The 57,723-nt window shown below is 64.5% G+C and overlaps 7 protein-coding genes across 7 annotated transcripts; 5 read left to right on the top strand and 2 right to left on the bottom strand.

Annotated features, from left to right (window-relative positions):
- Window positions 1-354: 354 nt before the first annotated feature.
- Window positions 355-5,742, bottom strand: LOC128950129 (vasodilator-stimulated phosphoprotein-like; the record flags this gene model as incomplete). Its single annotated transcript, XM_054295002.1, has 7 exons — window positions 5,726-5,742; window positions 4,306-4,573; window positions 2,185-2,269; window positions 2,068-2,150; window positions 1,468-1,492; window positions 1,240-1,382; window positions 355-412 (listed from the first exon to the last, which is right to left on the bottom strand). Coding segments are annotated over exons 1-7 (679 nt in total), but the record flags the coding sequence as incomplete, so codon positions are not given.
- Window positions 5,743-5,916: 174 nt separating this feature from the next.
- LOC128950128 (reticulon-2-like) lies at window positions 5,917-12,917 on the top strand. The gene is made up of 13 exons (XM_054295001.1): window positions 5,917-6,040; window positions 6,956-7,000; window positions 8,056-8,210; window positions 8,273-8,414; window positions 8,925-9,050; window positions 10,071-10,278; window positions 10,410-10,448; window positions 11,042-11,117; window positions 11,208-11,324; window positions 11,841-11,910; window positions 12,415-12,461; window positions 12,595-12,653; window positions 12,726-12,917. The coding sequence occupies exons 1-13, from the start codon at window positions 5,992-5,994 to the stop codon at window positions 12,766-12,768; spliced, it is 1,176 nt and encodes a 391-aa protein (XP_054150976.1). The 5' UTR covers window positions 5,917-5,991; the 3' UTR covers window positions 12,769-12,917.
- A 327-nt stretch (window positions 12,918-13,244) lies between these two features.
- LOC128950127 (proline-rich protein HaeIII subfamily 1-like) lies at window positions 13,245-15,405 on the top strand. Its single transcript, XM_054295000.1, has 5 exons — window positions 13,245-13,316; window positions 13,577-13,755; window positions 13,830-13,976; window positions 14,034-14,685; window positions 15,343-15,405. Exons 1-5 carry the CDS (start codon window positions 13,245-13,247, stop codon window positions 15,403-15,405), a joined length of 1,113 nt encoding a protein of 370 aa, XP_054150975.1.
- Window positions 15,406-16,124: 719 nt separating this feature from the next.
- On the top strand, window positions 16,125-22,489 carry FOSB (FosB proto-oncogene, AP-1 transcription factor subunit). The gene is made up of 6 exons (XM_054294999.1): window positions 16,125-16,440; window positions 17,716-18,039; window positions 18,950-19,057; window positions 20,385-20,704; window positions 21,081-21,213; window positions 22,478-22,489. The coding sequence occupies exons 1-6, from the start codon at window positions 16,312-16,314 to the stop codon at window positions 22,487-22,489; spliced, it is 1,026 nt and encodes a 341-aa protein (XP_054150974.1). The 5' UTR covers window positions 16,125-16,311.
- Window positions 22,490-23,979: 1,490 nt separating this feature from the next.
- LOC128950125 (exocyst complex component 3-like protein 2) lies at window positions 23,980-33,428 on the bottom strand. The gene is made up of 15 exons (XM_054294998.1): window positions 33,324-33,428; window positions 32,984-33,221; window positions 31,450-32,107; window positions 31,337-31,351; window positions 31,140-31,154; window positions 30,943-30,957; window positions 30,384-30,498; window positions 30,033-30,143; window positions 29,340-29,440; window positions 28,760-28,867; window positions 28,527-28,662; window positions 27,461-27,583; window positions 26,843-26,998; window positions 25,558-25,679; window positions 23,980-24,220 (listed from the first exon to the last, which is right to left on the bottom strand). The coding sequence occupies exons 1-15, from the start codon at window positions 33,426-33,428 to the stop codon at window positions 23,980-23,982; spliced, it is 2,259 nt and encodes a 752-aa protein (XP_054150973.1).
- Window positions 33,429-35,737: 2,309 nt separating this feature from the next.
- Window positions 35,738-50,657, top strand: LOC128950124 (MAP/microtubule affinity-regulating kinase 4-like). Its single transcript, XM_054294996.1, has 20 exons — window positions 35,738-35,788; window positions 36,947-36,985; window positions 38,280-38,510; window positions 39,325-39,378; window positions 39,488-39,536; window positions 39,802-39,867; window positions 41,038-41,108; window positions 41,397-41,453; window positions 42,121-42,357; window positions 44,283-44,402; window positions 44,928-45,027; window positions 45,115-45,224; window positions 45,806-45,965; window positions 46,497-46,759; window positions 47,102-47,193; window positions 47,872-48,165; window positions 48,786-48,865; window positions 49,459-49,503; window positions 49,598-49,659; window positions 49,845-50,657. The coding sequence occupies exons 1-20, from the start codon at window positions 35,738-35,740 to the stop codon at window positions 50,655-50,657; spliced, it is 2,994 nt and encodes a 997-aa protein (XP_054150971.1).
- A 1,882-nt stretch (window positions 50,658-52,539) lies between these two features.
- Window positions 52,540-57,149, top strand: BCKDHA (branched chain keto acid dehydrogenase E1 subunit alpha; the record flags this gene model as incomplete). Its single annotated transcript, XM_054294995.1, has 6 exons — window positions 52,540-52,611; window positions 53,591-53,743; window positions 54,249-54,335; window positions 54,963-55,071; window positions 55,426-55,466; window positions 57,020-57,149. Coding segments are annotated over exons 1-6 (592 nt in total), but the record flags the coding sequence as incomplete, so codon positions are not given.
- Between the last annotated feature and the right edge of the window lie 574 nt (window positions 57,150-57,723).

Here is a 57,723-nt window from a genome sequence, read left to right as displayed (position 1 = left end):
CCCAAAAAATTTGGGGTTCCCACCCTTAATATTTGGATTTTTCCCCAAAATTTGGATTTTCCCCCAAAACTTGGGATTTTCCCCTCAAAATTTGGGTTTTCCCCCGTTAAAATTTGAGGTTACCTCCCTTAAAATTTGGGATTTTCCCCCCAAAATTTGGGTTCCCACCCTTAAAATTCGGGATTTTCCCCTCAAAATTCGGGATTTTCCCCTCAAAATTTGGGATTTTCTCCTCAAAATCTGGGTTTCCTCCCCATTAAAATTTAGGTCCCCACCCTTAAAATTTGGGGTTCTCCCACCAAAATTGGGGCTCCCCCACAGAATTTGGGGACACCCCCCCCCCCCCGGTCTCACCTGTCGGGGGGCTCAGGGGGGGCGGAGCCATCGGGGTCCGGCCAGGCCAGGGGGGTCCCTGCGGGGACATCGGGGGCATTTGGGGATTTTTTGGGGGGATTTGGGGGGATTTGAGGCTGATTTTGGGGGGATTTGGGGGTTTTTTGGGGGATTTGGGGTCGGTTTGGGGACCATTTATGGCGGAATTTGGGAGGAGAGGCTGGGTGGGATTTGGGGGATTTGGGGTTGGTTGGGGGGATTTGGGGGCTGAATTTGGGGGACTTGGGTTGGTTTTGGGGAGATTTTGGGTTGATTTTGGGGGGATTTGGGGGCTGAATTTGGGGACATTTGGGGCTGATTTTGGGGCATTTGGGGTTGGTTCGGGGGGATTTGGGGGTTGATTTTGGGCGATTTGGGGGCTGATTTTGGGGGGATTTGGGCGAATCTGAGAGTTGATTTTGGGGGGTTTTATGGTGGGATTTGGGGGGGAATTTTGGGGTTTTATGGCTGAATTTTGGGGGGATTTATGGCGGGATTTGGGGGTGATTGGGGAGTTTTGGGGCACGGATTTCGGTGGGATCTGGGTGTGGATCTGGGAGGATCTGAGGGTTGATTTGGACAGGGTTTGGGGTTGATTTGGGGGATTTGGGGGCTGATTTTGGGGCGATCTGGGAATGGATTTGGGGGGGTTTTGGGTTCGATTTCGGGGGGTTTATGGCTGGACTTGGGGGGATCTGGGGAATTTATGGCAGGGATTTGGGGGGGGGATGTTGGGATGGATTTAGGGGGATTTGGGGTTGGTTTTGGGGCTGGGGGTGACACACAGGACTCGGGGGGGTCTGGGGGTGTCAGTGTGGGTCTGGGGGTGTCAATGTGGGTCTGGGGGTGTCAGCCCCCCCCTCTCACCCGCTCGATCGCCTGCAGCGCCCTCAGCACGGCGGCGGCGAACTGGGCGGCCTCGGGGGGGGCGCTGAAGCTGAGCCCCCAGACCCGGCGCCCCTCGCGCCACTGGTGGAACTGGGGGGTGGCCTGGCTGTAGCGCAGCCCCCCGCGACAGGGGGCAGTTCAGCCACCACCTGAATGGGGGGCAAATGGGCAAAAACGGGGTCAGAACTGCCCCCAGACCCGGGGGATTGCACAGGGGGCAGTTCAGAACAACCTGGGGGGCAAAACGGGGGGTCAGGGGCAGTTCAGGACCACCTGGGTAGGGGGGCACAAGGAGGGGGTCAGGGGGCTGAGAGACCCCCTGGCATTGGGAGGGGCAGCCAAAAAGTCACGGAGGCCCCCCCAGACCCCAAAATGCCCCCCCAGTACCACCAAAGCCCCGCCAAATGCCCCCAGGGACCCCCAAACTCCCCCCAGGTGACCCCAAATGCCCCCAACCCCCCCCTCCCCATATGCCCCAAATGCCCCCTAAGTACACCAAAGCCCCCCAAACCCCCTCCAGGTGCCCCCAAACCCCCCTAAATCCCCCAGAAACGCCCCCAATTACCCCCAGGTGCCCCAAGCTGCCCCCAAACCCCCCCCAATGCCCCCCAAATACCCCCCAAACCCCCCCCAGATGCCCAAGCTGCCCCAAAACCCCCTCCCAAGCCCCCCAAAACCCCCCCAGGTGCCCCATAAATGCCCCAAACCCCCCCAAAACCCCTCCAGGTGCCCCATAAATGCCCCCAAACCCCCAAAACCCCCCCAGGTGCCCCATAAATGCCCCCAAACCCCCCCAGGTGCCCTCACCTGCTGCTCGGGCGGGAGGCGCCGCCCCACGATGCGGAAGGCGAGCGAGCCGGGCTGGTGGAACAGCTGCACACAGCTGGGGGGGCCGTGGGGGGGGGGGCGCGCCCCCCGCCCCGCCCGCCGGGACCCCCCCCGCGGGCACCCAGAGCTTCTGCGCCTCGTCATAGAGCAGCACCACGGCCCGGGCCGAGCTCAGGGCGCGCTCGCTACGGGGGGAGACCGGGGTTACCCCAAAATTGGGGAAAAAACCCCCAAAATTGGGAAAAATCCCGAAAAAAACGGGAGAAAACACCAAAAAATGGGGTTAAACCCCCCCATAGAGCAGCACCACGGCCCGGCCGAGCTCAGGGCGCGCTCGCTGGGGAGGGGGACACGGGGTGAGGGACCCCCGATACTGGGGAGCCCCGAAAATGGGGAGAAATCCCGAAAGAACGGGAGAGAACCCCAAAAGTTGGGAGAAAACTCGAAAAAATGGGGGTGGGAATGCAAAAAAATGGGGGTGGGAGGTGCCCCCGATGGGCTCAGACCCCCCCGAAATTGGGGGACCCCTTCCCCGGGGGGCTCCGAGCCCAAAAACGGGGAGAGAACCCCCCAAAAATGGGGCTGGGAACGCCAAAAAAGAGGGAAGAGGAACCCCAAAAATAGAGAGGGAACCCCAAAAACGGGGCTGGAACCCCAAAACCACCGCCCCCCCCCCCCCTTTTCCTTCCTCTTCTCCCCCGGGGCCGCCCCTCCCCCACTCCAGTGCTCCCAGTGCTCCAGTGCTCCCAGTATCGATTCCCAGTATCGATTCCAGTGCTCCCAGTGCTCCCAGTATCGATTCCCAGTATCGATTCCCAGTGCTCCCAGTAAACCCAGTGCTCCCAGTATCGATTCCCCAGTGCTCTCAGTGCTCCCAGTAAACCCAGTACCGATTCCCAGTGCTCCCAGTAAAGCCAGTGTCCATCCCAGTACCGATTCCCAGTGCTCCCAGTGCTCCCAGTATCGATTCCCAGTGCTCCCAGTGCCCTCCCAGTAAACCAGTACCGATTCCCAGTGCTCCCAGTAAACCCAGTGTCCATCCCAGCATCGATTCCAGTGCTCCCAGTGCCCTCCCAGTAAACCCAGTATCGATTCCCAGTATCATTCCCAGTACCGATTCCCAGTGCTCCCAGTAAACCCAGTGCTCCCAGTATCAATTCCCAGTGCTCCCAGTATCGATTCCCAGTGCTCCCAGTGCCCTCCCAGTAAACCCAGTATCGATTCCCAGTGCTCCCAGTAAACCCAGTGCTCCCAGTATCAATTCCAGTGCTCCCAGTGCTCCCAGTATCGATTCCCAGTGCTCCCAGTGCCCTCCCAGTAAACCCAGTATCGATTCCCAGTGCTCCCAGTAAACCCAGTGTCCATTCCCAGCATCGATTCCCAGTGCTCCCAGCGCTCCCAGTCCCAGTTCCCGGCTCTCCCAGTTCTCCAGTATCGATTCCAGCGCCCCCAGTATTAATTCCCGGTATTCCCAGTGCTCCCAGGATCGATTCCCAGCGCTCCCAGTGTTCCCAGTTCCGGATCCAGTGTTCCCAGTATCCATTCCAGTGCTCCAGTGCACTTCCGGTTTCCCCGGCGCTCCCAGTTCCGGATCCCGGCGCTCCCAGTGCCGCTCCCAGTGCTCCCAGTATCAATTCCCAGTGCTCCCAGTTCCGGATCCCAGTGCTCCCAGCGCTCCCAGGATCAATTCCAGTGCTCCCAGTGCTCCAGTCCAGTGCTCCAGTTCCGGATCCCAGTGCTCCAGTGCTCCCAGTGTCCCAGTCCCAGTTCCCGGCTCTCCCAGTTCCAGTTCCCGGTTTTTCCCGGCGCTCCAGTTCCGGATCCCAGCGCTCCCAGCGCTCCCAGTATCAATTCCCAGCTCTCCCAGTTGCTCCAGTACCGTTCCCAGTTGCTCCCCGTACCCGTTACCGGCGCCGCCCGCTGCCCCAGCGCCCGTTACCGGCACCCCCGGACCGCCCGCCGCCCGTTACCGGCTCTCCCAGTTCATCCCAGTTCCCCCAGTTCATCCAGTCCCTCCCAGTTCCTCCCAGTTCCCCCAGTCCATCCCAGTTCCCCCGGTTCCGATCCCCAGTTCTCCCGGTGCCGCTCCCCGGTTCCCGTTAACGCTTCCGCCGGCGCCCCCAGCTCCGGTGCCCGGTGCCCGGTACCCCAGTCGCTCCCAGTCCATCCCAGTCGCTCCAGTCGCTCCCAGCTCCCCCCGTTCCCGTCCCCGTTCACCTCATGCTGGCGGCCGTGCCGGTCCGGGCCCTTCCGGTGCGGCGGGCGGGGGGGGGGCCGGACCCGCCGGTCCCGGCGAGAGGCCCCGCCCCCCCGGGCATGGCCACGCCCCCATGAGTATGGCCACGCCCCGCACGGGCCTGGCCCCGCCCACCACCCGGCCACGCCCCTCCCGGGAACGGCGGCGGCCGGGAAACGGCACCGGGGGGGCTCGCAGGACCAGTAACGACCAGCGGCCTCCCAGTAGCGACCAGTAACTCCCAGTGCCCTCCCAGTAACTCCCAGTAATGTCCAGTAACTCCCAGTGCTCTCCCAGTATCATCCAGCGGCCTCCCAGTAACTCCCAGTAACTCCCAGTGCCCTCCCAGTAACTCCCAGTATCCCCCAGTAATGTCCAGTGCCCTCCCAGTAACCCCCAGTGCTTTCCCAGTATTCCCCAGTAACTCCCAGCAACGTCCAGTGCCCTCCCAGTAACGACCAGTATCCCCCCAGTGCCCTCCCAGTAACTCCCAGTATCATCCAGTGGCGTCCCAGTAACTCCCAGTAACGACCAGTGTTCCCCCCGAACTCTGCAGTCCTGGACACTGGGAGTTACTGGGGTTACTGGGGGTTACTGGGGTTACTGGGGTTACTGGGGTTACTGGGGGTTACTGGGGGTTACTGGGGTTACTGGGGTTACTGGGGGTTACTGGGAGTTACTGGGGTTACTGGGAGTTACTGGGGGTTACTGGGAGTTACTGGGGTTACTGGGGTTACTGGGGGTTACTGGGGGTTACTGGGGTTACTGGGGTTACTGGGGGTTACTGGGGTTACTGGGGTTACTGGGGTTACTGGGGGTTACTGGGGGTTACTGGGGGTTACTGGGGATTACTGGGGTTACTGGGGTTACTGGGGTTACTGGGGTTACTGGGGGTTACTGGGGGTTACTGGGGTTACTGGGAGTTACTGGGGGTTACTGGGGGTTACTGGGGATTACTGGGGGTTAATGGGGGTTACTGGGAGTTACTGGGGGTTACTGGGAGGCGCTGGGGGTTACTGGGGTTACTAGGGTTACTGGGGTTACTGGGGTTACTGGGGGTTACTGGGGTTACTGGGGTTACTGGGGTTACTGGGAGTTACTGGGGGTTACTGGGGGTTACTGGGAGTTACTGGGGATTACTGGGGGTTAATGGGGGTTACTGGGAGTTACTGGGAGGCGCTGGGGGGACCGGGGGCACTGGGAGGCGCCGGAGGGGAACTGGGGAGCTCCGGTCCCGGTGCCTCGTTCCCGGTTCCCGGTCCCCATTCCAAGTCCCAGTTCCCGGTCCCGGTCCCAATTCCCCATTCCCCATTCCCGCCTCTCCGGTGCTGCTTCCCGGTCTGAATTCCCGGTCCCGGTTCCCCTTCCTCATTCCCGTTTCCCATTCCCGGTGCCGGTTACCGGTCCCAATTCCCCATTCCCGTTCCCCGTTCCCCATTCCCCATTCCCGGTCCCCTTTCCCCGTTCCCGTTCCCCGTTCCCGTTCCCCGTTCCCCGTTCCCGCCGCTCCGTTCCGGCCCCGCCCCTGCCCTTGGCCCCGCCCCTCGGCCCCGCCCTCTCCGCCGCCGCCGCCGCCGCCGCCGCCGCCGCCCTTTGTGTCCGCGCGTGGCCTCGGGCGCGGCGCTCCCCGGCGATGGCGGCCCCGTGATGGCGGCACCGGGAGCCCCATGCGGGGGGCCGCGGCCATGGGGCAGGTCCTGGGCTTCGCCCACTGCAGTACGGACCGGGACCGGGAACGGGAACCGGGAACGCGGAACGGGGAACGGGGAGCGGCACCGGGAACGGGGAGGGGCTGCGGGATGCGGGAGGGGCCGGGGATGGGGGAATCGGGGATGAGGGACCGGGAACCGGGACCGGGAACGGAGAGCGGCACCGGGGAGCGGGGAGTGGCACCGGGAGGGGCCAGGGATGCGGCACCGGGGAGCGGCACCGGGAACGGGGAACGGAGCGCGGGGAGGGGCTGCGGGATGCGGGAGTGACCGGGAACCGGGGCGCGGCACCGGGAAGGGCCGGGGATGGGAGATCGGGAACCGGGAACGGGAAACGGAGCGCGGGGATGCGGGAGCGGCCGGGAAGCGGCACCGAGACCGGGGATGGAGGAGCGGGGACCGGGAACGGGGCGCGGGGAACGGGGAGGGGCTGCGGGATGCGGGAGTGACCGGGGAACGGCGAACCGGGAGCGGCCGGGGATGGGGGACCGGGAAGAACCGGGAGAGACCGGGCACGGGGGGATTGGGAGTGGCCGGGGATGGATCCGGTACCGGGAACCGGGGATGGATCCGGTACCGGGAATAGGGGGGGTCGGGGCAGCACCGGGAGGGAACGGGAGCTGCGGGACCGGGAGGAACCGGGACCGAGAATTACCGGGGATGGCGGGACCGAGAATTACCGGTACCGGGAGTTACCGGGAGGGATCGGAACCGCGGGAACCGGAACGGGGACACCGGGGATGGGGGAACCGGGACCGGGAGCACCGGGAATGGGGAGGAACCGGGGCCGGGAGCACCGGGAACGGGAATTACCGGGAACGGGAGCACCGGGAATGGGGAGGAACCGGGAACGGGAGCACCGGGGGAGGATTCCCGGGCGGGGGTCCCGGGGGTCCCGGACCAAGTTTGGGGGTCCCCCCAGAGGAGGCTCCGTCCACGGCCTCCACCACACCGGACTCCACCGAGGGTGAGCGGGACCCCAAAATCCCCCAAATTTACCCCAAAAAAACCCCAAAATTTACCCCAAACCCCGTCAATAAACCTCAAATGCCCCCAAATTTACCCCAAACCCCCAAAATTTACCCCCAAACCTCTTCAAATCCACCCAAACCTACCCCAAAGCCTCCCCAATTTACCCCAAACCCCTCAAATCCCCCCAAAATCCCCCCACCCCCCCCAATTTATCCCAAATCTCCCCAAATTTACCCAAAATCCCCCAAATCCCCCCAAAGTCCCCCAAATCCCCTCAATTTAAACCAAATCCCCCCAAACCCACCCCAAACTTCCCCAATTTACCCCAAATCCCTCCAAGCCCACCCCAAACCGCCTCAATTTAACCCGAATCCCCCAAATTTACCCCAAAATCCCCCCAAATTTACCCCAATCCCCCTAAACCCACCCCAAACCCCCCAATTTGTCCCAAACTCACCCCAAATTCCCCCAAATTCCTCCAAATTCCCCCAATTTACCCCACACTTGCCGGATTTACCCCAATCCCCCTCACACGCCCCCAAACTCCCCCCAAATTTACCCCAAACCCTTCAAAATTCCCCCAATCCCCCCAATTTATCCCAAACCTCCCCAAATTTACCCCAACCCCCCAATTTACCCCAAAATCTCCCTAAACCGCCTCAAATCCACCTCAAACCCCCGAAACCACCCCGAACCCCCAAACTGCCCCAACCCTCCCCCAAAATCTCCACAATCAACACCAAACCCCCCCATTTTACCCCAAAACCCCCCAAATTTACCCCAGCCCCCCCAATTTCCCCCAATCCCCTCCAAATTTACCCCAAATCCACCCCAAACCCCCCAAATCTCCCCAATCACCCTCAATTTACCCCCAAAACCCCCCAAATTTACCCCCCAAACCCCCCAATTTCCCCCAAACTCACCCCGAACCCCCCAAATCACCCCAAAATCTCCCCCCAAAGCACCCCAAAATCCCCCCAAGTCCACCCCAAACCCCCCTAAATCCCCCCAAATTTCCCCCAAATTTACCCCATCCCCCTCCCCCATCAGGCGGCCCCGAGGACCCCCCCCCTTTCCCGGAGCCCCCCGAGGATGAGGATGATGATGACGATGACGATGAAGAAAATGAGGAGGGGGCGGCGCTGCGGTGCCGCCCCTCCCCCCACGAGCTCACCTTCTCCTACATCGCCTTCGGGGGGGGAGGGGCAGGGGGAGGGGGGGGGAGGGGCGGCCCCCCACACCCCCACCCCCACCCCCCCCACCGCAGGGGTCGCGTCCCTCCCCCACGCCTGAGCCCGGGGGGGGGCGGGGCCTCGGGGGGCCGGACCCCTCCCCCACCCCCCAAAAGGACCCCCGCCCCAAAAAGGAGCCCGGGGACCCCGAACCCCCCCCCCGAAATCGGGGAGGGGGCGAGGGGGGATTTGGGGGGGGGCGAGGAGGAGGAAGAGGAGGAGGAGGAGAGACCAGGGAGGAAGGGTGAGGATGGGGAAGGGGATTTGGGGGGTCCCTGGGGGGATTTGGGGGGTTCCATGGGGAGATTTGGGGGTCCCAGGGGAAATTTGGGGAGGGGTCTGAGGGATCTGGGGCCCTGGGGGGGATTTGGGGGGTCCCTGGGTGATTTGGGGGGGGGGATGTCTGAGATGAATTTGGGGGTCCTGGGGAGGATTTGGAGGTCTCTGGGTGTGTCTCGGGGATTTGGGGGAAGATTTGGGGGTCCCTGGGGGGTCCCTGGGGGTATTTGAGAGGATTTGGGGGTCCCCGGGGGTATTTTGGGGTAATTTGGGGGTATTTTAGGGGTCTCTGGGGGTATTTGGGGGGTATTTTGGGTGTCCCCGGGGGTATTTTGGGGGTCCCCAGGGGTATTTGGACCCCCCAGACCCCCCCTTTACCCCCTCACCCCCCCATTTTCCCCCTCCCAGCATCCCCCGCGCCGCTCCCCTCCCCCCCGCCAGGGGGCGCCCGCCCGGAGCCCCCCCGAGCCTCGGCCCCGCCCCCTCCTCCCTCTCCCGACCAATCGCCGGCCGCCGCGGGCGCTGACGGACAGGGTGAGCGGCCAATGAGAGCGCGCGGCGGCTCCGGTTGCGGGGAGGGGTCGCGCCGCCCCCCGGCGCCATTGGAGGGCTAAAAATAGGGGGTGACCCCCCCCCCCCCCAAAATAACGCGGGGGGACCCCCAAAATAACCCCGGGAGAGAGAACGGGAGAGAGACATGGAGGGAACCGGTGCGGAATGGGGGCAATGGGGGGGACTGGGGGGGACTGGGTTATACTGGGAGGGACTGGGATAAACTGGGAGGGGACTGGGAGGGACTGGGAAAGGGTCAAAGGGGGATTTGGGGTCACTGGTTTGTACTGGGAGGGACTGGGTTATACTGGGAGGGAACTGGGGGGGACTGGGAGGGGACTGGGGGGGAACTGGGAGAAACTGGGAGCGCTGGGAATTGAACTGGGAGAAACTGGGAATCATTGGGAGGGCACTGGGAGCGTGGGGGGGACACTGGGGTGGCACTGGAGGGGACTGGGAGGGACTGGGGGATACTGGGAGGGACTGGGGTGGCACTGGGAGCACTGGGGAGGTGACAATGACAGTGACACTGATGGTGTCCCCTCACTGTCCCCATTGTCCCCAGTGTGGGAGCTGCTGCTCTTGCGCGTCCCCCATCGCTCCGCCCTGGCCCTGCTGGTGTCACTGGTGTTGCTGGGGTGGCACTGGGGTGGCACTGGGATCATTGTGGTGGCACTGGGGTGGCACTGGTGACACTGAGGTGACACTGATGGTGACATTGCTGTCCCCAGTGTGGGAGCTGCTGCTGTGGCGCGTCCCGCACCGCTCCGCCCTGGCCCTGCTGGTGTCACTGGTGTTACTGGGATGGCACTGGGGTGGCACTGGTGACACTGACAGTGACACTGATGGTGACATTGCTGTCCCCAGTGTGGGAGCTGCTGCTGTGGCGCGTCCCGCACCGCTCCGCCCTGGCCCTGCTGGTGTCACTGGTGTTACTGGGATGGCACTGGGGTGTCACTGGTGACACTGAGGTGACACTGATGCTGTCCCCATTGTCCCCAGTGTGGGAGCTGTTGCTGTGGCGCGTCCCCCATCGCTCGGCGCTGGCCCTGCTGGTGTCCCTGCTGTTGCTGGGCTCGCTGTCGCGGTTCAGCGCCGTGGCCGTGGCGGCGCACGCGGCCCTGGCCGTGCTCGCCGTCACCGTCCCCCTGCGCCTGCGCCGGGCGGCCCTGAGGGCGCTGCGGGCACCGGGCACCGAGCCCCTGGCCAGGTGAGTCACACCTGAGTGTGCCCTGCGTGTCACCCCCAGTGTCCCCTCCCTGCCACCCCCAGTGTCCCCTGCGTGTCACCCCGGCCAGGTGAGTCACACCTGAGTGAGTGTCCCCTCCCTGTCACCCCCAGTGTCCCCTCCCTGTCACCGCCCACGGAGCCCCAAACCAGGTGAGTGACACCTGAGTGTCCCCTCAGGTCAGTGACACCCCCAGTGTCCCCTGCCTGCCACCCCAAGGGAGATCAGGGTGGCCCTGGTGGCTTTGTCCCCATCCCTGTCCCCTTGTCCCTGTCCCCATCGCTGTCCCCATGTTTGTCCTCTGTGCCCATGACTGTCCTTCTGTCCCCAATGGTGTCCCCAGTGCTGTCCCTCTGTCCTTCTGTCCCTGTCCCCATCTCTGTCCCCATCCCTGTCCCCGTGTCCCTGTCCCTGTCCTTCTGTCCCCATCGCTGTCCCCATGGCTGTCCCCTGTCCCCGTCCCTGTGGCTGTTCCCCTGTCCCTGTCCTTCTGTCCCTGTCCCCATCCCTTTCCTTGTCCCCAGGGCTGTCCCCTGACCCCGTGGCTGTCCCCATGTCCCTGTGGGTGTCCCTGTGTCCCCAACGCTGTCCCCAATGTCCCCAGGAGGACAGAGCCCCTCAGCGAGGAGCAGCAGCAGCGCTGGGCACGCAGTGCCCTTCACCCTCCTCTTCCTCGCGTGTCCCTGTCCCCGTGCCTGTCCCCAATGATGTCCCCATGTCCCCAACGCTGTCCCCATGTCCCCAGGGCACAGCCGTGGTCCCTCACTGAGGAGCAGCAGCGGCGCTGGGCACGCATTGACCTTCACCCTCCTCTTCCTCGCGTGTCTCTGTCCCCAGTGCTGTCCCCCTGACCCTGTGACTGTCCCCGACGCTGTCCCCAACGCTGTCCCCATGTCCCCAGCAGGACAGAGCCCCTCACTGAGGAGCAGCAGCGGCGCTGGGCGCGGTGCCTGGCCCGGCACTCGGTGGCGGCCGCCCGGACCCTGACCCGGCTCTTCCTGGTGCACAGCGTGCCCGAGTCACTCAAGGTGACAGCGGGGACACTGGGGACAATGGGGACCTTGGGGGGTGTTGGGGACATTGGGGACATTGGGAGCATTGGGGGCATTGGGAGCATTGGGGGACATTGGGGGACATTGGGGACATTGAGGGCAATGGGGACATTGGGGGACATTGGGGGACACATTAGGGTGTGGGGGACATTGGGGACATGAGGGCCATGGGGACATCTGGGACACTGCGGACACAATGGGGTGTAGGGGACCCCGAGGGCATTGGGGACACTGGGGACACTTGGCTGGTATCGAGGGCATTGGGGACATGAGGGACACGGGGCATTGGGGACACTGGGGGGCTGTGGGGACATTTGGGGACTTTGGGGACATTTGGAGCATTGGGGACACTGGCAACACTTGGGGGGTATTGGGGACATTTGGGGACAGCGGGGGCACAGGGGACAGCGGGCACCGGGCGCTGTGGGTGGCACAGGGTGGGTGGCACTGCCTGTGACGGTGACAGTGCCAATGTCACCTTGGTGGCCGCAGTTCGCCTTCCTGTTCTACCTGCTGACCTACGTGGGCGCCGCCTGCAACGGGGTGACACTGCTGGCAGCGGGTACGAGAGGGGACACTGGGGACATCGGGGGGACACTGGGGACATTGGGGACATTGGGGACATTGGGGACATCAGGGACGCTGGGGACATCGGGGACATTGGGGACATTGGGGGGACATCGGGGACATTGGGGGCAATGGAGGGATTGGGGACATTGGGGGGATTGGGGACATTGGGGGGACATTGGGGGGACATTGGGGACACTGGGGACATTGGGGACATCAGGGGCATGGGGGACATTGGGGACATCGGGGGACATTGGGGACATGAGGGGCATGGGGGACATTGGGGACATCGGGGGACATTGGGGGCATTGGGGACATTGGGGACATTGGGGGGACATTGGGGGGACATTGGGGCATTGGGGACATTGGGGGCATCGGGGACATTGGGGGCATTGGGGGGTTATTGGGGAAACTGAGGGGACATTGTGGACACTTGGGGACAGTTGGTGACTCCCGGTGACCCCCGGTGTCCCCACCATGTCCCCTCCCCCCCGCCCAGGTGTCATCAGCGCCTTCACCTTCCCCGTGCTCTACCGGCGCCACCAGGTACGGCCACGCCCCCAGGTGACACCTGAGGGGACATCGGTGACACCCGAGGGTGGCACTGCCACCACGGGGGGGGGGGGGGGGGGTGTGACACTTCTGTAAGTCCCTAAATGTCCCCAAATGTCCCCTCCAGGCCCAGATCGATCAGTACCTGAGCCTGGCCCGGGGCCACCTGAGCCACCTGCGAGCCAGGTGAGTGTCACCAATGTCCCCAGTGTCCCCAACGTCCCCCCATGTCCCCCAATGTTCCCGATGTCCCCGCAGGGTCCTGGCCAAGCTGCCAAGTGCCAAAGTGAAGCCGCAGTGACACCGCTGTCCCCGCCCCGAGGTGACAGTGAGGAGGGGGGCGTGGCCATGGGGAGGAGGCCACGCCCCATTCACGTCCTTTTAATTTAATTTAATTTAATTTAGTTTTATTTTATTTTATTCTCGTCCTTCCAATTTAATAAAAACTCTTGTGACAAACCGGCGACAGTGTGACAATGTCCCCCCCCCCAATGTCCCCGCCCCAAATGTCCCCAAATTCCCCCAAATTTCCCCCCAATGTCCCCAAATTCCCCCAAATTTTCCCTCAAATTTCCGCCCAAATGTCCCCAATGTCCCCCAATGCCCCCAGCGTCCCCAATTTTCCCAAAATGTCCCCAAATGTCCCCAAATTTCCGCCCCCGCCCCGCCAAAAGCGCGCGAACGCGGCGCCTCGAACCCCGCCCCCTCCGGCTTTGGCCACGCCCCTGTCCCGTTCCCATTGGTCGCCGCCCCGGCCCACGCCCCGCCCCCGTTGCCATGGCCGCGGCCGTTGCCGCGCGACGTAAACACGGGACGCCGGACGTGGTGACGTCACCGGCGGGGAACGCCGTAACCGGGGAGACCCGCGCGGTGTTTACCGGGACGGGAGCGCGGGAACCGCGGGAAAACGGGGCGGGAAAAAACCCCAGAGGGATCCCCGGGACCACCGGGACCACCGAGAGTCCAACGGGACCCCCGGGAACCGGGCAGGGACCCCTGGGAACGGGATAGGGACCCCGGGGACACCGGGACGGAGCTAAGACCCCCGAAAGCTGAGCGGGACCCCCGGAACGGGACCGGGACCCCCGAAAACCGAGTGAAACCCCCAGGAACGTGACTGGAGCTCCCGGGACCCCGGGAACGGGGCTGAGACCACCGAGAACCGACCAGGACCCCCGGAAACGGGACAGGGACCCCCGAGAGTTCAGCGGGACCCCCGGAAACGGGGCTGGGACCTCCGGGATACCGGGAACGGGGTTGAGATCACCGAGACCCCACCGGGATCCCGGTAGCGGGACCGGGACCCCCGAGAACTGACCGGTATCCCCGCTAACGGGACAGGGACCCCCGATAACGGGACAGGGAATCCCGAGACCCCCGGTACCCCGGTAACGGGACCCCCACGACCCCCGGTACCCCGGTAACGGGACCCCGGTCCTGCCGGGCCCGGGAGCAGCGGGAGCAGCGGGAGCCGCCGGCGGGGGCGGGGCCGGGGCGGGTGAATGAACGGTGACCCCGAGGGCGTGGGAACCGCCCCCCCACACCGGGGGTGCCGCCGTGACTCAGCGCCGGTGCCGCCGGTGACATCAGAGCCCGGGGCCGCAACGGGACCGGGACCCGAACCGGGAGACACCGGGACCCGAACCGGGATCCCCCGAACCGGGACCCCCAGACCGGGACCCCCGGGATCCGAACCGAGACCCGCCAGGAGCCACCGGACACCCGAACCGGGACCCCCAAACCGGAACCCCCAAACCGGGACCCCCAAACCGGGACCCACCGGAACCCGAACCGGGACCCCCAAACTAGGACCCTCCGGGACGCACCGGACCCCCGAACCGGGACCCCGAACCGGGACCCTCCGGGACCCTCGGGAACCCCGAACCGGGACGCCCGAACCGGGACCTCCAAAGCGGGACCCGCCGGGAGACACCAGAACCCCCCGAACCGGGACCCCCGGATCCCCGAAGCTCCCGGTACCCCCGAACCGGGACCCGCCGGGACCCTCGGGAACCCGAACCGGGACCCCCGAAACCCAGAACCGGGACCCTCCAGAACTCCAAACCGGGACCCCCGAACCGGGACCCCCGGAACCCCGAACCAGGACCCTCCGGGATCCCCGAACCGGGACCAGCCGGGAGCCACCGGAAACCCGAACCGGGACCCCAAACCGGGATCTCCGGGGGGTCCCGAGGGGTTACCGGGAGAGGTCCCGGTGGTACCGGGGGGGATTCCGGGGGTCTCATGGGGGATGCCCCGGGGGTTACCGGAGGCTCCTCGGGGACACCGGGAGGTTACGGGGAATCCCGGGAGGTCACCGGGGGAAGCACCGGAGGCGGGCACCGGGGATGCCCCGGCTGGTTTGGGGGTCCCGGGAGACTCGGGGGTCTCATGGGGGAGGTCCCGGGGGTAACCGGGGACTCCTCGGGGACACCGGGAGGTCACCGGGGGATTCACCGGGGGGAGGTACCGGGGATCCCCGGTGGGTTCCCCATTGGGTTGGGGGTCCCGGGGGTCTCATGGGGGACACCGGGGAGTCCCGATGATGGAACCGGGGGTAACCGGGGGCTCCTCGGGGACACCGGGAGGTCACCGGGGGATTCACCGGAGGGAGATACCGGGGATCCCCCGTTGGTCTGGGGGTCCCGGGGGTCTCGGGGGGTCCCGGGGGAGTTCCCGGTTCCCGGTGCCGCCTCCCGGGACCCTTCGTGCCGTTTCTAGAACGGGCGGGCCGTTCCCGTTGCTATTAATACGGGCGGGCGGCGGCGGCGGCGGCGGCGGCGGCGGCGGCGGCGGAGGGAATCCCTGTGACGTCATTGCTAGGATACCAAACAAACACTGCAGACAAGGCCATATATGGCTAATTGCGTCACAGGAACTCCGCCGGGGCGGGGCCGGGGGATCCCCCCCGCTCCCGGCCCTCCGCGGGGCCTCTTAACGGCGGCGGCGCCTCCGGGAGCCTCAGACGGCGCCGGGCACCGGCGGCGCCGAGCGCGGGGGGTCCCGGGGGCCGCGGGGGGGGCCCGGGGGTCCCGCGGCGGCGGCGGAGGGGGGCGTGACGTCAGCGCGGGGGGGCGTGGCCCCGCCGTATAAAGCGGCGGGGCCGCCGCGAGCCCGTTCATTCATAAAACCGGACACCGGCGGCGGCACCGGCGCCCGGCCGAGGGGACCGAGCGCGGCTCGGCGCGGATTTACCGGCGCTCGTAACGGAAACGGGGATTTGTTCTGTGCCGGGACAACTTTGGGTGTTTTGGTATCGGAGCGAGCGGAGCCGGTCACGGATGGAGCGGGAAGTGTGAGGGGGGTTCGGAACGGAGCACCGGAGAGCGGAACGGACGGGACCGGAGATTACCGCGGGCAACCGGGGATCGGCACGGACGCTACCGGAGCTTATACAGCGCGGCACGGACGGTACCGGAGATTACAGCGAACAACCGGAGCTGGATACGAACGGTACCGGAGCTTATAGCGGATAACCGGAGCTTTTAGCGGACTACCGGAGCTGGGCACGGACGCTACCGGAGCTTTTAGCGGATAACCGGACGCACCGGAGCTTGGTAGCGGCGAACCGGAGCTTATAGCGGACGGTACCGGAGCTTTTATCGCATTACCGGACATACCGGCGCTCGGTACCGGAGCTTATAGCGCACAACCGGAGCTTACAGCGCACAACCGGAGCGCGGCACGGACACAGCGGAACTCGCAGCCGCCTAACCGGGGCACGCCGGACACTCACCGGAGCCTGACCGGCGCACCGACCGGAGCCGCCCCGTGATGCCGCCGGCGCTAACGGCGTGACCCCGCAGCCTTGTGGCGGCGCGGCGGCCCCCGCGGCCCCGGGGCCATGTTCCAGGGGTTCCCCGGGGATTACGACTCGGGCTCCCGGTGCAGCTCGTCGCCCTCGGCCGAGTCCCAGTACCTGTCGCCGCTCGACTCCTTCGGGAGCCCCGCGGCCGCCGCCGGGGCCGCGCAGGTGAGCGCCGCCGGTACCGGGGGCGGGAGACTGAGGAGGGGATGGGGAGGATGAGGAGGCCGAGGGGGGGAGGATGGAGCGGAGCGGCACCGGGGGGGCGGGGCCGTGCGTAAGCCGCGCGCAGTGACGTCGCGGGCGGCGGTGACGCGGCACGCACGCACGCAGAGCGCGCGGGTTATTTTTGGGGTGTCCCCTCCCCCTCCCCCCCCCCTCTCTCTTTGGTGCCGTTGCCAGGGGAGACGGGAGGTGGACACGCCCCCTCGGGGTGGGCACGCCCACTTTGCGGCGGAGCCACGCCCACACGAGCGGGGTGAACTGGGTTTAGGCCACGCCCACTGGCGGGGATGGGCGCGCTCCCGCTGAGCCTTGGCCACGCCCCCTCTGAGCATTGGCCACGCCCTCCTCTGAGCCTTGGCCACGCCCCCTCTCGGATTTGGGGGGCTCGGGGGGCCCCAAAGGGTGGCGGTGTCACCTGGGGAGCCCCCGGTGTCACCTGAGGGTGGCGGTGTCACCTGGGGACCCTCGGGGTCCCCTCCAGGGCTCGGATTTTGGGGAGGGGGCGACGGAAATTTTGAGGGGACATTTTGACAGGGACACCCGGGGTGTCACCCGTGGGTGACAGGGACGCCAGGGTGTCACATCCCGGACCCGGACGGAGGCGTCCCCAGCGATGTCCCCGTGTCCCCCCGTGTCCCTCACGCCTCTAACCCCTGTCCCCAAGTGTCCCCTGTGTCCCCTCGTGTCCCCATCGGTGTCACCCCTCTAACCGTGTCCCCGGTGTCCCCCGTGGCTCTAACCCCTGTCCCCTGTGTCCTCAAGTGTCCCCATCGGTGTCACCCCTCTAACCGTGTCCCCAAGTGTCCCCCATCACTCTAACCGTGTCCCCGTCGATGTCACTGCTCTGACCGTGTCCCCCATGGCTCTAACCCCTGTCTCCCCTGTCCCCCGTGTCCCCATCGATGTCACCCCTCTAACCGTGTCCCCCCGTGTCCCCATCGGTGTCACCCCTCTAACCGTGTCCCCAGCCGTGTCCCCATCGATGTCACCCCTCTAACCGTGTCCCCAAGTGTCCCCCATCACTCTAACCGTGTCCCCGTCGATGTCACTGCTCTGACCGTGTCCCCCATGGCTCTAACCCCTGTCCCCCGTGTCCCCATCGATGTCACCCCTCTAACCGTGTCCCCCAGTGTCCCCATCGATGTCACCCCTCTAACCCTGTCCCCCCGTGTCCCCATCGGTGTCACCCCTCTAACCGTGTCCCCTCTGTCCCCGCAGGAGTGCAGCGCCCTGGGGGACATGCCCGGCTCCTTCGTGCCCACGGTCACGGCCATCACCACCAGCCAGGACCTGCAGTGGCTGGTGCAGCCCACGCTCATCTCCTCGGTGGCCCCGGGGGCCGCCATGGCGCAGCCGCCCCCGCCGCCCCCCGCCCTGGACCCCTACGAGCTGCCCGGGCCGAGCTACGGCGGCCCCGGCATGGGCGGCAGCGGCGGCGGCGGCTTCGGGGCGGCACCGGGAGCGGCACCGGGAGCGGCACCGGGAGCGGCCCCGGGAGGCAGAGCCCCGCGGGCACGGGCGCGGCGGGGCCGCGAGGAGACGGTGAGAGGGGACACGGGGGGATGGACAGGGGACGGACAGGGGACAGACAGAGGGACAGACAGGGGGACAGAGGGACAGACAGGGGGACAGAGGGGATGGAGGGGACAGGGGGACAGAGGAGACGGTGAGAGGGGACACGGGGGGACGGACAGGGGACAGACAGGGGACAGACAGAGGGACAGACAGGGGGACAGAGGGACAGACAGGGGGACAGAGGGGATGGAGGGGACAGGGGGACAGAGGAGACGGTGAGAGGGGACACGGGGGGACGGACAGGGGACAGACAGAGGGACAGAGGGACAGACAGGGGGACAGAGGAGGCGGCGAGAGGGGACAGACAGGGGGACAGGGCGGGATGGAGGGGGACAGGGGGACAGACAGACAGGGGGACAGATGGGGACAGGGGGATGGAGGAGACAGTGAGAGGGGACACGGGGGGACAGGGGGACAGAGGGCATGGAAGGGACAGGGGACAGACAGGAGACAGGGGGGACAGAGGGACAGACAGGGGGACAGAGGGGATGGAGGGGACACAGTGGACAGAGGGGGACAGAGGGGTGGTGGCACTTTGAGGGCGTGGAAATGGAAGGAGATTGAGGGACAGCCCAGGTGGTGGCACCTTGGGGACAACAGGAGTGGCAGGAGATTGAGGGAGGCCCCAGGTGGTGGCACCTTGGGGACATCCCGGGTGGTGGCACCTTGGGGACACGGGAGGGAGCTGGGGACGCTGTGAGCGGCAGGACATTGAGGGACATCTCGGGTGGTGGCACCTTGGGGACATCATTGTTACCGATGGCCCCGGTGGGATTTTGGGTGCAGCCGGCGGGGTTTTGGGGCCGGGGGCTGACAGAGGGTGACAGAGGTGACACCGGGTGACACCGGGTGACGCCGCTGTCCCCTGTCCCCGCAGCTGACCCCCGAGGAGGAGGAGAAGCGCCGCGTGCGGCGGGAGCGGAACAAACTGGCGGCGGCCAAATGTCGCAACCGGCGCCGCGAGCTGACGGACCGGCTGCAGGCGGTGAGTATCGCGACACTATCGCGACACTATCGCGACACTATTGGGACGGCAATCGCCGCCAGGGGGTGGCACTATTGTGACACTATCGTACACTATCGCAACATTATAGTGACACCATCGCGACAGCAATCGCCGCCAGGGGGTGGCATTGTCCCCAAGGGCCCGCAGTGTCACCAGTGATGGTGGCGGTGTCCTCGGAGTTGGGGACATTTGGGGACATCAGGAGGGGACAGGGATGTCACCAGCTGGTGGTGATGTCCTTAGAGTTGGGGACATTTGGGGACATCAGGTGTCCCCAGTGACGGTGGCGATGTCCTCAGAGTTGGGGACATCAGGAAGGGACAGATAGAAACCCAGAGATGTCCCTAGGCTTGGGGACATCCGAGGGGACAGGACGAGGACAGTGCCATCAGTGGGGACAAGGGGACAAAGGAGGGGACAGGCGGACACTTAGGGACGTAGGAGGAGCCTGAGGGATGTCCCCAGCTTTGGGGACATCTGAGGGGACACCCAGGGAAGGATGGACAGAGACCCAGACGGACACTCAGGGCCACAGGAATGCCACAAGGACCCTGGGGGGACACCTGCAGATGTCACCGTGTCCCTGATGTCACTGTCCCCAGGGTTGGGGACATCTGAGGGGACACTCAGGGACACCTATGGACATTGCCAGGTCACTGATGTCGCTGTCCCCAGACTTGGGGACACCCAGGGATGGATGGACAGAGACCCAGACGGACACGCAGTGACATGGGAGGGTGACAAAGACCCTGGCGACACTCAGGGGGACACAGGAATGCCACAACAACCCCGGGTGCCACCCGGGGACACCCGAGGGGACACCCAGGTGTGGACACACAGAGACCCAGACAGACTTGCAGTGACACAGGACGGCCACAGGAGGGCGACACTCAGGGGGACACGGCAATGCCACAGAGACCCCGGTGACGCTCGGTGCCGCCTGGGGACACCCGAGGGGACACCCAGGGACACCTGGGGACAGCCAGGAATGGGCAGAGACCCACACAGACTTGCAGTGACGCGGGAGGGCCACAGGAGGGCGACAAAGACCCCGGGGACACTCGGTGCCACCTGGGGACACCCGAGGGGACACCCAGGTGTGGACACACAGAGACCCAGGCAGACTTGCAGTGACACAGGGCGGCCACAGGAGGGCGACACTCAGGGGGACACGGCAATGCCACAGAGACCCCGGTGACGCTCGGTGCCGCCTGGGGACACCCGAGGGGACACTCAGGGACACCCGAGGGGACACCCCGGGCCCCCCGCAGGTGTCCCCGCGCCCCTGACCGTGCCCGCCCCGCAGGAGACGGACCAGCTGGAGGAGGAGAAGGCCGAGCTGGAGTCGGAGATCGCGGAGCTGCGCAAGGAGAAGGAGCGCCTGGAGTTCGTGCTGGTGGCGCACGCCCCGGCCTGCAAGGTCCCCTTCGAGGACATCGGCGCCGCCGCCATGGCCGTGCCCGCCGCCGCCGCCGCCGCCGCGCCCGTCGCCTCCGAGGTGAGCAGCCCCGGCGAGGCCCCGCCGCCGCCGCCGCCGCCGCCGCCGCCGCTGCCGTGGTTCCTCGTGCCGCAGGGTCCCGTGCCCGGCGCCCGCTGCTGGGGAGCCCCTAACGCGGCGCCCCCCGCGTTTGTGTCCCCCCACCCAGAGGGAAACTCCTCCTCATCCTCCTCATCCTCATCCTCCTCCTCATCCTCCTCGTGCGGAGCCTCGCGCCAGCGGCGGAGCGGCGGCAACGGCGGCGGCGGCGGCGGCGACAACCGGGGCTCCTCCTCCTCCTCCTCCTCCTCGGACTGCCTGAGCTCCCCCTCGCTCCTCGCGTTGTGAACGGGACAGGTGGCGCTTTGTCACCTCCAGGTGTCCCTTTGTCACCTCCAGGTGTCACCTCCACCCTCTCCAGGTGGCGCTTTGTCACCTCCGTGTCCCCTTTGTCACCTTCCTGTCCCCTCCATGGGGTACCCGGAGCTCCAGGTGACACCTCCAGGTCACCTCTCCCCTCTCCAGGTGTCACTTTGTCACCTCCTCCTCCTCCTCGGACCGCCTGAGCTCCCCCCTCGCTCCTCGCGTTGTGAACGGGACAGGTGGCGCTTTGTCACCTCCGTGTGGCCCCTTTGTCACCTCCAGGCGACACCTCCAGGTCACCTCCACCTGTGCTGGTTTTTTTGGTGGTTTTTTTTGTTTATTTGTTTGTTTGTTTGTTTTTCCACCCCCAGTTTTGGTGGGAATTTTTTGTTGTTTTTTTCCCCCGGTTCTGGTGGGATTCGTTTTTTTTCGCGGGGTTTTTTTCCCCCCCTGATTTTTTTTGGTTTTTTTTTTTGGTTTTTTTTTTTTTTTTTTGGTGCCGGTTTTGGCCGATCCTGGTTCTTGTCACCTCCCGGCGGGGTCGCTCCAGGATCCTTTGTCCCTTCTGGAGGTGTCCCCATCCCGCTCAGCACCTTCTCGTGGTGTCCCTGTCGCCCCAGAGGTGCCTGGAGATGTCACCACCCCATTGTCACCACCCACAGGAGGTTCAGTGTCACCTCCCAGGTGACCACAGGAGCTTTTGTGTCACCTCCGAGGTGACCACGGGGGTCCCTCCAGGGCCTCTGTCCCCCCGGAGATGTCCCAGCCCGTCCCTGGTGCCACCCGAGGCGTCCCCGAGCCCTCGCTGAAGGTCCCCAGGAGGGTCCCGATGCCACCTCCACCCCTTTGGAGATGCCACCACCGTGTGTCCCTGTCCCCAGCCCCGGAAGGTCCCTGTGTCATTTCTGTCCCCCCGGAGCTGGCCCGCGTCCCCCCGAGGGGCTCCAGGTGCCACCTCCACCCTCTCCAGGTGTCACTTTGTCACCTGCGTGTCCCCCGAGGGGCTCCAGGTGTCCCCTCCAGGTGCCACCCCCGGGTCACCTCCGACTTTGTCACCTCCGTGTCCCTCTCAGGGGGTCCCTGCGCCTCCAGGTGCCACCTCCAGGTGTGTCCCACCTGTCCCCTCCCGTGTCCCCGCCCCCGCTTGGCCTTGGCTCCGCCCCCTCCCCCCCCCCCCCCGTATATAAATCTATTTTTGTTGCGCGGGAGATGTTTAATTTTTTATTATTAATTATATCGAGGATAATTATTGTTCGTGCCGTGTTCGTGCCCACCCGGGGTCTCACCGCCCCCCCTCCCCCCCCCTCTCGGGGGTCTCTGCCCCTCCCCCCCCCCCCCCGGTCCGCGCTCATTCCCCCCCCCCCCAAAACGTGGCCAATAAAAGCTTGAGCGGCTCCCGCGGCTCCCGTGGTGTTTTTGGGGTGAATTGGGGGGATTTTGGGGGGAGATTTTGGGGGGTCTGGGGGGATTTTGGGGGGTTTGGGGAAGATTTTGGGGGGTTTGGGGGTCTGGGGGAGGTTTTGGGGGGTCTGGGGGCAATGCCCCCCGCTCGCCTGCAGTTCCGGCAGTGACCGCCAGGGGGAGCGCGAAGAGAGGAACTGAACGGGGGCGCTCCCAGTTTGGGGGGTCCTTTCTCAGTTTGGGGGATTCTCTCCCAGTTTGGGGGATTCTCTCCCAGTTTGGGGACTCCTTTCCCAGTTTGGGGGGTCCTTCCCCAGTTTAGGAGATCCTGATCCCAGTTTTCAGGTTTCTCTCCCAGTTTATGGGACCTTTCCCCAGTTTTTGGGATTCCCTCCCAGTTTGTTTGTCCCCAAATGTCCCCCAACCGTCCCCAAAGTGTCCCCAAAGTGTCCCCAAAGCGTCCCCCCCCTTTCCCGGCGCCCCCGTTCCCTTTCCCGGGGCTGTCCCCCCCTTCCCAAATGTCCCCAAAACTGTCCCAAAGTGTCCCCAAACTGTCCCAAAATGTCCCAAACTGTCCCAAAGGGTCCCCCAAGTGTCCCCAAACTGTCCCAAAATGTCCCCAAACTGTCCCAAACTGTCCCAAAATGTCCTCAAACTGTCCCAAACTCTCCCCCAAGTGCCCCAAACTCTCCCCAAAGTGTCCCAAACTGTCCCCAAACTGTCCCCAAACTGTTCCCCAACTGTCCCAAAATGTCCCAAACTGTCCCCAAACTGTCCCAAAGTGTCCCCAGAGCGTCCCCCCCTGCCCGGCGCCCCCGTTCCCTTTCCCGGGGCCGCCGCTTCCGCCGCCGCCGCCGCTCCGGGGCTGCCCCGGCGCCCCCGCTCCGGCTCCCGGTGCCGGCCCCGCCCCCGCCCCGGTCACTCCGGGTGGTTTTGGGTATTTTTGGGTATTTTTAGCCGCCGCCGCCGCTGCCGCCTCTTCCTGCCCGGATCCCGATTTATTCCTGACCCGGGACAAGGGGGGGACACACCCAAGTGTCGCCTCCCCCCCCCCGAAGTGTCCCCAGGGCTGTCCCCAAGCCCGACAGGAGCCACGGGAGGGGACGCGGGGGGGAGACTGTCCCCAGAGTGTCCCCAAAGTGTCCCCACAGTGTCCCCAAATACGAGACCACCACCGTTAATTTACAGCGTCATTTACACACTGGGACGAACCGGGACGAACCGGGATGAACTGGGAGGAACTGGGATGAACTGGGAGGAACTGGCCAGGGATCCTGCTCACATTTGGGATGTCCCCAAAGTGTCCCCACAGTGTCCCCAAATACGAGACCACCACCGTTAATTTACGGCGTCATTTACACACTGGGAAGAACCGGGACGAACCGGGATGAACTGGGACGAAGCGGGACAAACTGGGACGAACCGGGACAAACTGGAACAAACTGGGACGAACCGGGACGAACTGGGACTCAGGGATTCGGGGTGTCCCCACCCCGGGTGATGTCCCCACCCTGTCCCCAAAGACGAGACCACCACCATTAATTTACGGCGTCATTTACACACTGGGACGAACCGGGACGAACCGGGACGAACTGGAACAAACTGGGACGAACCGGGACGAGCCGGGACGAGCCGGGGAGGGGTCCCCGTGCCGGGCCCGTCACGGGCGGGGCCGGGCGGGGCCGCGGCGCGGCAGCCGCGGCAGCCGCAGCTGGAACGGGAGGCAGCGCACCGGGCGCGGCGCCGCCAGCTCGGCGAAGAACGTTCGGCACCGGGGCGGGGCCGGGCCCGGGGCCGGTTCCGAGCCCCCCCCCAGGTCCTGCAGCACCCCCAGGATCTCCCGGCGGGGCCCCTGAGCCCGCAGGCCCCGCGCGTCCAGCAGCGCCGCCACGTGCCTGCGCCTGCGGGGACAGGAACGGGACAGTGAGGGGACAGCGAGGGGACAGCGAGGGGACAGCGAGGGGACAATAACGGGACAGTAACGGGACAATGACAGGGACAATAACGGGGCAATGGCCACGTGTCTGCGCCTGCGGGGACAGGAACGGGACAGTGAGGGGACAGCGAGGGGACAGCGAGGGGACAGCGAGGGGACAATAACGGGACAGTAACGGGACAATGACAGGGACAATAACGGGGCAATGGCCACGTGTCTGCGCCTGCGGGGACAGGAACGGGACAGTGAGGGGACAGCGAGGGGACAGCGAGGGGACAATAACGGGACAGTAACGGGACAATAACGGGACAGTAACGGGACAATGACAGGGACAATAACGGGGCAATGGCCACGTGCCTGCGCCTGCGGGGACAGCGAGGGGACAGTGAGGGGACAATGAGGGGACAATGACACCGGGGCGGGGGTAGGGGACAATAACAGGGGCAATAACGGGGACAGTGGCACCGGGGGGACAGCGAGGGGACAATGGCCCCGGGGGGACAATAACGGCGACAACACCGGGGTCAGCGGTGACAAAACCCCCCCGGAGCCCCGGCTGGGGCGGATTTTGGGGTCCGGCACCTCCGGGGTTCCCCCTGCCCTGGATTTTTGGGGACCCAGCCCCCACATTTCTGGTTTAATCCCCCCAAATCCCCCCTGTCCCCATCGCCGTCCCCATCCCCGGTGTCCCCGGGCGTGTCCCCGGTCCCGGCTCCGGGGCGGGGCCGCTGGCGCTCGGCCGGGGCCGTTTCCCGGCGGGGGACGGCGGGGCGGGCGCTGCCGGGAAGGGCCGGAGGGGCCGCGTCCGGTCCGGCCCCGCTCGGTCCCCCCGGGAGCGGCCGCGTCCGGTCCGGGGCCGGCGGGAAGGGCGGGGCAGCGCCGCGGGGTCACCCCCGGTGGTGCCACCCTCGGTTTTGTCACCCCCGCGGGGGCCCCGTGGTGTCACCCCCATCCGTGTCACCCCCACGGTGCCATCCCCGGGGTGTCGCCCCCGGTTGTGTCACCCCAGTGCCACCCCCATGGTGCCACCCCAGTGCCACCCCCGCGGTGTCGCCTCTGGCTGTGTCACCCTCACGGGGGTCCCGCAGTGTCACCCCCATCTGTGTCACCCTGGTGCCATCCCCGCAGGGTTCCCACGGTGCCATCGTCGCTTGTGTCACCCTGGTGTCACCTCTGGCCATTGTCATCCCCATCCTGCCCCGGCCGTGTCCCCAGCCCGGCCGTGTCACCCTGGTGCCACCCCCGCAGGATTCCCACGGTGCCACCCCCGCGGTGCCACCCCCAGGGTGTCCCCAGACCCACCGGACGTCGGGGAAGTCCCTGGCCAGGGCCCCGACCTCCATCTGCAGCGCGGCCGTGTCCTCCAGCACCAGCAGCTCCCGCAGCCGCGGCACCACCGAGTGCAGCCAGGGCGACGCCGAGTCCTGGGCACGGCGGGGACACCGCGGTGAGCGCCACGGCCGGGGGTCACCCAGAGCGGCAGCGGTCGGTGTCCCATGGGTGACACCCAACATGGCACCCAATGATGTCCCATGGGTGTCACCCAATGTGGCAGCGGTCAGTGTCCCATGGGTGACACCCAACACAGAAACCCAACACGGAAACCCAACACCCAGCGATGTCCCATGGGTGTCACCCAGAGTGACAATGATCAATGTCCCATGGGTGTCACCCAACATGGCACCCAACAATGTCCCAGGGTGTCACCCAACATGGCACCCAACGATGTCCCATGGGTGTCACCCAATGTGGCAGCGGTCAGTGTCCCATGGGTGACACCCAACATGGCACCCAATGATGTCCCAGGGTGTCACCCAACATGGCACCCAACGATGTCCCATGGGTGTCACCCAATGTGGCACCCAACGATGTCCCATGGGTGTCACCCAATGTGGCAGCGGTCGGTGTCCCATGGGTGACACCCAACACAGAAACCCAACACGGAAACCCAACACCCAGCGATGTCCCATGGGTGTCACCCAGAGTGACAATGATCAATGTCCCATGGGTGTCACCCAACATGGCACCCAACGATGTCCCATGGGTGTCACCCAACCCAACACCGATCGAGGTCCCAGGGATGTCACCCAACCCATTAATGTCCCATGGGTGTCACTCAACCCAGTGATGTCCCATGGGTGTCACCCAATGTGGCACCGATCAGTGTCCCACAGGTGTCACCCAACGCAACCACCCAACCCAATGCCCAATGATGTCCCATGGGTGTCACCAAACCCAACAATGTCCCACAGATGTCACCCATCCCAATTGCCAGCGATGTCCCATGGGCGTCACCCAACCCATCCCGATTCCCAACGATGTCCCACAGGTGTCGCCCAACCCAACCCAGCGCCGTCCCCCGGATGTCACCCATGGGTGCCACCCAACCCATCCCGATTCCCAACGATGTCCCACAGGTTTCACCCAACCCAACCCAGCGCCGTCCCCCGGATGTCACCCATAGGTGCCACCCAACCCATCCCGATTCCCAACGATGTCCCACAGGTGTCGCCCAACCCAACCCAGCGCCGTCCCCCGGATGTCACCCATGGGTGCCACCCTTCCCGGCGGTCCCCGGGGGTCTCACCAGGCGCGTGAAGAGCTCGCGGAGCTGCCGGGCCTCGTCCCCGAGCCGGGCGGCCACGCGGGCGCGCGCCTTGGCCGAGGCGCACACCAGGCGCCCCTGCAGCAGCGGCCGCACGTACTCGATGAGCACGCGGCGGTGCAGCTCGCTGACCAGCGCCTGGCACGGGAGAGAGGGGTCACCGCCCGGGGCCACACCTGGGGACGGCACCGTGCCCACGGTGTCACCTGGAGCCACACCTGGTGATGGCACTGTGCCCACCTGGAGCCACAGCTGGTGACGGCACCGTGGCCACGGTGTCACCTGGAGCAGCACCCAATGGTGGCATTGCCGGCACCACGCCCATGGTGTGACACGGAGCCACAGCTGGTGATGGCACCGTGGCCACAGTGTCACCTGGAGCCACACCCAACAATGTCACCCAACTCCAATTCCCACTGATGTCCCAGTGTCCCACAGCTGTCACCCAACCCCTGATGTCCTGGTGTCCCCAGGTGTCCCCCAGGTGTCCCCAGATGTCCCCAGGTGCCCCCAGCTGTCCCAGCTGTCCCCAGGTGCCCCCAGCTGTCCCAGGTGTCCCCAGCTGCCCCCAGGTGTCCCCAGGTGTCCCGGGTGCCACACCTGGTGTGGCTCGGGGTGCAGCGGCCGCAGGGTCTGCGCGAAGCCGGTCACGAGCATCACGATGGCGTCGAAGGCGTCCGAGCTCGTCAGCCACCGGCGCTTCATCAGCTTCCCGAAGTGCGGCTGGGGACACGGGACACGGGGACACGGGGACATCACCATAGGGACACGGGGACACGGGGACACGGGGACAGGGGGACACGGGGACACGGGGACATCACAACGGGGACACGGGGACACGGGGACATCACAACAGGGACACGGGGACACAGGGACAGGGGGACACGGGGACACGGGGACACGGGGACAGGGGGACAGGGGACATGGGACATGGGGACACGGGGACAGGGGGACACGGGGACACGGGGACATCACAACGGGGACACGGGGACATGGGGACATCACCACAGGGACATGGGGACACGGGGACAGGGGGACACGGGGACACGGGGACATCACAACGGGGACACGGGGACAGGGGACATGGGGACATGGGGACATCACAACGGGGACACGGGGACACAGGGACAGGGGGACACGGGGACACGGGGACATCACAACGGGGACACGGGGACAGGGGACACGGGGACAGAGGGACACGGGGACGTCACCACGGGGGGCACCTGGGCTGGCGCCCGCTGGTGGCACCAGCGATGATGGGCACAGTGTCCCATGGGTGTCACCAACACAACCCACCCAACCCAGCACCTGATGATGGGCACCGTGTCCCATGGGCGTCACCAACCCAACCCAACGCCCAGCGACGGCCACCACGTCCCACAATTGTCACCAAATCCAACATCCCGTGATGTCCCATGGGCGTCACCCAACCCAACACCACTGAAGGCCACCACAATTGTCACCAACCCAATGACGACAGCCACCACCCCTGCCACGCCGGTGTCACCTTGGGCTCCTCGAAGAGCCGCCGCGTCAGGAGGTCATGGCCACCACGTCCCAGAGGTGTCACCAACCCCACCCAACCCAACCCAGCAACGGCCACCACGTCCCACAATTGTCACCAACCCAATGACGACAGCCACCACCCCTGCCATGCCGGTGTCACCTTGAGCTCCTCGAAGAGCCGCCGCGTCAGGAGGCGGCCGCACGCCCGGGTCACCCTGTCCAGCGCCGCGTGCGCCTGCCGCCGCGGCTCCTCGCTCTCGGCGCGCCCGCCCTGCGCCAGCCGCTCCGCCAACGCCCTGCCGGCGACACCGGGGCGACGTCGCGGTGACGTCGCGGCGACGTCGCGGTGACATCACACCCCGGGCACACCTGGGACGGGCGCGGCGGCCTCACCTGAGCGGGGGGCAGCAGTTGGCCAGGGCGATGGCGCGGCCGGGGGTGGCCTCGGGGGGCGGCGCGTCGCCGGGGGCGTCCAGGAACCGCTCCACCCTGCGCTGGAAGCTGAGAGGGGACGGCGCCGTCACCGGGGGTGGTGGCACTGCCCTGGGTGACATCCCGCGGGGGATGTGGCTTTTGGGTCTCCTGGTGTGTTCTTGTGTCCCCCAGGGTGTCCCCATGTCCTGTGTCACATCCCGGTGTCCATAAGGTGTCCCCAGGGTGTCCCCAAGGTGTCCCCAGGGTGTCCCCAAGGTATGCCAGGGTGTCCCCATGTCCTGTCCTGTGTCACATCCCGGTGTCCCCAAGGTGTCCTCAGGGTGTCCCCAAGGTGTCCCCAGGGTGTCCCCATGTCCTGCGTCACATTCCGGTGTCCCCAAGGTGTCCCCAAGGTGTCCCCCAGAGTGTCCCCAAGGTATGCCAGGGTGTCCCCATGTCCTGTCCTGTGTCACATCCCGGTGTTCCCACATCTCCCATGGTTTCCCAATGTCCCCTAGAGTGTCCCCAGGTGTCCCCAGGTGTCCCCAGGTGTCCCCACCTGTGCAGGAAGGTCACCAGCACTCCCAGCAGGCTGTGCGCCATCTCCCGGCCGAACTCGGGGGTCACCTGGGGGGCTCGGTCCACGTGCGCCCGCAGCAGCTGCGGGGACAGGGACACCAAAGGGATGGGGACAGTGTGGGGACAGGGACAGCGTGGGGACAGGGACACCAAAGGGATGGGGACAGTGTGGGGACAGGGACAGCGTGGGGACAGGGACACCAAAGGGATGGGGACAGTGTGGGGACAGGGACAGCGTGGGGACAGGGACACCAAAGGGATGGGGACAGTGTGGGGACAGGGACAGCGTGGGGACAGGGACAGCGTGGGGATGGGGACACCGTGGGGACAGGGACAGCGTGGGGATGGGGACACCGTGGGGATGGGGACAGTGTGGGGACAGGGACAGCGTGGGGACAGGGACAGCGTGGGGATGGGGACAGGGACAGCGTGGGGACATGGCCAGGGTGTCCCCTGAGCTGTGGGGACAATGCCACCATGGGTGTGGGGACACAGCCACGGTGTCCCCTGAGCCATGGTGACACTGTCACCGCCACAATGTCCCCTTGGCCACCACTGTCCCCTCACGGCTGTCACTGCCACCGTGTCCCCAGATGCCACCCCAGGGGACAGGGGCAATCCCTGGTGGTGGCACTGCCACACCCCGGTGCCACCCCAGGGGACAGGGACAAACCCCGGTGACACGCGTGGCCAGCCCGTCCTCCGTGTCCTGGCTGGTGACGTCCTCGGGCCACCTGTCCTCGCTGAGCTGCAGCTCCTGCGCCACGGCCACCTCCACCTTGGCCTGCCGGGGGACGGTGGGGACACCGTGGGGACGCCGCTGTCCCCAGATGTCCCAAAATGTCCCCACAATGTCCCCCCAATCCCCCCAATGTCCCCCCAATGTCCCCCCAATGTCCCCAATGTCCCCAATGCCCCCAATGTCCCCAATGTTCCCCCAATGTCCCCAGTGTCCCCAATGTCCCCAATGTCCACCCAACGTCCCCAATGTCCCCCATGTCCCCCATGTCCCCGATGTCCCCACCTTCACCGCGGCAATGCAGGATCTCTCCAGGTCCCGCTGGGTCTCGGGGGGCAGGAGGGGCCCCAATTCCTGCGCCCGCAGCAGCGCCCCCACCTCGGGGTGCCCCAAAACCTCCCTGGGGACAGTGGGGACAATGGGGGCATTGGGGACACTGGGGACATTGGGGACATCAGGGACATTGGGGACATCGGGGACAATGGGGACATTGGGGGCATTGGGGGGATTGGGGACATTGGGGACATTGAGGACATTGGGGGGCATTGGGGGACATTGGGGACATTGGGGATGTTGGTGACACTGGGGGAACGCCTCGGGGATATTGGGGGAGGGACATTGGGGGCTGACATCACCTGGGGTGGCTGGGGCGGATTTTGGGGTCCCCAGGTGTTTTACCTGTTCTAGCAGCACATTTCTGGGTGTCTCACCTGGGGTACGCATTGCTGAGGGGCAATTTTGGGGTTCCCAGGTGCTTTACCCGGATGGGCATGGCTATGGGGCAGATTTCGGGGTGTTTTACCTGAGCTAGGTGTATCTGTGAGCACATTTCTGGGTGCCTCACCTGGCGTAGGCGTTGCTGAGGGGCACATTTGGGGGCGGGCATTGCCGTGGGGCAGGTTCCGGGGTGTTTCACCTGTCCTAGGTGCAGATTTTGGGGCTCCCCAGGTGCCTCACCTGGGGCGGGCATTGCCGTGGGGCAGATTTCGGGGTGTTTCACCTGTTCTAGGTGCAGATTTTGGGGCTCCCCAGGTGCCTCACCTGGGGTAGGCGTTGCTGAGGGGCACATTTGGGGGCGGGCATTGCCGTGGGGCAGGTTCCGGGGTGTTTCACCTGTCCTAGGGGCAGATTTTGGGGCTCCCCAGGCGCCTCACCTGGGGCGGGCATTGCCGTGGGGCAGATTTCGGGGTGTTTCACCTGTTCTAGGGGCAGATTTTGGGGCTCCCCAGGCGCCTCACCTGGGGTAGGCGTTGCTGAGGGGCACATTTGGGGGCGGGCATTGCCGTGGGGCAGGTTCCGGGGTGTTTCACCTGTCCTAGGGGCAGATTTCGGGGTTCCCCCGGCGCCTCACCTGGGGTAGGCGTTGCTGTGCCAGTCCAGCAGCAGGTACATCTCCGCCACGTCCAGCGGCCGCTGCGCCAGCGCCCGCACCTGCTGCCCCAGCGCGCGGTGGTACCCGCGGGCGTAGACCCCCGCCGCCCCCCACTCGGGCGGGTACTCGGGGGCCACGCGGCCGCTCACGACCCCCAGGTCGCCCACCACCCTGGCGGCCAGCGCGGCCAGCCGCGCCCCGAGCCCGCCCGCCGGCGCCGCCCGCGCCAGCCGCTCCCCGGCCGCCCGGGCCACGGCCTCGCCCCAGCGCCGCCGCAGCGCCCGCGGCCGCCCCGGGCGCGCCCCCGGCGGGCACCGAGCGTCCGCCGCCTCCTCCTGCTCCAGCACGGCCACCACGGCGCGCAGCGGCGCCGGCGCGGGCGGCGGCTCCGCCACCGACTCGGCCACCACGGCCCAGAGCTGCGACAGCAGCGCCCGGTACAGCAGCGCCACGTCCCGGGCGCGGCGGCCGCCGGAGGGCACCGGGGACGGCGGAGGGGAGGAGGAGGAGGAGGAGGATGGCGGGGATGGGGAGGAAGGCGGCGAGGGGGACAGCGAGCACTCGGCCTCCAGCGCGATGATCTGAGCGTCCGCGGCCACCAGGTGCCGGCGCTGGATGAGCTCCAGGATCTCCAGCACTGCGGGGACACCGGGGTGGCACCTGGCACCGTGGGCACACCCCTGTGTCCCTTGTCACCCTCCCCGTGTCCCCATGTCCCTTGTCACCATCCCCGTGTCCCTGTCCCCACGTGCCGGCGCTGGATGAGCTCCAGCATTTCCAGCACTGCGGGGACACACAGGGGACACCGGGGTGGCACCGTGTCCCCTGTCCCTATGTCCCATCCCCTTGTCCCTGTGTCCCCTGTCACCATCCCCGTGTCCCTTGTCACCATCCCCTGTCACCATCCCCGTGTCCCCTGTCACCATCCCCATGTCCCTTGTCACCATCCCTTGTCGCCATCCCCGTGTCCCCGTCCCTCTCTCCGCTGTCCCCATGTCCCTTGTCGCCTTCCCCTGTCCCTGACCCCGTGACCCCATCCCCGGTCCCCCTCATGTCCCCAAGCCGCCCTGTCCCACTCTGTCCCCCCTGTCCCCATCAATGTCCCCGAGCCCCCCCGGTGTCCCCAAGCCCCGCCGTTACCCCCATGTCCCCAAGGCCGCAAGTGTCCTCCCGTTGTCCCCAAGCCCCCCTGTCCCGCCGTGTCCCCCCCCCGGCTCCCCGTCCCTGCCCCGGTCCCCGTTCCCTTCATGTCCCCAAACCCCCCCTGGTGTCCCCAAGCCCCCCCCGGTGTCCCCACTCACCGGACAGCGGCTCCCCGTCCCTGTCCCTGTCCCTGTCCCGGTCCCTGTCCCTGTCCCTGTCCCCCATTGTCCCCAATCCCCCCGGTGTCCCCCCGGTGTCCCCACTCACCGGACAGCGGCTCCCCGTCCCTGTCCCTGTCCCTGTCCCTGTCCCGGTCCCTGTCCCCCATTGTCCCCAATCCCCCCGGTGTACCCCCGGTGTCCCCACTCACCGGACAGCGGCTCCCGGTCGCTCTCCCGCTCCATCCCGCCGCCGTCCCGCTCTCTGCCGCCGCTCTCCCGCCGCTCTCCCGCCGCTCCCTCGCCGCCGCCCCCCGCCGGTGCCTCGGCCGGCGCCCCCCTCTCGGTGCCGCGCTGTCCCCACGTACCCAGCGCCAGCCTCAGCAGCGACCCCCGCTTGTTCCCGGCCCCCGCCGCCTCCTCCGGGGGTCTCCGCGCCGCCCCCGCGTCCTCGGAGCGGCGGCGCCCGCGGGGGTCGCGGAGGCGGCGGAGGCCGAAGGGCCCCCCCAGGTGCCCCCCCAGGTGCCCCCCCAGGTGCCCCCCCAGCCCCACCAGCCCGCCCAGGGTGGCGCGGCGGCGGCGGCGACCCTCGGGGTCCGCCGAGAACGGGTCCCGGTCCGCGGGGGGCTCCGCCGGGGGTCTCCGCAGCAGCGGCATGGCCGGGGACACCGGGGGGATCGGGGGGACACCGAGGGGCACCGGGGACACCGAGGGGACAGCGGGGATGGCACCGGGGGGACAGCGGGGACGGCACCGGGGGGACAGCGGGGACACCGAGGGGCACCGGGGACACCGAGGGGACAGCGGGGATGGCACCGAGGGGACAGCGGGGGATGGCACCGGAGGGGACAGCGGGGACACCGAGGGGACACCGAGGGGACAGCGGGGATGGCACCGAGGGGACAGCGGGGGGGCACCGGAGGGGACAGCGGGGACACCGAGGGGACACCGAGGGGACAGCGGGGATGGCACCGGGGGGACAGCGGGGACACCGAGGGGCACCGGGGATATCGGGGGACGAGGGGACACCGAGGGGACAGCGAGGGGACAGCGGAGGGGACACGGAGGGGACAGAGGGGGGGACACGGAGGGGACGCGGCAGGCGGGAGGACGGAGACCCCCGGGAGCGGCGCGGGGGCTCCGGGGGCACCGGCGGCGGCTGTGGTGGCTCTGGTGACACCGGCGGTGGCTCCGGTGGCTTTAGCGACGGCGGCTGCGGTGACACCGGCGGTGCTGTGGTGGCTTTGGTGGCTCCGGTGGCTTTAGCTGTGGTGGCTCTGGTGACACCGGCGGAGCTGCGGTGACACCGGTGGCTCCGGCGGCGCTGGTGGCGCTGGCACTGGTGACACCGGTGGCTCCGGTGGCACTGCCGGTGCTGCGGTGACACCGGTGGCTCCGGTGGCTTCAGCGGTGGTGGCTGCGGTGACACCGGAGGTGGCAGCGGTGTCACCGGCCGTGCCTGCGGTGACGCTGGTGGCGGTGCGGTGACACCGGCGGTGCTGGCAGTGTCACCGGCGGTGCCTGCGGTGACACCGGTGACGCTGGCTGTGCTGCGGTGACACCAGCGGTGCCTGCGGTGACACTGGTGGCACCGGCAGTGTCTCTGGTGACACTGGCGACACCGGCGGTGACACCGCTGCCCCCCGCGTTTCCTCAGGAAGCGCCGCCCCGGAGGGGCCTCCCCGGCCGGGCAGGGTCAGCCCCGGTTCCGCTCCGGGAGCGCCGCGGGGAGGGGACAGCGGGGACATTGGGGATGATGGGGACACTGGGGGTACTGGGGACATTGGGGACACTGGGGACACTGGGGACAGCGGGGACCGGGAGGGGACACTGGGGACAATGGGGACATTGGGGACATCGGGGACATTGGGGACACTGGGGACCCTGGGACCCGGAGGGGACAGCGGGGACAGTGGGGACAGCAGGATGGGGACACTGGGGATACTGGGGACACCAGGGAGGGGACAAGGGGGACAATGGGGACAGCAGGAACAGGGCAGGGGGACCCGGAGGCGACAGCGGGGACAGCGGGAGGGGACAGCAGGGACACCGGGGACAGCGGGGACAGCGGGAGGGGACGCTGGGGACACTGGGGACACTAGGAGGGGACACTGCGGACAGCGGGAGGGGACACTGGGGACAGCGGGACACGGGATGGGACACTGGTGACACTGGGGAGGGGACCTGGGTGGCACAGGTGACCCCAGGTGTGACACCCAGGTGACCCCAGGTGTGACCCAGGTGGCACTGAGGTGACACAGGTGGCCCCACAGGTGACACAGGTGCCCTCAGGTGTGATGCAGGTGACTCCAGGTGTGGCACAGAGGTGGCACAGGCGACACACGTGACACGGGTGTGACCCACGTGACCCCAGGTGTGACACAGAGGTGACAGGGGTAACACAGGTGGCACAGGTGACCCCACAGGGGACCCCACGTGACCCCAGATGTGACACAGGTGGCACAGGTGACCCCGAGGGTGGCACAGGTGACCTCAGGTGACCCCAAATGTGACACAGGTGACCCCACGTGACCCCAGGTGCGATCCAGGCGACCCCCGCCCGCCCCACGTGACCCCTCCCCCGTCAATCACCCATCAAACCCCGCTCTCCCTCCCCATTGGCCAGAGCGCAGCCAATCACCGCTCACCACCCTCCTTTAACCCCGCCCCCCTCAGGGGGCGTGCCCATCTGTCTCCATGCCGCAACGCCGCCTCCCGATTGGCCCTCTCCCCTCCGTGGGCGTGGCCAAGCCCTCAGAACCGCTCTCCTTTTGCGGTCAAAGCCCCGCCCACTCCGCCGCCGCCCCGCTTCCGGTTCCGGCGCCATGGCCGCCATGGCCGCCCCGGCCCGGCCCCCCCGGTAACGGCAACGGGAACGGGACCCCCCCACACCCCACCCCCGGGAACGGGACCGCCCCTTCCGGTGCCCCCCGGTGCCGCCTTCCGGTGCCCCCCGGGCCGGGACCATGTCCTCGCGCTCCGCCCTGGCGGCGGGCAACGAGCGGAACGCGGAGACGGTGAGAGCGGGAGGGGGGAGCGGACGGCGGTAGGCCTGGGTGGGGGGGGGGGGGAACGGGAGGGACCGGGAGGGGCTGGGCCGGTACCGGGGAGTACCGGGAGGGACCGGGAGGGACCGGGAGGGGTCTGGGGTCTCACCCTGAGATTTTGGGGGGGGTCTGAGGGGGTTTTGGGTGGGGGTCTCACCCCCCTGAGATTATTTTGGGTGGGGTCTCGGGGGTGTCCCCATAATCCGGGTGGGGGTCTCACTGGGATAATTGGGGTGGGCGTCCCAAGAGTGGCATTATAATTTGAGGAGGGGTCTCACAGTGATGTTAAATTGGGGACTGTGATAATTTGGGGAGGGGTCTCACTGTGATGTTTTGTGTGGGGATCTCCCTGTGGTATTTTGGGGAGGGGTCTCACTGTGATATTAATTTGGGGAGGGGTCTCACAGTGATAGTTGGGGACTGTGATAATTTGGGGAGGGGCCTCACAGTGACATTAATTTGGGGAGTGGTCTCACAGTGATAATTTGAGTGAGGGTCTCACAGTGACATTAATTTGGGGAGGGGTCTCACTGTGATAATTTGGGTGATCCCATAATTCGGGTGGGGGTCTTGCTGTGGTAATTTGGGGAGGGGGTCTCACTGTGATGCTTTAGGGGGTTCTCAGGGCTGACCCTGATAATTTGGGGAGGGGTCTCGTGTCAACATTAAATTGGGGACTGTGATAATTTGGGTGAGGGTGTCATTATGGTATTTTGGGGAGGGGTCTCACCATGATAATTTGGGAAGGGGTCTCACAGCGATTATTGGGGATTGTGATAATTTGGGGAGGGGTCTCACTGTGATATGTTAACTTGTGGAGGGGTCTCACAATGTTATATTAATTTGGGGAGGGGTCTCACTGTGATATTTTGTGTGGGATCTCTCTGTGGTGTTTTGGGGAGGGGTCTCACAGTGATAATTGGGGTCAATGTCTCATTATTATAATTTGGGGAGGGGTCTCACTGTTATATTAATTTGGGAGGGGTCTCACACTGTTATATATTAATTTGAGGAGGGGTCTCACTGTGCTAATTGGGGTCAATGTCTCACTGTGATAATTTGGGGAGGGGTCTCACTGTTACATTAATTTGAGGAGGGGTCTCACTGTTCTCCCCCCCTTCCCCATAGCTGGGCCCGGGGGGCAGCGCCCGCCCCGACAAGCCCGGGGTGATAATTTGGGGAGGGGTCTCACAGTGTTATATTAATTTGAGGAGGGGTCTCACAGTGTTATATTAATTTGGAGAGGGGTCTCACACTGTTATATATTAATTTGAGGAGGGGTCTCACTGTGTTATATTAATTTGGGGAGGGGTCTCAGTGATAATTGGTGTCAATGTCTCACTGTTACATTAATTTGGGGAGGGGTCTCACTGTTCTCCCCCCCCCAGCCGGGCCTGGGGGGCAGCGCCCGCCCGCCCTGACAAGCCCGGGGTGATAATTTGGGGAGGGGTCTCACAGTGATAATTGGGGTCTCACAGTGTTATATTAATTTGGGGAGGGGTCTCACACTGTTATATATTAATTTGGGGAGGGGTCTCACAGTGTTATATTAATTTGGGGAGGGGTCTCACACTGTTATATATTAATTTGGGGAGGGGTCTCACACTGTTACATTAATTTGGGGAGGGGTCTCAGTGATAATTGGTGTCAATGTCTCACTGTTACATTAATTTGGGGAGGGGTCTCACTGTTCTCCCCCCCCCCAGCCGGGCCTGGGGGGCAGCGCCCGCCCGCCCTGACAAGCCCGGGGTGATAATTTGGGGAGGGGTCTCACAGTGTTATATCAATTTGGGGAGGGGTCTCACAGTGTTATATTAATTTGGGGAGGGGTCTCACACTGTTATATATTAATTTGAGGAGGGGTCTCACACTGTTATATATTAATTTGAGGAGGGGTCTCACTGTTACATTAATTTGGGGAGGGGTCTCACAGTGATAATTGGGGTCTCACAGTGTTATATTAATTTGGGGAGGGGTCTCACACTGTTATATATTAATTTGGGGAGGGGTCTCACTGTTACATTAATTTGGGGAGGGGTCTCACAGTGTTACATTAATTTGGGGAGGGGTCTCAGTGATAATTGGTGTCAATGTCTCACTGTTACATTAATTTGGGGAGGGGTCTCACTGTTCTCCCCCCCCCCAGCCGGGCCTGGGGGGCAGCGCCCGCCCACCCTGACAAGCCCGGGGTGATAATTTGGGGAGGGGTCTCACAGTGATAATTGGGGTCTCACAGTGTTATATTAATTTGGGGAGGGGTCTCACACTGTTATATATTAATTTGAGGAGGGGTCTCACTGTTACATTAATTTGGGGAGGGGTCTCACAGTGATAATTGGGGTCTCACAGTGTTATATTAATTTGGGGAGGGGTCTCACACTGTTATATATTAACTTGGGGAGGGGTCTCACTGTTACATTAATTTGGGGAGGGGTCTCACCCTGTTCTCCCCCCCCCATAGCCGGGCCCGGGGGGCAGCGCCCCCCCCCACAAGCCCCCTCCCCCCGGCGCCGGTTGGTCGGGGCGGGGGTCCGGGGCCGCCCCTCCCCCGCCGCGGGGGGGCCGGAACTCCCTGGGGGGGGGGTCCGAGGAGCCCCCTCCCCACGTGGGCAACTACCGACTGCTGCGCACCATCGGCAAGGGCAACTTCGCCAAGGTCAAGCTGGCGCGGCACGTCCTGACCGGGAGAGAGGTGGGGAGGGGTCCCAGGCATTTGGGGAGGGGGCTTGAGGTGATTTTGGGGAGTTTTGGGGGGATTTGAGGGGGTTTTGGGGGTCCTGGGGGGGGATTTGGGGTGGTGGGAGGGGTCTATGAGGCGATTTGAGGAGGTGGGAGGGGGCTCAGGGGGGATTTGAGGGGGTTTAGGGGGGATTTGGGATTTGGGGAGGGGGCTTGAGGTGATTTGAGGTGGTGGGAGGGGGTTTAGGGGAGATTTGAGGGGGCTCAGGGGGGATTTGAGGGGGTTTAGGGGTGATTTGGGGAGGGGGCTCGGGAGATTTGAGGGGGCTCAGGGGGGATTTGAGGGGGTTTAGGGGTGATTTGGGATTTGGGGAGGGGGCTCAGGGGGGATTTGAGGGGGTTTGGGGGCGATTTGGGGTGATAAGGAGGGGCTATGAGGCGATTTGAGGAGGTGGGAGGGGTCTCACACAATTGGGGAGGGGTCTCTGGGGGGTTTTGGGGGGATTTGAGGGGGTTTTGGGGGTCTCAGGGGGGATTTGGGGGTCCCAGGAGGGTCTCAGCTGAATTTGGGGAGGGGTCTCAGGTGAATTTGGGGGCAATCCCAGGTGAATTTGGGGAGGGGTCTCAGGTGAAATTGGGGAGGGGTCTCAGGTGAATTTGGGGAGGGGTCTCAGGTGAATTTGGGGGCAATCTCAGGTGAATTTGGGGAGGGGCCTCAGGTAAATATTGGGGAGGGGTCTCAGGTTACTTGGGGGAGCCAGGGAGGTCCCAGGTGAATTTGGGGAGGGGTCTCTGGGGTCCCCTCAGCGCCCCCTCCCCAATTTCAGGTCGCCATCAAAATCATCGACAAGACCCAGCTGAACCCCACCAGCCTGCAGAAGGTGGGGAGGGGTCTCCCCATTTGGGGAGGGGTCCCGGGGGTTTGGGGAGGGGTCTCCCCATTTGGGGAGGGGTCTCCAGCCCCCCCTGACCCTTTTTCCCCCCCCTCAGCTCTTTCGGGAAGTTCGGATCATGAAGGGGCTGAACCACCCCAATATCGGTGAGAGAAATGGGGAGGGGTCCCCAATTTGGGGAGGGGTCCCCAAATTGGGGAGGGGTCCCCAAAATGGGGTCCTGGGGGTGGGGAGGGGTTACAAAATGGGGAGGGGTCCTGGGAGGGGGTCCCAAAAATGGGGAGGAGTCAAGGAATTGGGGAGGGGTCCCAGGGGTGGGCAGGGGGCTCTGTAATTTGGGGAGGGGTCCCAGAATTTGGGGAGGGGTCCCCAATTTGGGGAGTGGTCCCGACGCCCCCCGCCCCATTGCAGTGAAGCTGTTTGAGGTGATTGAGACGGAGAAGACGCTGTACCTGGTGATGGAGTACGCCAGCGCAGGTGAGGACACACCTGGGACACACCTGGGGACACTGGGGACAGCTGAGACACACCTGGGGACACTGGGGACAGCTGGGGACATTGGGGACAGCTGAGACACACCTGGGGACACTGGGGACACTGGGGACAGCCTGAGACACACCTGGGGACACTGGGGACACCTGGGGACATTGGGAACACCTGGGGACATTGGGGACAGCTGAGACACACCTGGGGACATTGGGGACACCTGGGGACATTGGGGACAGCTGAGACACACCTGGGGACACTGGGGACAGCTGAGACACACCTGGGGACAGCTGGGGGACACCTGGGGACACCTGAGACACACCTGGGGACACCTGAGACACACCTGGGGACATTGGGGACACCTGGGGACATTGGGGACAGCTGAGACACACCTGGGACACACCTGGGGACACTGGGGACAGCCTGAGACACACCTGGGGACAGCCTGAGACACACCTGGGGACATTGGGGACACCTGGGGACATTGGGGACAGCTGAGACACACCTGGGGACACTGGGGACACCTGGGGGACCCCTGAGACACACCTGGGGACAGCCTGAGACACACCTGGGGACATTGGGAACACCTGGGGACGTTGGGGACACCTGGGGGGGCTTTGGGGACACCTGGGAGCACCGAGATCCCTCTGTGTGTGTCCCCAGGTGAGGTGTTCGATTACCTGGTGTGGATTGGGGGGATATTTGGGGGATTTTTGGGGGATATTTTGGGGGGATATTTGGGGGGATATTTTGGGATGATATTTTGGGATGATATTTTGGGGGGATATTTTGGGATATTTTGGGGTTTTTTGGGGTGTCCTCACCCAGGTGTGTCCCCCCAGGTGAGGTGTTCGATTACCTGGTGTGGATTGGGGGGATATTTGGGGGATTTTTGGGGGATATTTTGGGGGATATTCGGGGGGATATTTTGGGATGATATTTTGGGGGGATATTTTGGGATATTTTGGGGTTTTTTGGGGTGTCCTCACCCAGGTGTGTCCCCCCAGGTGAGGTGTTCGATTACCTGGTGTGGATTGGGGGGATATTTGGGGGATTTTTGGGGGGATATTTGGGGGGATATTTTGGGATGATATTTTGGGATGATATTTTGGGATATTTTGGGGTTTTTTGGGGTGTCCTCACCCAGGTGTGTCCCCCCAGGTGAGGTGTTCGATTACCTGGTGTCCCACGGGAGGATGAAGGAGAAGGAGGCGCGGGCCAAGTTCCGACAGGTGGGGACATCGGGGGGGTTTGGGGACACTGGGGGGCTTTGGGGACATTTTGGGGGGTTTGGGGACATTTTGGGGGCTTTGGGGACATTGGGGGGCTTTGGGGACATTTTGGGGGGTTTGGGGACAGCAGGGATAGGCTGGGGACATCAGGGATGGGTTGGGGACATCCTGAGGGGGTTTGGGGACATTTTGGAGAGATTTGGGGACATCCTGGGAGGGTTGGGGACATCAAGGACGGGTTGGGGCCGCCGTGGGGACGCGCGGTGACAGTGCCACCTGTGTCCCCAGATCGTCTCGGCCGTGCACTACTGCCACCAGAAGAACATCGTGCACAGGGACCTCAAGGTGGGACACGGGGGTGGCACCGCGCGTCCCCGTCCTGGTGTCACTGTCCCCGTGTCCGTCCCGGTGTCCCCGTGCCCGTCCTGGTGTCATTGTCCCCATCCCAACGTCCCCGTGTCCGTCCCGGTGTCCCCGTGCCCGTCCTGGTGTCATTGTCCCCATCCCAATGTCCCCGTGTCCGTCCTGGTGTCCCTGTCCTGGTGTCCGTGTGCTGCTGTCCCCATGTCCCCACTGATGTCCCCAAACGTCCCCAGGCCGAGAACCTGCTGCTGGACACCGACACCGAGATCCCATCCCAGTGTCCCCATCCCAGTGTCCCTGTCCCAATGTCCCCATTCCTGTGACAATGTCCCCGTGTCCCCATTGATGTCCCCAAATGTCCCCAGGCGGAGAACCTGCTGCTGGACACCGACACCGAGATCCCATCCCAGCGTCCCCATCCCAGTGTCCCCATTCCTGTGACAATGTCCCCATGTCCCCATTGCTGTGACAATGTCCCCATGTCCCTCACAATGTCCCCAAATGTCCCCAGGCCGAGAACCTGCTGCTGGACACTGACACCGAGATCCCATCCCAGCGTCCCCATCCCAGTGTCCCCATTCCTGTGACAATGTCCCCATTCCTGTGACAATGTCCCCATGTCCCTCACGATGTCCCCAAATGTCCCCAGGCCGAGAACCTGCTGCTGGACGCCGACGCCAACATCAAGATCGCGGATTTCGGGTTCAGCAACGAGTTCTCGCGCGGCTCCAAGCTGGACACGTTCTGCGGCTCACCGCCCTACGCCGCGCCCGAGCTCTTCCAGGGCAAGAAGTACGACGGGCCCGAGGTGGACATCTGGAGCCTGGGGGTCATCCTGTACACGCTGGTCAGCGGCTCGCTGCCCTTCGACGGACACAACCTCAAGGTGACCGCTGGGAGCCTGCGTGGTCATTGCGTGGTCATTGTTTGGTCATTGTGTGGTCATTGTTGGGTCACTGCGTGGTCATTGTGTGGTCATCTGGAGCCTGGGGGTCATCCTGTACACGCTGGTCAGCGGCTCGCTGCCCTTCGACGGACACAACCTCAAGGTGACCGCTGGGAGCCTGCGTGGTCATTGCGTGGTCATTGTGCGGTCACTGCGTGGTCATTGTTGGGTCACTGTGTGGTCATTGCGTGGTCATTGTTGGGTCATTGCGTGGTCGTTGCGTGGTCATTGTGTGGTCATTGTTGGGTCACTGTGTGGTCATTGTTTGGTCATTGTGTGGTCATTGTTGGGTCACTGCGTGGTCATTGTGTGGTCATTGTTGGGTCACTGCGTGGTCATTGCGTGGTCATTGCGTGGTCATTGTGCGGTCACTGCGTGGTCATTGTTGGGTCACTGTGTGGTCATTGCGTGGTCACTGTGTGGTCATTGCGTGGTCACTGTGTGGTCATTGCGTGGTCATTGTTGGGTCATTGTTTGGTCATTGCGTGGTCACTGTGCGGTCATTGTTGGGTCACTGCGTGGTCACTGCGTGGTCATTGTTTGGTCACTGCGTGGTCACTGTGTGGTCATTGTTTGGTCACTGCGTGGTCATTGTGTGGTCATTGTTGGGTCACTGCGTGGTCACTGCGTGGTCATTGTTTGGTCACTGCGTGGTCACTGTGTGGTCATTGTTTGGTCATTGCGTGGTCATTGTTGGGTCATTGTTTGGTCACTGCGTGGTCACTGTGTGGTCATTGTTTGGTCATTGCGTGGTCATTGTTGGGTCATTGCATGGTCATTGCGGGGTCATTGTTGGGTCACTGCGTGGTCACTATGTGGTCATTGTTTGGTCACCGCGTGGTCACTGTGTGGTCATCTGGAGCCTGGGGGCCATCCTGTACACGCTGGTCAGCGACTCGCTGCCCTTCGACGGCCACAACCTCAAGGTGACCGCTGGGAGCCTGCGTGGTCATTGCGTGGTCATTGTGCGGTCACTGCGTGGTCATTGTTGGGTCACTGTGTGGTCATTGCGTGGTCACTATGTGGTCATTGTTTGGTCACCGCGTGGTCACTGTGTGGTCATCTGGAGCCTGGGGGCCATCCTGTACACGCTGGTCAGTGGCTCGCTGCCCTTCGGCGGACACAACCTCAAGGTGACCGCTGGGAGCCTCGTGGTGACCTCCTGGTCACTGTTTGGTCACTTGCTGTCACCTCCTGGTCACTCGGTCTTGATACTCCTTGGTCACCTGCTGTGACCCCAAGGGGCTGTGGCTGGAGCTTGGGGTCATCTGGTCAGTGGTCAGTGTGGTGACTGTCACCTTCTGGTCACTGTCCGGTCACCTCCTGGTGCCTGTGGTCACCTCCTGGTCACTGCGTGGTCACTCGGTCCTGACCGTCCTCCGCCACGCCGTGTGACCCCGGAGGTCCCGCGGGGTCAGTGGTCACTCTGCTGGGCGTGGCCTGGAGGTGACCGGTGCCGGTTGTCACCCGCGGTCACCTCCTGTCACCGCCTGGTGACGTCCTGGTGCCCGTGGTCACCTCTTGGTCACTGCGTGGTCACTGACCCTGAGTGACCCCAGCTGACCCCCGACTGACCCCAACTGACCACGACTGACCCCGACTGACCCCAACTGACCACGACTGACCTTGGGTGACCCCGACTGACCCCATGTGACCCTGGCTGACCCCAGTGACCCCGTGTGACCCCCGTGTGACCCCGGCTGCCCCCAGTGACCCCAGTGACCCCGTGTGACCCCGGCTGCCCCCAGTGACCCCGTGTGACCCCCGTGTGACCCCGGCTGCCCCCAGTGACCCCAGTGACCCCGTGTGACCCCGGCTGCCCCCAGTGACCCCGTGTGACCCCGTGTGACCCCGTGTGCCCCCAGGAGCTGCGGGAGCGCGTGCTGCGGGGCAAGTACCGCGTGCCCTTCTACATGTCCACGGACTGCGAGAACATCCTGCGGCGCTTCCTGGTGCTCAACCCCGCCAAGCGCTGCACCCTCGAGGTACCGGGGGGCTCCGGGGGGTCCCCACAGGGGTTTGGGGGGGTTTTGGGGTGATTTGGGGTGATTTTGGGGGGATTTGGGGCTGTGGGAACATCCTGTGTCCCCAGTGTCCCCTGCTGTCCCCAATGTCCCCAGTGTGTCCTCAATGTCCCCCCAATGCCCCCCAATGTCCCCCCAATGTGTTCCCAATGTCCCCAATGCCCCCCAATGTCCCCAATGTCCCTCAGTGTCCCCAATGTCCCCCCAATGTCCCAAATCCCCCCAGTGTCCCCCAGTGCCCCCAATGTCCCCAATGGCCCCAATGTCCCTCAATGTCCCCAATGTCCCCAATACCCCCCCGATGTCCCCAGTGTCCCCCAATGTCCCCAATGCCCCCAATGCCCCCAATGTCCCCAATGGCCCCAATGTCCCTCAATGTCCCCAATGTCCCCAATACCCCCCCAATGCCCCCAATGCCCCCAATGCCCCCAATGTCCCCAATGTCCCCCAATGTCCCCCCGAAATGTCCCCAATGTCCCCAATCAGCAAATCATGAAGGACAAGTGGATCAACATCGGCTACGAGGGCGACGAGCTGACGCCCTACACGGAGCCCCAGGAGGACTTTGGGGACACCAAGCGCATCGGTGAGGGGACACGGGGGGGGGGGGGGGGCGCCTTGGGGACGCCCCGGGGACACCTTGGGGACATTGGTGACGCCGCTGTCCCCGCAGAGGTGATGGTGGGCATGGGCTACACGCGGGAGGAGATCAAGGAGGCGCTGAGCACCCACAAGTACAACGAGGTGACGGCCACGTACCTGCTGCTGGGGCGGCGCGGAGAGGTGGGTGGCACTGGGGACATTGGGGACATTGGGGGGATTGGGGACATTGGGGACATGGCCACGTACCTGCTGCTGGGGCGGCGCGGAGAGGTGGGTGGCACTGGGGACACTGGGGACACTGAGGGGGACTGGGGACATTGGGGGGATTGGGGACACTGGGGACATTGGGGACACTGGGGACACTGAGGGGGATTGGGGACATTGGGGGGATTGGGGACATTGGGGGCACTGGGGACACTGAGGGGGATTGGGGACATTGTGGGGATTGGGGACATTGGGGATAGTGGGGACACTGGGGACACTGGGGACATTGGGGACATTGGGGACACTGAGGGGACATTGGGGAGATTGGGGACATTGGGGGCATTGGGGACATCGGGGACACTGAGGGGGATTGGGGACATTGTGGGGATTGGGGACATTGGGGACACTGGGGACACTGAGGGGACATTGGGGACAATGGGGACAATGGAGACACTGAGGGGGATTGGGGACACTGGGGACATTGGGGACACTGAGGGGGATTGGGGACATTGGGGACATTGGGGACATTGGTGACACTGTGCCCCCGTCGGGGACAGCCCGAGGGTGGCACCTCGCTGTCCCTGTCCCTGTCGCGGCCCCGGGGCTCGGCCGAGGCTCCCAATGGTGCCACCAAGTCGGGGACATCGTCGGGGACGTCGCACGGCAAGGGACAGCGCGGGGGCGGCCACCACCGGCAGCGGCGGCACAGCGACTTCTGTGAGTGACACCGGGGACACCGGGGACACTGGGGACATTGGGGGGGATTGGGGGGACATTGGGGACATTGGGGACATTGGGGACATTGGGGGACATTGGGGGGACATTGGGGGACATTGGGAGGATTGGGGGGACATTGGGGGGATTGAGGACATTGGGGACATTGGGGGACATTGGGGGACACTGGGGGGATATTGGGGGACATTGGGAGGATTGGGGGGACATTGGGGGGATTGAGGACATTGGGGACATTGGGGGACATTGGGGGACACTGGGGGGATATTGGGGGGATTGGGGACATTGGGGACATTGGGGACGTTGGGGACATTGGGGGGGTTGGGGGACATTTGGGGACATTTTGGGAATATTTGGGGACTTTTTTGGACATTTTGGGACACTTGGGGACATTGGGGACAATGGGGGGATTTGGGACATTTTGGGAATATTTTGGGACATTTTGTGATATTTGGGGACATTGGGGGGGGTCCTGAGGGGGTGTGACCCCTCAGTGACCCCTCTTTGACCCCGCAGGTGGCCCCGCCCCCTCGGCCGCCCCTCCCCCCCGCCGCAGCCCCCCCTCAGCTGCCCCTCCCCCCTCCTCGGAGCTGGGCGTGGCCGGGGGTGTGGCCGGGGGCGTGGCCCCGCCCCCCAGGAGGGGCTCCGGAGGAGGAGGGGGGGGGAGGGGCGGTGGGGGCGGGGCCGGGCCGCCCCTCCCCCCTCCCTGCAGCCCATTGGTCAGCAGCGCCCACAACCCCAACAAGGCCGAGATCCCCGAGAGGCACCTGGACGGACAGGTGGGCACACCTGGGGGCACACCTGGGGGGGTTACACACCTGGGCACACCTGGGCACACCTGGGCACACCTGGGGGGTTACACACCTGGGATACACCTGGGCACACCTGGGGGCACCTGGGGGCATCTGGGGGGGGTTACACACCTGGGCACACCTGGGCACACCTGGGGATGCCTGGGTACACCTGGGCACACCTGGAAGGGCTGGGGATACCTGGGCACACACCTGGGGGGACCTGGGAACACCTGAGGATACCTGGGCACATCTGGGGGGTACCTGGGGGGGCACCTGGGCACACCTGTGGCCCCAGGTGAGCTGAGGTGCCCCCCGTGCCCCCCCCAGCCCCACGTGCCCCCCAGCGTGATGGGCCGCAGGAACACCTACGTGTGCTCGGGGGGGGAGCGGCACCTGCTGCTGCCCAACGGCAAGGACAGGTGAGGCTGGCACACCTGGGCACACCTGGGCACACCTGAAATCCCCTCAAAATCACCCCAAATCCACCCAAAATACCCCAGAATCCACCCCAAAATCACCCCAAACCCACCTGCTGCTGCCCAACGGCAAGGACAGGTGAGTGCCACACCTGGGCACACCTGGGCACCCCCAAATCCATCCCAAAATCACCCAAAATTCACCCCAAATCACCGCAGTGCCACCTGTGCCCCTCCCACTATGGGGCTGGGGGGTGGGGTCGCCTGTGGGTGACATCACCTATGACGTCACATGTGGGTGTGGGACGTCACCTGCGATGTCACCTGTGTGTGTGACGTCACCTGTCAGTGTGATGTCACCTGTGGTTGTGTCTGATGTCGCCCGTGATGCCACCTGTGTGACATCACCTCTGACGTCACTGTTGACGTCACCTGTGGGTCTCACCTGTGATGTCACCTGTGACGCCACCCGTATGACATCACCTCTGACGTCACCAATGACGTCACTCTCTCCGCAGCCTGCCGTCCCGCCCTCCCCCTCCGGCCACTCCCTGGGCGGGGCTCACCTGGGCGGGGCTCACCTGGGCGGGGCTCACCTGTGACATCACCTGTGGGTGTGTCCGACGTCACCCGTGTGTGACGTCACCGGTTGCATCACCAATGACGTCACTCTCCCCGCAGCCTGCCGTCCCGCCCCCCGCCCTCCCCCTCCAGCCACTCGCTGGGCGGGGCCCACCTGGGCGGGGCTCACCTGGCGCACCTGGCCCGCGGCTGCTCCGCCCGCAGCACCTTCCACGGGGGGGGCGGGGCCTCCACCGGAACCGGCACCGGAACCGCCGGGAGCCGCCGGGGGGGCGGGGCCTCGGGAGCTCCGCCCCCCGCCTCGCCCCCGCCCCCGCCCAGCGCCGGCTCCTCCCCCCGGCCCCGCCCCACGGCGACGCTGCTGAGCAAGATCACCTCGAAACTGAGCCGCAGGTGAGGGGGCACACCTGGGGGCACCTGAGATACACCTGGGCACAGCTGAGATACACCTGAGATACACCTGAGATACACCTGGGGGGGTTAAACAGACCTGGGATACACCTGGGCACACCTGGGGGCACCCAAATATACACCTGGGTACAGCTGGGGAGGGGTCAGACACACCTGAGCAAGATCACCTCGAAACTGAGCCGCAGGTGAGGGGGCACACCTGGGCACACCTGGGGGGGTTAAACACACCTGGGGGCACCCAAATATACACCTGGGTACAGCTGGGGAGGGGTCAGACACACCTGAGCAAGATCACCTCGAAACTGAGCCGCAGGTGAGGGGGCACACCTGGGCACACCTGAGATACACCTCGGCACAGCTGAGATACACCTGAGATACACCTGAGGGGGTCAGACACACCTGAGCAAGATCACCTCCAAACTGAGCCGCAGGTGAGCATGGCGCACCTGGGCACACCTGGCACACCTGGGCACACCCAAAAATACACCTGGGGGGTCAGACACACCTGAGCACGAGTTGAGCCGCAGGTGAGGGGGCACACCTGGCACACCTGGGCACACCTGTCCCTCACCTGTATCTCACCTGTTCTCTCACCTGCCCAGGGTGTCCCTTGACCCCTCCCGCCGGCAGAGCTCCAATCGCTGCGTCTCGGCCACGCCCGGCCCCGGAGCCGCCAAAATCCGTGAGTGACACCTGGGCACACCTGGGGCACACCTGGGAACACCTGGGACACACCTGGGGCACACCTGGGGTAGCTGGGGCACACCTGGGAACACCTGGGGCACACCTGGGGCACACCTGGGAACACCTGGGGTAGCTGGGGACACCTGGGGCACACCTGGGGTACCTGGGGACACCTGGGCACACCTGGGGACACCTGGGGCACACCTGGGGTACCTGGGGACACGCCTGGGGACACCTGGGGACATCTGGGACACACCTGGGGACATCTGGGGCACACCTGGGGCACACCTGGATACACCTGGGGCACACCTGGGCACACCTGGGATACACCTGGGCACAGCTGGGGACACCTGGGGCACCAGTGTCACCTGTCCTAGATTTCTGGGGGGATTTTTAAATTTTATTTTATTTTTTATATTTTAGTGGGTTTTTGAATATATTTTTGTGGGGGGGGTTTTGGGGAATTTCTTTTTTTTTTTTTTTAATTTTTGAGGGGATTTTTTGCGGGGGTTTTTGGGGGGATTTTTTGGGGGGGGTCCCACCCCCCCCCCTTGACCCCCTCCCCACCTTTCTGCCCCCTGCCCTCGCCAGGGTCGCAGACGAACCTGCGGGAATCGGGGGACCTGCGCTCGCAAGGTGGGTCCCGCCCCTCTCCCATCCCCCCCCCCATATTTGGGGAGGGGTCTCGGGGACCCCCCCCGGTCTCACCTGTCCCCTCCCCCCCCCCCAGTTGCCATCTACCTGGGGATCAAGCGGAAGCCGCCCCCCCGGCTGCTCCGAGGGGGGGGGGCTGTGATGGGGGGGGGAGGGGCTCCTTCGGGCCCCCCCCCCCCCAATTCCCATCCACCCCCGCCGGGACCCCCACCCGGGACCGGGACCCCCCGAACCGGAACGGGACCCCCGGGACCAGAACGGGACCCCCGGAGCTGCATCGGGACCCCCCAAGAACGAGACTGGGACCCCCGGAACCGGACCAGGACCCCCGGAGCTGGATCGGGACCCCCAGAACCAGATCAGGACCCCCAGAACCGGGACGGGACCCCCGGAGCTGGATCGGGACCCCCCAAGAACGAGACTGGGACCCCCAGAACCGGAACGGGACCCCCGGGACCAGAACGGGACCCCCGGAGCTGCATCGGGACCCCCAGAACCAGATCAGGACCCCCAGAACCGGGACGGGACCCCCCGGAGCTGGATCGGGACCCCCCGGGACCCCCACCCGGGACCCCCAGAACCGGACCGGAACCCACACGGGACCCCCGGAACTGGATTGGGACCCCAAGATGGAGACCGGGACCCCAAACCCAGACTGGGACCCCCGGAGCTGCATCAGGACCCCCAAAACTGGACCAGGACCCCCCAGGACCCCCAGGACTGGATCGGGACCCCCCAGGAACGAGAGCGGGACCCCCAGAAATGGCCCGGGACCACCAGAACCGGACTGGGACCAGAACGGGACCCCCCAGAACTGGACCGAGACCCCTAAGAACGAGACCGGGGACCCCCCAAGATCAAGATCAGGACCCCCAGAACTGGACCGGGACCAGGACGGGACCCCCGGAGCTGCATCAGGACCCCCCAGGACCCCCCTGGGACCCCCAGAATCGGATCGGGACCCCCAGAACTGGGCCGGGACCCCCCCTCAAAACCCCCCAAGACTGAGAGCGGGACCCCCAGAACTGGATCGGGACCCCCGGAGCTGCACCAGGACCCCCCTGGGGACCCCCAGAACCGGATCAGGACCCCCAGAACTGGGCCGCGACCCCCCCTCAAAACCCCCCCAAGACTGAGAGCGGGACCCCCAGAACCGGATCAGGATCGGATCGGGACCCCCGGAGCTGCACCAGGACCCCCCCAGGACCCCCAGAACCAGATTGGGACCCCCCCAAGATGGAGACCCCCGGAGCTGGATCAGGACCCCCAGAACCAAACCAGGACCCCCCTCAAGAACGAGACCGGGACCCCCGAACTGGATCAGGACCCCCGGGACCCCCCAAGATTGAGACCGAGACCCCTGGAGCTGCCTTGGGACCCCCCCCGGGACCCCCAGAACTGGACCAGGACCCCCCAAGAATGAGACTGGGACCCCCAGGACCCCCCAAGAATGAGATTGGGACCCTCAGGACCCCCCCAAAAATGAGATTGGGACCCCCAGGACCCCTCAGAACCAGATTGGGACCCCTGAGACCCCCTCAAAACGAGACTGGGACCCCCAGAACTGGATCAGGACCCCCCCAGAACCAGATTGGGACCCCCAGGCCCAGGCTGGGACCCTCTGGGACCCCCCAGACCCAGATCAGAACCCCTGGGACCCCCAGAGTTGGATCAGGACCCCCAGAACCAGCCCTGGGGACCCCCCCCCAACACCTGCAGCAGCACCGGGACCCCCAAGGACCCCCCCAGGAAAATCGGGGACCCTCTGGGACCCCCCTGGGAACCCCAGGACCCCCCCCATAGATTCGGCAGCCCCGGGACCCCTCCCCAAATTCGGGACCCCTCCCCAAATTCAGGACCAGCGGCGCTGGGACCCCCCCCAGGACATTTTTGGGGGGGGGGGGGGGGGGAGGGGGTTGGTCGGGGGTAATTTTGGGGGGGGTCCCAAAATTCTGGTGCCAACATTTTGGGGACCCCTCCCCAGTAATAACCTGCAGCCCCCCCCCTCCCCCACCTTGTACAGATGTAAATACGGCCCCGCCCCCTCCCCCAGACCCCGCCCACCCCCCCGGAGACCCCGCCCCCATTTTTAAGTTATTCCTGCCCTGAATTGTCCCCCCCCCCAAATCCCCCCTCGACCCCTCCCCAAAATAAACCTCGGGACCCCTACCCACGGTGTGATGTGAGAGGGGATTTGGGGAATTTGGGGAATTTGAGGAGGGGGGATTTGGGGAATTTGAGGAGGGGGGACTTGGGGAATTTGAGGGGGTTTGGGATGGGAGGAATTTGGGGTGGGGGTTTGGAGGTCCTCAGGGTGGGGGAGGGGGGGAATTTGGGGTGGAATTTGGGGGATTTGGGGAATTTCGGGGAGGGGAAATTTGGAGTTGGGGGAGAATTTGGGGTGGGGTCCCCGTGGTGGGCGGGGTTTGGGGAATTTGGAGTTTGGGAAATTTGGGGGGTGGGCGGAGCCCCCGATGTCACTGAAGGGGCGTGGCCAACAACAGCACCCACACTTATATGGCCATTAAGGGGGCGTGGCTATTAGGAATTCCCTTATATGGCCATTAAGGGGGCGTGGCTATTAGGTATTGCCTTATGTGGCTTTTTAAGGGGCGTGGCTATGGCCATTTAGGGGGCGTGGCTATTGACTATTCCCTTATATGGCCGTTTAGGGGGCGTGGCCATTATATACTGTGCTATATGGCCATTAAGGGGGCGTGGCTAATTGGCTATTATATGGCCATTTAGGGGCGTGGCTATTGACTATTCCCTTATATGGCCGTTTAGGGGGCGTGGCCATTAGATATTCCGTTATTTGGCTATTTAGTGGGCGGGGCCAACCCCTGCAACGCCCCCAACCGCTCAGTGGGCGTGGCCACACCAGTCCCTCACGAGCCCATCGGGGGCGTGGCTCCCCCCTCAGGCCGCGCAGCCAATCAGATCCCTGCGACCGCACCGCCGCCCCCCCGCGCAGCCAATCAGCGCGCGGCGCGGCGTTAGGCCACGCCCTCAGGGAAGATGGCGGCGCTGCGGGCGCTGCGGTGGCGGCGGCGGCTCCCGGGGCTGGGCCCGAGGCGGCTCCTGGGGACCGTGAGTGGGGACGGGGACGGGGAGGGGACAGCGGGGACAGCGGGGACAGCGGGGGACATCGGGGGACATTGGGGGGGTGACAGTGAGTGGGGACAGGGAGGGGACATTGGGGACATCGGGGGACAATGGGGGGGTGACAGTGAGTGGGGACAGGGAGGGGGACATTGGGGGACATTTGGGGGGTGACCATGAGGGGACCGTGAGTGGGGACGGGGACGGGGAGGGGACAGCGGGGACAGGGGGGAACATCTGGGGGACTTCTGGGGACATTTGGGGGGGTGACAGTGAGTGGGGACAGGGAGGGGACACCGGGGACATCGGGGGACATCTGGGGACATTGAGGGGTGACAATGAGGGGACAGTGAGGGGGACAGAGAGGGGACATTGGGGGACGTTTGGGGGGGACAGTGAGGGGGACAGAGAGGGGGACAGAGAGGGGACACCAGGGGACACTGGGGACATTTGGGGGGCTGACAGTGAGGGGACAGGGAGGGGACACCAGAGACATTGGTGTGGGACAATGAGGGGACATTTGGGGACATTTTGGGGGGGTGACACTGGGGGGACAATGAGGGGACATTGGGGGGTGACATCAGGGGTGACAATGAGGGGACAACCACCCCAGGGTCCCCATTGTCCCCCTCAATGTCCCCAGGGCTCCCCTGAGGAGCGGCTGCAGTTCCCGGTGTCCCCCCAATGTCCCCAATGTCCCCAATGTCCCCTCATTGTCCCCAAATGTCCCCAGGGCTCCCCCGAGGAGCGGCCGCAGTTAGCCGGTGTCACCCCAATGTCCCCAACGCCCCCAATGTCCCCTGTGTCCCCGCAATGTCACCACTGTCCCCCAATGTCCCCCCAATGTCCCCCCATTGTCCCCATTGTCCCCAATGTCCCCCCAATGTCCCCAATCCCCCCAATGTCCCCATTGTCCCCAATCCCCCCAATGTCCCCCATTGTCCCCATTGTCCCCTGTGTCCCCCAGGGCTCCCCCGAGGAGCGGCCGCAGTTCCCCGGGGCCTCGGCCGAGTTCGCCGAACGCCTCGAGTTCATCCAGCCCCAGGTGCTGTCCGGGATCCCGGTGTACCGGGTGATGGACCGGCAGGGACAGGTGATCCGCCAGTCCGAGGATCCGCAGGTGAGACACACCTGGGACAGGTGAGACACACCTGGGACAGGTAACACACACCTGGGACAGGTAACACAGCCGGGATCCCGGTGTACCGGGTGATGGACCGGCAGGGACAGGTGATCCGCCAGTCCGAGGATCCGCAGGTGAGACACACCTGGACAGGTAACACACACCTGGGATACACCTGGGACAGGTAACACACACCTGGGACAGGTAACACACACCTGGGATACACCTGGGACAGGTAACACACACCTGGGACAGGTAACACACCTGGGATCCCGGTGTACCAGGTCATGGACAGACAGGGACAGGTGACACGGGACAGGTCCCACCTGCCCAGGTGCCCCTCACGTGTCCCTCACGTGTCCCTCACCTGTCCCCCCTGTCCCACCTGTCCCCCGTGTCCCTCACCTGTCCCCCCTGTCCCACCTGTCCCTCACGTGTCCCTCACCTGTCCCCCCTGTCCCACCTGTCCCCCGTGTCCCTCACCTGTCCCCCCTGTCTGCAGCTGCCCAAGGAGCAGGTGCTGAAGCTCTACAAGACGATGACGCTGCTCAACACCATGGACAGGATCCTGTACGAGTCCCAGCGACAGGTGAGCCTCACCTGGGCACACCTGGGGACTCACCTGGGGTCTCACCTGGTGTCTCACCTGTGCCTCACCTGTGCCTCACCTGTCTCACCTGTGTCTCACCTGTGTCTCACCTGTCTCACCTCTGTCTCACCTGTGCCTCACCTGTGTCTCACCTGTCTCACCTGTGCCTCACCTGTCTCACCTGTGTCTCACCTGTGTCTCACCTGTGTCTCACCTGTCTCACCTGGGGGACTCACCTTGGGGACTCACCTGTGCCTCACCTGTCTCACCTGTGTCTCACCTGTGTCTCACCTGTGTCTCACCTGTCTCACCTGGGGGACTCACCTTGGGGACTCACCTGTGCCTCACCTGTCTCACCTGTGTCTCACCTGTCTCACCTGTGTCTCACCCGTGTCTCACCTGTCTCACCTGTCTCACCTGTGTCTCACCTGTGTCACCTGTGTCTCACCTGTCTGACCTGTGTCTCACCTGTGTCTCACCTGTGTCTCACCTGTCTCACCTGTGCCTCACCTGTGTCTCACCTGTCTCACCTGTGCCTCACCTGTGTCACCTGTGTCTCACCTGTGTCTCACCTGTCTCACCTGTCTCACCTGTCTCACCTGTGTCTCACCTGTCTCACCTGCGCAGGGCCGGATCTCGTTCTACATGACCAACTACGGCGAGGAGGGGACGCACGTGGGCAGCGCCGCCGCCCTGGACAGCAACGACCTGGTGTTCGGGCAGTACCGCGAGGCAGGTGAGGACAGGTGTGCTCAGGTGTGCTCAGGTGTGACACAGGTGTGCTCAGGTGTGACAGGTGAGCCGCCCTGGACAGCAGTGACCTGGTGTTCGGGCAGTACCCGCGAGGCAGGTGAGGGACAGGTGTGCTCAGGTGTGACACAGGTGTGACACAGGTGTGACACAGGTGTGACAGGTGAGGCACAGGTGTGACACAGGTACCCTTACCTGTGTCCCCAGGTGTGCTGCTGTACTGTGGGTACCCCTGGAGCTGTTCATGGCCCAGTTAGAGCAGGTGACGCAGGTGACAGGTGTAACACAGGTATAACAAAGGTGACACAGGTGACTCAGGTGTTCCCTTACCTGTGCCCAGGTGTGCTGCTGTACCGGGGGTACCCCCTGGAGCTGTTCATGGTTACATAGGTAACTCAGGTGTGACCCAGGTGTAACACAGGTGTGTCACAGGTGTGTCACAGGTGTTCCCTTACCTGTGCCCAGGTGTGCTGCTGTACCGCGGGTACCCCCTGGAGCTGTTCATGGTTACATAGGTAACTCAGGTGTGACCCAGGTGTATCACAGGTGTGTCACAGGTGTGTCACAGGTGTTCCCTTACCTGTGCCCAGGTGTGCTGCTGTACCGGGGGTACCCCCTGGCGCTGTTCATGGTTACATAGGTGACTCAGGTGTAACTCACATGTAACACAGATGTAACCCAGGTGACACAGGTGTATCACAGGTGTAACCCAGGTGTGTCACAGGTGTCACAGGTGTTCCCTTACCTGTGCCCAGGTGTGCTGCTGTACCGCGGGTACCCCCTGGAGCTGTTCATGGTTACATAGGTAACTCAGGTGTGACCCAGGTGTAACACAGGTGTGTCACAGGTGTGTCACAGGTGTCACAGGTGTTCCTTTACCTGTCGCCAGGTGTGCTGCTGTACCGCGGGTACCCCCTGGAGCTGTTCATGGTTACATAGGTAACTCAGGTGTGACCCAGGTGTGTCACAGGTGTGTCACAGGTGTTCCCTTACCTGTGCCCAGGTGTGCTGCTGTACCGCGGGTACCCCCTGGAGCTGTTCATGGTTACATAGGTAACACAGGTGTGACCCAGGTGTAACACAGGTGTGTCACAGGTGTCACAGGTGTTCCCTTACCTGTGCCCAGGTGTGCTGCTGTACCGCGGGTACCCCCTGGAGCTGTTCATGGTTACATAGGTAACTCAGGTGTGACCCAGGTGTAACACAGGTGTGTCACAGGTGTCACAGGTGTTCCCTTACCTGTGCCCAGGTGTGCTGCTGTACCGCGGGTACCCCCCTGGCGCTGTTCATGGTTACATAGGTAACTCAGGTGTAACTCACATGTAACACAGATGTAACCCAGGTGACACAGGTGTATCACAGGTGTAACCCAGGTGTGTCACAGGTGTCACAGGTGTTCCCTTACCTGTGCCCAGCGTGTGCTGCTGTACCGCGGGTACCCCCTGGAGCTGTTCATGGTTACATAGGTAACTCAGGTGTGACCCAGGTGTAACCCAGGTGTGTCACAGGTGTGTCACAGGTGTTCCCTTACCTGTGCCCAGGTGTGCTGCTGTACCGCGGGTACCCCCTGGAGCTGTTCATGGTTACATAGGTAACTCAGGTGTGACCCAGGTGTGTCACAGGTGTGTCACAGGTGTTCCCTTACCTGTGCCCAGGTGTGCTGCTGTACCGCGGGTACCCCCTGGAGCTGTTCATGGTTACATAGGTAACTCAGGTGTGACCCAGGTGTAACACAGGTGTGTCACAGGTGTCACAGGTGTTCCCTTACCTGTGCCCAGGTGTGCTGCTGTACCGCGGGTACCCCCTGGAGCTGTTCATGGTTACATAGGTAACTCAGGTGTGACCCAGGTGTAACACAGGTGTGTCACAGGTGTCACAGGTGTTCCCTTACCTGTGCCCAGGTGTGCTGCTGTACCGCGGGGTACCCCCTGGAGCTGTTCATGGCCCAGTGCTACGGCAACGCGCGCGACCCCGGCAAGGGCCGCCAGATGCCGGTGCACTACGGCTGCCGCGAGCGCCACTTCGTCACCATCTCGTCCCCGCTGGCCACGCAGATCCCGCAAGGTGACGCACCTGGGGGCGGCACCCGGCCCCCTGGGACCCCCCCCCTTTGTTTCCCAAAATTTCCCCCCTTTTTTCCCGAAATTTCTGCTTTTTTCCTGCCCTTTTTTCCCGAAATTTCTGCTTTTTTCCTGCCCTTTTTTCCCCAAATTTCCCCCTTTTTACTCAAATTCCTCCCCTTTTATCCCCAAATCCCCCCCCTTTTTCCCCCAAAGTTCCCCTTTTTTCCCCATTCTTCCCCAAATCCTCCCCATTCTTCCCAATGGAAAATTTCGAGTATTTTCCCCAAACCTCCCCATTCTTCCCAATGCAAAATTCCTGCAATTTTTTCCTAAATCCCCCCACCCCCTTTTCTCCCAAACCTTTTTCCCCCAAATCCCCCTTCTTTTTGCCCCAAATCCATTTCCCCAACACTCCCTTATTTTTTCCCCATATCCCCCCCGCTTTTCCCAATGACAAATTCCGTCAGTTTTCGCCAAGTTCCCTATTTTTTCCCCCTTTTCCTCCCAACGAAAAAATCCGGGATTTTTCCCCCCGAATCCCCCTGTATTTCCCAGTGGCAAGTTTTCTCGTTTTT

This window comes from Melozone crissalis, unplaced genomic scaffold (assembly GCF_028551555.1).
Source record: "Melozone crissalis strain CALT ecotype California unplaced genomic scaffold, PUWL_Pcris_2 ptg000448l_1, whole genome shotgun sequence".
Taxonomy (NCBI): Eukaryota; Metazoa; Chordata; class Aves; order Passeriformes; family Passerellidae; genus Melozone; species Melozone crissalis.
Note: the sequence above shows the minus strand (reverse complement) of the source record. Positions and strands in the feature narration are given on the sequence as shown.

Bases quoted from the DNA above. Each gene is read 5' to 3' on its own strand.
- LOC128950128 (XM_054295001.1), top strand. From the start codon at position 5,992: ATGCGGGGGGCCGCGGCCATGGGGCAGGTCCTGGGCTTCGCCCACTGC. The intron at 7,001-8,055 runs GTGAGCGGGACC...CTCCCCCATCAG, and splicing joins CACACCGGACTCCACCGAGG to GCGGCCCCGAGGACCCCCCC. The intron at 11,911-12,414 runs GTACGAGAGGGG...CCCCCCGCCCAG, and splicing joins GGTGACACTGCTGGCAGCGG to GTGTCATCAGCGCCTTCACC.
- LOC128950127 (XM_054295000.1), top strand. From the start codon at position 13,245: ATGGCCGCGGCCGTTGCCGCGCGACGTAAACACGGGACGCCGGACGTG. The intron at 13,317-13,576 runs GTAACCGGGGAG...TGAAACCCCCAG, and splicing joins CGTCACCGGCGGGGAACGCC to GAACGTGACTGGAGCTCCCG. The intron at 13,977-14,033 runs GTGACCCCGAGG...GCCGTGACTCAG, and splicing joins CCGGGGCGGGTGAATGAACG to CGCCGGTGCCGCCGGTGACA.
- FOSB (XM_054294999.1), top strand. From the start codon at position 16,312: ATGTTCCAGGGGTTCCCCGGGGATTACGACTCGGGCTCCCGGTGCAGC. The intron at 16,441-17,715 runs GTGAGCGCCGCC...CTGTCCCCGCAG, and splicing joins CCGCCGCCGGGGCCGCGCAG to GAGTGCAGCGCCCTGGGGGA. The intron at 20,705-21,080 runs GTTTGTGTCCCC...TCCCCTCTCCAG, and splicing joins CCTAACGCGGCGCCCCCCGC to GTGTCACTTTGTCACCTCCT.
- LOC128950125 (XM_054294998.1), bottom strand. From the start codon at position 33,428: ATGCCGCTGCTGCGGAGACCCCCGGCGGAGCCCCCCGCGGACCGGGAC. The intron at 30,144-30,383 runs GTGGGGACATCG...GTCCCCCGGCAG, and splicing joins CCTGCATTGCCGCGGTGAAG to GCCAAGGTGGAGGTGGCCGT. The intron at 28,663-28,759 runs GTGAGGCCGCCG...TGTCGCCGGCAG, and splicing joins AACTGCTGCCCCCCGCTCAG to GGCGTTGGCGGAGCGGCTGG.
- LOC128950124 (XM_054294996.1), top strand. From the start codon at position 35,738: ATGTCCTCGCGCTCCGCCCTGGCGGCGGGCAACGAGCGGAACGCGGAG. The intron at 36,986-38,279 runs GTGATAATTTGG...CCCCCCCCATAG, and splicing joins CCCGCCCCGACAAGCCCGGG to CCGGGCCCGGGGGGCAGCGC. The intron at 41,454-42,120 runs GTGGGACACGGG...AAATGTCCCCAG, and splicing joins TCGTGCACAGGGACCTCAAG to GCCGAGAACCTGCTGCTGGA.